At 30.6% G+C, this 72,089-nt stretch overlaps 4 protein-coding genes and 1 pseudogene across 8 annotated transcripts; 3 read left to right on the top strand and 2 right to left on the bottom strand.

The window, feature by feature from the left end:
* Positions 1-6,322: 6,322 nt before the first annotated feature.
* On the bottom strand, positions 6,323-8,280 carry LOC129319590 (cinnamoyl-CoA reductase 2-like; annotated as a pseudogene).
* An 8,575-nt stretch (positions 8,281-16,855) lies between these two features.
* Positions 16,856-22,320, top strand: LOC129320638 (pentatricopeptide repeat-containing protein At3g24000, mitochondrial-like). 5 transcript variants are annotated; one of them, XM_054966178.1, is made up of 3 exons: positions 16,856-19,963; positions 20,782-20,877; positions 21,919-22,320. In XM_054966178.1, the coding sequence occupies exon 1, from the start codon at positions 16,999-17,001 to the stop codon at positions 19,810-19,812; it is 2,814 nt and encodes a 937-aa protein (XP_054822153.1). In that variant the 5' UTR covers positions 16,856-16,998; the 3' UTR covers positions 19,813-19,963; positions 20,782-20,877; positions 21,919-22,320. The 5 variants fall into 5 exon arrangements, with proteins under 5 accessions (XP_054822153.1, XP_054822152.1, XP_054822151.1 ...); XM_054966177.1 differs by having other exon boundaries at positions 21,907-22,320; XM_054966176.1 differs by having other exon boundaries at positions 16,856-19,997; positions 21,907-22,320.
* A 7,320-nt stretch (positions 22,321-29,640) lies between these two features.
* Positions 29,641-30,349, top strand: LOC129320640 (protein RALF-like 32). Its single transcript, XM_054966179.1, has one exon. The coding sequence runs from the start codon at positions 29,764-29,766 to the stop codon at positions 30,142-30,144; it is 381 nt and encodes a 126-aa protein (XP_054822154.1). The 5' UTR covers positions 29,641-29,763; the 3' UTR covers positions 30,145-30,349.
* A 2,848-nt stretch (positions 30,350-33,197) lies between these two features.
* LOC129319309 (protein RALF-like 32) lies at positions 33,198-34,030 on the top strand. The gene has a single exon (XM_054964331.1). It carries the CDS (start codon positions 33,299-33,301, stop codon positions 33,683-33,685), a length of 387 nt encoding a protein of 128 aa, XP_054820306.1. The 5' UTR covers positions 33,198-33,298; the 3' UTR covers positions 33,686-34,030.
* Positions 34,031-51,002: 16,972 nt separating this feature from the next.
* Positions 51,003-57,103, bottom strand: LOC129319820 (uncharacterized). Its single transcript, XM_054964899.1, is given in 11 exon segments — positions 51,003-51,355; positions 52,683-52,785; positions 53,899-54,189; positions 54,381-54,425; positions 55,867-55,967; positions 56,330-56,342; positions 56,344-56,364; positions 56,366-56,398; positions 56,543-56,605; positions 56,698-56,838; positions 56,965-57,103. Coding segments are annotated over 11 exon segments (921 nt in total). The 5' UTR covers positions 56,992-57,103; the 3' UTR covers positions 51,003-51,272.
* Positions 57,104-72,089: the final 14,986 nt, after the last annotated feature.

The raw sequence follows: 72,089 nt of genomic DNA, 5'->3' as shown, positions 1-72,089 counted from the left end.
TTAGATTAGTTTCCTTTAATCTATCACAAATCCAAGGGATTATCATATAAGAATCTTGTGGAAGACCATGTATATCTCGCAATGCTTTTCCTCTTCTCCTATATGCTTGACTGTATGTCAATCGCACACCATACTCTCTATACAAGTCTCTTCTAATTTCATTCATAATCTTGTCTATAGTAGACCTTAAAGCATCAACAATGATCAGTGAAGTTAAATTTGCCCTTACCCAGTGTGAAACAATAAGCTTGTCCTATGCATTGTGGATGTGCTCGCCATTGAATCTTGTTACCCTCAAAAAGTTACTATGCTTTCCTATTGAATATGCTGCAATACTCCATAGACATCCCTCAACCTTGCACTTAGCAATGACCTTTTTTATATTATTCTTCTTAAACTTGTATGAAAACTTGTGCCCAATACTATACTTGTACAAAGTTTGTCTAAAGGCCACTACAACAGTAAACATTTAGCCCTTACCTATAAACAAGTCCTTCCATTTTGTTGAATTCATTTTAGGTATTAGTGTAGGCATTATTTGTATAGCATATTCTAATGGCAAGTCTTCAATCTCAGGACACAAACTACGTGGAGATAGAGACCCTCCCTCTGAACCTCCCAATAAATTATCAATCCTGTAGAAAATTACAATACGAGCACATTAATAATACTACATTTTAATATTATATATGTTAACAAAAATAATTAACACAACTTACATATGTTGGTACTCAGTTAGGTCATCTATTGATGCTTGTGTAGTGTCATTTTCATTTGCAACTATATATACATGTTCACTTTCTTCATTGTACTTAATTAAAGGTTCTACTCCATCATCATCAAGAAGATTTATAAGTGTGTCAATGCTGAGTGTGAACTTCATCTCACTTTGAGTGTTTTTGCACCCTATAATTGCTAATAACATTCTTCTCAACTCTTCATAACTTATCTCTTCCTTTATACTTCTTGTTCTTGCACTCCCACCCACATATTGCATACTGCCTTGGCCATCATATGTAATTTTTTCTCCTATATGAAAAAACATAATAGATGTTTCCCAGATGTACTAGCCATCTTTCATGTCAACCTACACCATACACAACATATTGACAACTTAAACTTCAGCAATTAATAACACACATAAGATATATTATCAACTTATGCTGCACACAACATATTGACAACTGCCCATGTCATATTAACAACTTAAGCTTCATCTATTAACAACACATACAAGGTATTCTCAACCTGCATGTCACACAACATATTAACAGCTACCCATAATATGTTGACAACTTATGCTTTAGCTATTAACAACATATCTTACTATCTCATGACAGACTCATCAACCCAACCAGGTAGCACTAGATTCTTGAATACACTATTCCTAATGCAACTCTAATGACCACCCATGACAGATATATCGACCGAGAGAGAAAGAGAGAGAGAAACCACCGATGACTTATATACCCATAAAGAGAAAAAGAAAAACTCTACTCTACCAACAAACCATAAAACACTTGATTAAATGATTAACAGGGAGTATATGCAAACTAATCTCATCATTTACTTTTTTTCGTGACGTCACAATATCAAATTCTTTGAAGCTTGAACCTGGGTACAAGAATGTTCGAACATGGGCCCTCTTCCTTCACAGACTCCTACATATCTCAAACTAAAGATGATTGCAAGAATGGGTTCATCTTCTAGCTATAAGTTGATCCTTCCGTACACTATTTTGAGGACGATTACAAGATGCATCTTAGCTATTGTTGCCTCTATCACGTGCAAAAACCAGTCTTCTTTCCTCTTTCCTCTTTCCTTATTTTCTTCCCTTTTAATAAGCCAAGGGCAAATGGGTCTTTTTAGTTTTAATATTATTTACCCCTAAGGACCATGGGACTTCATAGTAATTTGGCTTATTCATGGGATCTGAGAGTATTAAAGTTTGATGTGTGGGACCTCATTGTAATTTTCCCTTTATTACTTAAATTAAAAATTTCTAAATATTATTATCTATATTATTTTTTATAATTTTTTTAATATATTAAATCCGTGCATTTCCTCTTCCCTTCATTTGGAGCATAATTGAAATCAACAATGCAACTCTAAAGCCTCTTGCATTCAAGCTTCAACGTCGATCTGTCGTCTTTCAAGTGTGCCCTATAAGCATCATCAATTAGATCAATGGGAGAATTTTAATAAAGGACCCTTGATCAAACTTATTTACATTCAAAACCTATAAATTTTTAAAATTTCACTGCAGTCAGAAGGTACTGATTTGATATTAAATTTCTAAAAGGAAATGACAAAATTGCCCATCCTTTAAATTAATATTAGAACTTTCCCACTTTACTTGTTAACTACCTTACTTCACTTGTTCATTTATTTACAGAATGTTGTTAATTGTCCTACTTAACTAGTTTTTATTTTAGGTGTTGAAATCATCTTATGACAACTTATTGATTCATATATTGTATGATGTTCGTTTACTTATGTACCATTGTTCATTACTCTACTTTACTTATTCATTGCCTTACTTTACTTGTTCATCACTAAACATTTAATTACTTTCATTTTAGGGAAATAAACAAGAAATTAATAACATTCAGTAAGTATATGAATAAGTAAAGTAAGACAATTAACATGTGAAATAGGGATATTAATTTAAATGAAAGGAAATTTTTTCTTTTTTTTTAATTTAATATCAAATCAATACTCCTAAATTGTAGTGATATTTTAAAAAATTTAGGAGTTTTGAATGTAATTAAGTATGGTCAAGAATCTATCCTTTATTGAAATTCTACCTATATTAGTGCATTTTCTCAAATCAATCCTCACTCCTTTATATATATTCTCCGAGTAATTTGTTCAAATCCTTTCTCTCTCTCTCTCTCTCTCTCTTCTCTACTCTTGTTTCTTCCCTAACTCAAGCTTCACCCAAACACATTTCCATCATTGATCACCTAAGCACCAACTTCAAATTCTTCAATGCTCAATCCATTCATATCTTCAAACAACTCTCTCAGGCTAATTATTTTAAAATGATTGGATTTTCTGAATCATAGATTCAGTCCTTTGATGAACCGTCAACCCAGAATATTGTTGTCCCATGTAGAGGAAAACTCGAAGCCGAAAATTGAGTTCCTTCAGCTTCTAGGGTTTGAGGGCATTCTTTCCAAGAATTCATAAGGAAAAATTAATCATTTAATCTTTACAGTAGTTTTTGGCACAGTTGTAATTTAGTTCTTAAACTTTAACTTGTTGTAACTCAATCTCTATAGTTTTAACTCGATTGTAACTCAATCCCTGAACTTTTTTTCTTACAATTTAGTCCCTATATTTTTAAAAAATGAAATTATAAAGATTAAAAGTATTTTGACCTTTCATATTTATAATATTTATAAATATTAAAAGGGTTTAATAATTTAAAAATATTAGTAATAAATTTTAATTTAATTTTAATCTTTGTAATATTATTACTAATATTATAAATATTAAAATTTCAAAATATTGTAATTTTAATCTTTAAATATTGTAAACATTAAAGGTTTAAAATATTTTTAATCTTTATACTTTTATTTTTTTAAAATATAAAGATCAATATTTAAATGGTTAAAACTATAGAGACTGAATTATAAGAGGTAAAGTTTAGAGACCAAGTTACAACTGTGTTAAAACTATAAATACTAAGTTATAATAAGTCAAAGTTTAGAAATTAAGTTACAGTTGAACCAAAACTGTAAGGATTAAATGATTAATTTTCTCAATTCATAAAGTGATGATACATTGTTCTGTTAGTTGTTGTTTCTTTCTTTTTCTTTTTTTTTAATGAAAAGTCAATTATATTAATAAAAGTTAAAAGTAAATATACATAAGTATTAAGGAAAAGGCACGTTTGTTGTTGTTTCTTGTTTCCCAACTTCTTCTGCCTCCAGGCTTTTTAATACATAGTTTGTTTTCTGGTAAAAAAAAGTTATTATTTAAATCATCAAGTGATAATATTGACCAACGTATGTTGTTAATGTTAGTAGTAATATATATAAGATATTTTTAATAATGTTTACTAAAATATAGTAACATTAATTAATATGCTAGCATGTGATTTGAGGAAAGTACTTACTAACTTTGTTCTCGCAATATCACTCGTTTGGAGAATCTGATACTATTTAGAATTATACATTTTTATTTGGAATAACGAGTTAAATATATTTAATCATTTGTTAGTATTGAATGTTGTGGATTTGAAGGATAATCCAAACAACACGGCCACTAAGCAGCGACGGATCTAGTAAATTTTGTTGTTGGGGGCACGACATATATAAATAAATATTAATATTAATATTTTTTAAATATAATAATAAATATTTTTTAAATAATAACATAAATTCATTAAAATTAAATAAATAAGAAAAAATAAAAAACTATAAAATTATACGAACTTAATAAATAGAATTATCTTAATATAAACAACATTTGTGTTGAAAATATTAGAATAAGTAGTAAATATTAATATCATATGCTAATATTCTTTTTTGATGAAAATAATCATACTCCTTTAAAATAAATATTTTCAATATAAACAATTAAATAACCTGAAATTATTATTATTTTCAAAATAAAAAATTAATATTTTATTTGAGTAGTTGAAAAAATATTTTATTATAATTTTATTTGGTTAAAATATATAAAATTTTTCTAAATTTTGCGACAGTAGAGCTCACCTAATTTTTTTTTTTATCACAGACTCCCTACTATTTTACCAACAAAAGTTGTCATTCATATTAAGAAAAGATATATAGAACCTTATATGACATCCTATATAAGTTAATATTAACTTTATAAAAATTTTATCTATATTTTTCTATTATTGTGGGTGCATACCTATCTCATTTCAAAGGAAGGATAAATTTTTATTGATATGATTCTTTCTTGAGTTGTATTGAAAAAAATTAACTGTTTTTTCAATGTTAGGTGCCATATGTATATCTTGTTAATTTGATATGGTAAATTTTGTTAATAAGATAACAAAGTTATTAATAGTATGGGGTTTTGAAAAAAATAATTAAAGAGGTTAATTTAAAAGTTTAAGTGAGGGAATAGTTTATATGTAACTATATTAAAATTTACAAAATTTTGTAGATTTTAGCCTAATCCTATATATTTATATAAATAATATGAACAGGATAATTTCTTATATAAACTAATCTACCACCTAAAAGTTAACAATGCAAATAATATTAATTTCTTTGATTGAATGACTAAGAAATGTTTAGGAATAAAGATTGAATTTTTTATAAAAAAAAAACTTAACTAATGGTGGAGCAATATTTTAAGGGAGCAAATGATAATTTTTGAAGGAGACAAGTGATAATTTTCCCATCCTATAATTAAGAAGTGCTAATGATGTTAGTCCGGGCAGCTGCCCCCGTAAATCCGTCCCCGCCACAAAGGAACACATATAATGATATGTTAATTGAAGTAAGTGCAGATTTGCTTTTGACATTTGATTATATATAAACATATAGTGATGCATATAAACGTAAGTGTAGATATTTTCAATAATATAGCTTCGTCCAGTGGTGGACGAAGGAAGAAAGGCCACAGTCCGACGAAATTTTTATTTTTTTTATTATATAAGTGACATATTTATAAGCCCTAAAACTTTTATAATATAAAAAAAATAAAATAAAATCTTCTTAAATTATATAAATTATAATTTAATTTTTTAAAATGTCATAATTTTACTGAATATTAATAAATTTTAATATAAAAAGATCATTTTATTCTTATTAAAAATAACAAATGCCCAATCATAATTTTTTCTTAAAAAATCAGATTATTTTTTTTGTAAATCGCTAGAGTTGAACAAGACATCACAATTTGTCAAGTATAATTTTTATTATTAAAAAAAGCCCCAATTATAATTTTTATTTAAAAAATAATAACTTTTATTCTGTGAATCATAAGAATTGAATAAAAAATTACAACTTATCAAGTATAATTTTTGTTATTATTATAAAATAAGTTCTCAAAATAACAAACCTCAATCACAAACTTTTATTTAAAGAATAATAACTTTTATTTAAGTAAATCCCTAAAAACTTAAAAAAATTACAAATATTTTAAAGGATGAGATTATTATTTATATAATTCGTAAAAATTTATTGTCATTTTTCATACAATATATGCTTTTCACTCTTGGCTTCCTTTTGACTCTGCCCCTCGCTTTGAATGACGATCCAAATTGCTTAAAAAAGTCAAAATTACATATATGCCCTTAACAATAACAAGACTGCATGACTCATACTATTTTGCATTTTTAGAGTCTAGCTCTGCCAGATTTAATTTGAACAAATTCTGCCTGCTTGGAGGGAAGAGGATGATGGTCTTTATACTGTTGGCTCTTGACGGTGTCCTCTAAGGCCTGCCTCGCTGGGGTAAACTCGAACCCTAAATCCTTCAGCTTCTGATTAGAGGATTTGTAAGATTTTACTCTTGGATTCTTCTCATCTGAACATCTGCTTGAGACAAAATATATATATATATATATATATATATATATATATCGCAGTTAAATTCAACCGTGTCTAAGTCAAAATCATTCTAAATTTTGAACAAAAACAAGAATAATGAGGGAATCAATCCACAAAGTCTACAAGAATTATGGTGTTTTTTTTTTTGGACGAACTACAAGAATTATGTTTGAAAATTGAGATTATAGAACAAACAAAAATATCTTTAATTTATCTTTTTTGAATAAAAAAAGGATTAAATGATAAATTGACCTCTAAAATATAAGTTTAAAAGCGTTTGGAACTTTAAACTTATTTTGAACAATATTTTCCTTCAAGTCTTGAAAATGATATAATCTAATCCTTACAATTAACAAAAGTTAATTTTGATTATTAGTTGACTGAAAAATGATAAAAAAATTCAAAAGTTATAAAAAAAGACAAAAAATTATAGTGAAGTATCAAAAATTACAGAAAAGGACCAAGAAAATTTTATTGATCTTTTTTTATAATTCTTACTATTCTTTTTTGTCATTTTTTTTTCAACTAATAGTCAAAGTTAACTTTTGTTAATAGTAAATGATAGATTGAACCATTTTCAAAAGTTAAAATTGAACATTGCGTCAAAAATGAATTTAGGATCCCTGACACTTCTCAACCTATAGTTTAAAGCTCAATTTGCTTTTACCCTTAAAACAAGGAGTTACTTGGCAGGAATGGGATATTCTGGAAAGTACTTTGTCATAATTTCAACCACTTCTCCATAGTGGAGTGAACTCTCAGAACACATGTAACAATTAGAAGCAGGAGTCTCATAAATCAAAATATGGGCTAATGCCACATATCCTTAACATGAACATAAGCATGAGTGGCATTTACTTTGGTTTTAAACAGAGCCATTGAGATACTTAGAATGTGCATTGTGGCTACATTTATGGTGGATTGAAGCAATGGTCCCACCACCAAAACTGGACTCATCACAACCAAGTCCACTCCTTTGCTCTTGCTTCTTCCCATGCTGCCTGCTCTGCCACTGTCTTCCCATAGAGTACCAATTCTACAAAACCACATACTCATCTACTTATTGAGTGTTTCAATGATTGCACTTGAAGTTATTCATTCATCAAAACTTCAAACTAGCTATTTGGTTGGATTTAGTACTATCTGCATATATGGATTTTGAATGTTTAATACAACTATCTATATATAGACACACACACATACAACCAATGTATGTATGGATTTTGAATGTCTAATATTGAGGATCGTGTTAAGGAGTTTTGTGGTCTTAGGCAAAATTATTTAAGAAGGCCCAATATATTATAATTTCTCTCTCTTTTTTTTATTGCATAGTTTCTTTTTTTGATTGTTTATCATTTATCTCTCTTTATGTCACTTTTCTAGCTTTTTGAGTTATAAAATCATGTGTCAACAAGATATATTGTAAATTTTATACATGCGACTAATATTATTTTAATTTAATTATTATATTACTGGTTCAATTATTAACCTAACTGGTTGGTAGATCATAAAAACTAAGATTTGCTTATCTTTCCATAAAATATTGGGTGGAATTTATTTAACTTGTTTTTTTGCAATGTTCCAAATCACTCTAGCACCACTCATCAACCACCATGTCAATGCTCCTATTGTGGTCCATATAGACTGCTCCAATGGATGATGTGAACACAACTCTCCGCACTTTTGCTTCCGCAGCTGCTATGATCACATTCCTAGTTCCCTGTACTGCTGACGGCTTCACCATCTCTTCCTGTGACATGCATCATCCTCATATTAAATTCATTTTCAAGTAGGATTATCCTTCATCTATTCACTTATAGGAGTATATGATATTCTAAACTTAAAGATAGTACTCCCTCCATCTCAAATTATAAAATACTTTGAGAAAATTAATGTTTCATTAAATAGGCTTATTCCAATATTACCTTTTCCTTCTCCCTATTTAATATTAATTAGTTGTAGATTTAAGGTTATTAAATGAAGGGTATTTTTAAAGGTTTACATTTTTGTTTTGAAAAATAAATTGTTAAGTGTGTTTAATGAGATTATTGGTATGTAAGCTTTTGTTTAAAAATATCTTATAATTTAATACAGAGGAAGTACAATTTTTTCTTTTTCCTTTTTTGCATAAACATGGATAACATTACTAAAAAGACAGAGTATAAATCAAGTTACTGTATCATCATCCACCACCTCAGCACAAAAAGGTGGGGGTTGATCATAGTAGTAGAAATAACCTATAACATCGGAAGCTTGACTAGCAAGAGATGTGCACAGGTATTAAGTTCTCTATACATGAATTCCAAAGAAATAAAGCAATTGCTGAATAACAAAAACCTAGCTACTTCCTTATAAGGATGGTGATTCAAATCCTGTCTGGTTATAAGGTGAATAGCTTCAACATAATCAACACAGGCCTTCACTCTGAATAGGCCTATTGAATTGCAAATCTGTATTCCTTGAATGAGGCTTAAAATTTCCATGATAGCAAGGGGAAAGCTACCCACTGTAGAACTGTATCTCGCAACCTAGTTTGCATTTCTATCTCTAATAACACCTCTATATCTAGATATGCCTTTCTTCAATGAGCCATCCACATCTAAATGCACCTCATTGTCCTAAGGTCCAGCCGATCTTACCATGTTAACTGTGGCAGTCCTACCTAATCCTTGTAGTTTCCCTTTCATTTTAAAGTCTTGAGACACACGAAATAAGATCTTTGCTGTACAAAGCGTCTTCTTCTCATCTTTAGAGACAGCTATAGAACAACGATAGCACCAAATTTCCTAACACATATATCCAATAAAATATCCTATGGAACAGCTTTAACAAGAGAATTACCAACACTATTTTTCATATTCCATAAGATCCAATTCTCACCTATAAGGCTTTTGAACTTGTCCCATAACTTCAAATTAACTATCGTTTAGCACCTAGCTTTTGCATGAGGACAACCATGCAATAAGTTCATGATATCCTCCTTCTCATTACAATCCAGCAGGTAAGAATCTGACTCTTGTAATCCTCGACTAGCTCTCATTGCTGCTGTATGCAGTTTTCCTTTTACAATCGGCCATAGATGTATTTTAATCTTCTTCGGGCCTGACCATCTCCAAATTTTGGTCTAAAGCTCTCCCATCATAGATGGAGTACCTGCACTTAAAAATTTATAAGCAGATGAAACAAAAAATTCCCATCAGATGATGGGTGCCATAAAAAAGAATCCTCTCCTCTCTCATCTCTTGAAACAAGAGTACGAGTTATTAGACTAATGATATGGGTAGGTAGCCAAGCTCTGATTTTGGAAATATCCCATGCTCCCTCACTATTAACAAATTCAACCACTTTGCTGTCAGCATCAAAGTCATTCAATAAAGCAAAGTAGGCTAGAGGTACGTCACAAAAAAGCCATGGGTCTGTCTAGAAGTTTGTGTCTAGACCATTTCCAATCTGCTTGGCTAATCCCTTCACAAATTGCTCCCAGTAGTAAACAATGCTTCTCCAAGTTAGTGAGGCACTTGTTTTCATATCAACCTTAGGCATGACTGTGTTCCTGCACTTATATTTGGACTTTAAAACATGTACTCATAATGATTTATCATTAACAAGGAGTTTCTAGCAAAGGTTGAAGACAAAGGCTTTACTTTGTACAACTAAATCCTTGATTCCCAACCCTCCTTGTTTCTTGCCTAGAATCACATCCTTCTAAGTAACAAGATGTACCTTTCTACTTTCCTGATTATCACCCCAAAGAAAGCCCAGACATTCCTTTTCTATCTTAGAAATAAGTCTCTTTGGTATGATCATTGTCTACATATAATAGCTAGGCATTGCATTAATTACAGATTTGACCAAAGTTTGACCTTCCTGCTATTGTAAGAAATTTCCTTTGCCAGCCAGACATACATGTCTTAGCTTTGTCAAGAATAGGGGCAAACAGATTATAAGAAGCTCTTTGATGAATGAGAGGAATCCCCAGATACTTAACTTGGTTACTTGTCAACTGTTCTTGGAGTTTACCACTAAGGTTAAGTGCTCTGTTAAAATGAATATTTTTAGAACAGCACAACCGTGTCTTATCTCTATTCATCTTCTGCCTCGAATAAAGTACAATTTTTTCTGTTAACATTTACAAATGGTGCACTAAGTTGTCTATCATTAAAAAAAAATTAATTTCAACTGTTAGTTGAAAATATCACAAAATAAGACTTGAAAATTATAAAAATGACCCATAAAATTGCAAATAAAATATCTTATAAGAAAATGAATATCGATTAGTTACAAAATAATGGTTGGTCAAAATTATATTTTGGCCTTTTATGGTCAAAATTATATTTTAGTTACGAAAATTATGTGAAATTATATATATATATATATATATATATTATATAACTTTTATTTTCAAGTATTTTTTATCTATTGTTGCATATCTTGGACATCTTATTATGTATATTTAAATAATCATTTGTACATATTCGAACATTATTTGCTCATACATAAAAAAGTTGTCAATTTTTTGAAACCTAATTTATTTTATTTTTCACAACTGTTCCTTCAATATTAATAAGTTATCAATATTATGCTAAATAAAAAAAGTATATGTCATAAATTTATTTTTAAGCATTTTCACAGGCTTTTGTTATTTATGGATATCTTGTTGTGTATATCTAAATAATCACTTATAAATATTCGAACATCACTTGTTCATACATAAAAAAAATTGTCAATTTTTTAAAACCTAATTTATTTTATTTTTTACAACTTATTCTTTCAATGTTAACAAGTTATCAATATTACGCTAAATAAAAAAACACACACACACACACACATATTATAAATAGAATAAATTGGGTTTTAAAAAATTGATGACTATTTTTTATGTATGAACAAGTGATATTCGAATATTTACAAGTAATTATTCATATATACACAACAAAATATCCATGATTAATAAAAATCTATGAAAATGCTTAGAAAATAAATTTATAACATTTTTTTTATCCAGCATAATCTTGATATAACTTGTTAATATTGAAAGAAAAAGTAGTGAAAAATAGAATACATTGGGTTTCAAAAAATTGACAACTTTTTTGTATATGAACAAGTGATGTTTGAATATGTATAAGTGATTGTTTAGATACACACAATAAGATATCCAGTCCCTGCATCACCATCCTCATCCCTATCATTGCAAATTGCAAGTCATCCTTGCTTCTGCTCACTCTTTAGCCATCCCTGTTGTTGACTCTAACAATGCTGCCTCTCAAGAATTGAGTATCAGCATTGCTCGATTGGTCTTAAAGAATACTCAAGCTTAAGTTGGTTGGCCCTTTTAGGCCGAACCCATCAAATGTCTACCTTTTAAGGCTGGGCTAACTCATTTTTTTAACTCTAATAATAAATTACTAAAGGTGTGTTTGGTTTATTTCTCAATTGAGGTTGGGGTGACCCAAACCAAACTTGGAGAGTAAAAAGCTCATCACAACATTGATATTTTGTTTGGACAAAAAAATATTAAACGAGCTTCTAGTTGAAATGAGCGTTAAAGTTAAAGCTATCTAAGGGAGCTTTTCAACGCTCATTAGGAACCTTGGGGTATATTAATTGCTGAAAATTGCTAGATTCTCTCTTCTCCTATCCTCTCAACTCACCAAGATCACTAGCTTGTCTCTTATTCTTTCCTCTGTCTTCACTTCACCAACCGTTGCCTCTAGCATGTTCTCGCTGCTGTCGATGACAGTGTATGTGCTCGGCGTCATCACTGCGGCCGTCAGGGGAAATCGTAGGTTCTGTTGAGGTTGTCGTCGTTGTCTGAGTGTTTGTCAAGGTTGATGATTCCGTCAAAGTTGATTTTCTTCTTGTTGCGTTGTCTATGTAGATCATTCTTATAGAGATAAGAAGTTTCGTCCTTTGCCATCGAACTTTGAGAAATCTACTAGTGGGGACTCTGCAGGTAGATCAAAAAATTGGAGCTTCGAGGGTTTGGAGGAAATAAGAAGCTTCAAGAGTTGATTTCTTGTTGCGTCGATTTTCTTGCAGCATGACTAAAGGAAATAAGAAGCTTCCTTCTTCGCCTTCGAACTTTGAGAAATTTACCACTGGCGTAGGCAAAAAAATTGGAGCTTCAAGCCATCAAGAAAATGATGAGCTTATTTTAAAAAAATAGGTGGGTTTTACAGATACAGCATAAGTAATATTTTAAAAAATAAAAAATTATGAATTTATAAATTTATTTTATTCATTTAGAATTAAATATTTTACACTCTCTTTCTATTAAAAAATGTAAAGCATTTTTAATCGAATCTCACCCATAATAAAAATAGTTATTTGTCTTAAAGATAAGACTAACCTTATCTTTTCATTTTTACATTTATTTAATAGATTATTTCACCCTAAAATAAATAGAAAGTGATTATTTAATAAGGGCACATTTTAGGAAAAAAAAAAATTACATATTAAAAGATTAAAAATGCCTTATATTTTTAACAAAGGGAGTAATTTATGAATTTATTTTAGATTTTTATAATTGAATATTTTGAATTTTATCCTCTCATTCTACCTTTTTAAAAATTAAGATTCTTTTATTATTAGTGTATTTTATATTTAAATCTACTTTCTTTAAAAATTAATTTTAAGTTTAATATTTTTTTCTAAAAAAATTAAATTAGTCACAATATAGATATAATATATATAAGAAAATTCACATCTATTGATTATAACCATTATATATAAGAAAATTAAATTTTAATTTGTTCAACTAATTTCTAAAAAAGTATTCAAATATAAATCACATTAAAGTCACTAGCTTTTTTCCCAACTTCAATTACTAACCTCAATTGATTATAACCATTAAATTTTAACCATTCAAAAGTTTATCTAAATATTGAGATGTAAAATGGAGAAGAAGCGGAGAGATAAGAAATAGAAAGAAGCATAGTCCTGAAAATAGGTAACAAATCAATGTGAAAATCATTGTGTCTGGATTCTCTCCAATCCCTTTTCTCCTTTTCTTTTTCTCATCTCATCTCCACCCTTAAATAATAGAATGAATAGTTCATATTTAATTTTTTTTACCAACAAATTTAATTATTTTATAAAATAATTATCATACAAAAAAGAAATAAATTTAAACCATTAAAATTAATTAGCTAGGGACGCAAAGGGAGTTGTTGCAGAGAGGATCTACATCCTTTTATTACAGCCTTATAGGTAGAGTCAAAAAACAAGTGGGGTGAGCCCATAAGATCAGTGGCTCCAAAATCAATTATTTTTTTTAAACTCGACCCTTATTCAAAAAGTTTAAAGTTGGACCCATAAGTTTAATTTTTATTTTATTTTTTAAGTTTTTAAAATTAAATTTATTTATAAATAAAAATTAAAATACATAATAAAAATTATAATTTTAAAGTATAAACATATATTTTAAAATTTAAATTGAATTTAAAAATTAAAAATTTTTATTTTTAAGTGTAAAATAAAAAATTCATATAAGAGGGTATTATCAATATGTATCTACAAATCTTATAGTAAGAAAGGTGATTAATTACAAATCTCTTATCTCTCATTAGTCAACATACTTTAGTATAATATTAATTATCCTCTTCCATTGATCAATTAATTTTTATATAATCAATTTAATTTTTGTGTGATATTAATATTACTATTTTATTAGTTGATGTGATTGAATATTTTTTCTAATTAATTGATAGAATTTAATTATTTAATTGATTTTTATCTTTTCATGGGACGATCAATTTAAATGTGATTGAATATTTTTTTTGATTTATTGATATAATTTAATTTATTATTTATTTATTTTAATTGATTTTTATCTTTTCACAAGACAATCAATTTAATTTTAATTAATATTAATATTACTATTTTATTGGTAGATGTGATTGAATATTTTTTTAATTGATTGACATAATTTATTTATTTTATTTATTTTAATTAATTTTTATCTTTTCTCTAAAAGAGAGCATTAAATTCTATTTCAAATTTTTTTTGAGTTATCTATTATGGGAGCATTAACTATGTTATTTCCCATGTTCTCAAGTCCTGTTAGAGAGTTTTTGTTCTTAATATAAGAATATAGTTACGTCTCTTAGTCTCATATGCCCTAACTAATGGTTGATTAATTGATTTTTATCTTTTCATGGGATGATCAACTTAATTTTAGTCTAATATTAATATTACTATTTTATTGGTTGATGTGATTGAATATTTTTTTAATTGGTTGATAGAAATTAATTTATTTTTCATTTATTTTAATTGATTTTTATCTTTTCATGGGATGAGAACATTAATTCTATTTCAAATTTTTCCTAAGTCGTTTATCATGGAGTATTAATTATATTGTTTCTCATATCTTCGAATCTCACTAGAGAGTTTCTGTTCCTAATACAAGAATATCTTTGTGTTTCTCAATCTCATATGTCCTAATTGAAAATTAATTAGTCATTCTCCTAAGTGAATTTATTGTCGACAGTGGAGAGCTGGGCGACTGGGGTGAAGGAGTTTTGCGCCTCTTTTCAACCAATGTCAAGGAGAGGATGTCGGGTTCATCCACATACTTCCTGAAGAATTCAAGAGCTTAACTTTGCCGTGCTTACATGACAACCCTTGGAACGAGTTTTCTTTTACTAGGTCTATTGCCATGGTGTCTTTTGTATGAACATTAATGGTAGATTCATTTGCGATTGGACATTATAAGAGAAGGCATTTTAATTCAAAACAAATTTTCACTTATAAAGAGAAGCTGCAATGTCATGAGCACGTCGATCATATTTATGTGTACACTCATGCAATGCAAATTCATGCTCAAAAATCAATAGAGAAACTTTCAAAAATTTATCCACCTTAAATGCATCAATATCAATAATATTATTGATTTTTATTTTAATTTTTTTAATATCAATCTTTTTTTTTTTAAGGGTCTATTTTGAAGTTCGGTAACCTTAAAGATATTTTTTAATTCAAACCCTCGTTAAAACAGGTTTAAAAGTGCTGCAGTCAGCCCTGCTCTTACAGGCTCTACTTGCAGGTTAGTTACTTAGTTCTCGTCCCTTGTGCGTGGAATTAGTTCTTTCTTGTTCTCGTCCCTTCTATGACCAGTTCCGGTGAGTTCTCGTCCCTTTTGCGTCGAACAGTTTTAGATCTTGACTTTATCTGGTAATCTGGTTGAATGGAGCTCGCATACCCTCTTCTCCTCCTCCGTCCCATACCTTTATATCGATTTTGCTTCAAGTGGGAAGCTTGAGACCGAAAGTGGCACCCGAATCTGCGCAATATACAGCGATTTCAGCAGCTCAGCTGTTCATTAATTTCACTTGGGGACTTTCGTCCCTTTGACAATGTCTGGGTCGATACTGTACGATTTGTTTTTGGAGCTCAATATCTCAGGTAATCATTGCCATTTCGGAGTTTTAATGAATTCTACATGAATGTTGATATTTTTTTTTCCTTCTTCTGTCCCGTAATGGCAAACTGGGATACAATGATTATAGTAGAACTTAGGGATATTTACCAAAGTATCAAACTTTATTTGGACAATAAATTGGAGGTTGGGCACTGTTCCAGGTAGTTTAAAACAGATTATTGAAATGGTTAATCTATTTCCAATATTATGGTTCCTGGAATGAAGTATGGAACACGGTTTTATTGCCTGCCAACTAGTTTTATGAATTTAATAATCTGTTTTGTTGGATGTATGTGTTGTGGATGGCATGTAAGAGAGTAACTGATAATTAGGGAGATTTTAAAGAATCATAGAATTTTCTTTCCTCCTTTTACATTGTGTATGGTTATTTAGAAACTAGTCTTTTGACCAAAGAGATTGGGCATATTTTCCAATAAAAGATGAGGGAAAAAAATCCCAGAAGAGGTTAGGATAATGTTCATGTGCGTTGAAGCTTTTGGAGCTTATTGTTGGACTAAAAACTTAATACACATACAATATGTGCAATTACTTTCTATTACGAGATGTTGGTTGGTTTTGTTTACGTTCCCCCCTTCCCCCTGAAAATCATGATGAGATATATCATATCTTATTGGCCAGGTTAACAATTGAGAGCAGAAGACAATCAAGATGTTGATGGCAAGCCGTTGTCAGTCCTTTTTAAGAATTGGCTATTGTACCATTATTATCCAGGTCTGAGTAAGTCACCAAGAGCTGGCTAGGTTTGGTAGAAAGTTTCTTCATACAGTACACTCTATACAGCTGCGTGCATACGCTTGCCAAAACCAGTTTAAGTCTCCATCTAATATTATCACATGCATAAAAGAACCCTTGAGCTATGGTGCCCATTGGTCCCTTTCAAACCACCCTAGCCCCCAAATTTCATGTTTTCTTCGAAAGGGTTTCTCAGAAATTATTGAAGGAAATGCCGGTAAAGTGCTGCATGCATTATGTATAAAAGATGTTGTTCATCTCAGCACATTCTATGAGAATACCTTGGTTAACATGTACTCTAAGTTTGGTGAAATAAAGTATGCAAAACATGTGTTTGATAGAATGTTGGAGAGAAATGAAGCTTCTTGGAATACCATGATGTCAGGGTTAGTTCGATGTGGTTGGTACTTTGAAGCGATGCATTTTTTCTATCATATGCTTGAAAACAATGCCAAGCCTAGCAGTTTTGTAATTGCTAGTTTAGTGACTGCATGTGATAGGTCTGGCTGTATGATTGAAGAAGCACTTCAAATTCATGGTTATGTTGTCAAGTATGGTTTGTTCTCTGATGTATTTGTTGGTACTTGTCTTCTGCACTTTTATGGTTCATATGGTCAGGTATGTGAGGCCAGCAAGATATTTGAGGAGATTATTGAACCAAATATAGTGTCATGGACTTCTTTGATGGTGACTTGTGCAGATAATGGAGATCAGGAGGAGGTTATTAATATTTATCAGCTTTTGAGACGCCATGGATTTTATTGTAATCAAAACACAATTGCTACAGTATTTAGGTCTTGTGGGATGCTTGGGGATAAACTTTTGGGTCATCAAGTCTTGGGGAATGTGATTAAATCTGGATTAGACAATAATGTTTCTGTGGCAAATTCTGTCATATCCATGTTTGGTAGCTGTAGTAGCATGGAGGAGGCATCTTATGTGTTTAATAATATGAAGGAACGTGACACAATCTCTTGGAATTCAATCATTACTGCAGCTGCACATAATGGTCGTTGTGAAGAATCTCTTCAAAACTTTTCTTTGATGCGTAATAGTGATACAGAAACAAACTATATTACAATTGCGGCCTTATTATCAGTGTGTGGCTCTGCTCAAAAATTGAATTGGGGAAGAGGACTTCATAGTCTTCTTGTAAAATCTGGACTAGAATCAAATATTTGTGCATGTAATAGTCTCTTAACTATGTATTCTGCTGCTGGAAAATCTGTGGATGCAGAGGTTGTATTTCATACAATGCCAGACAGGGATTTAATCTCCTGGAATTCCATGATGTCATGCTATGTTGAGGAGGGAATGTACCTAGAAGCCATACAACTTTTCAGTGACATGCTCTGGACTAGAAGGGCAATGAACTATGTTACTTTCACAAGTGCATTGGCTGCTTGTTCTAATCAAGCAAACATAGTTGAGGGAAAAATTGTTCATGCTCTTGCAATCCTTTTTGGTCAACATCACAATTTGATTGTTGGTAATGCATTGGTTACCATGTATGGGAAGTCCAATTTGATGTCTCAAGCACTAAAGGTGTGCAAAACCATGTCCAAGAGAGATGAAGTAACTTGGAACGCCCTCATTGGTGGCTTTGCTGATAATGAACAATCACATGAGGCATTGAAAGCTTTTAATTTGATGAAAGAAGAAGGTGTACCTGCAAATTACATCACAATTGTGAATGTTCTTGGTGCTTGCATATCTCCTGATGATCTTTTAAAACATGGATTGTCCATCCATGCACACACTATTGTTACAGGCTTTGAATTAGATACATATGTTCAAAGTTCCCTCATTACCATGTATGCCAAGTGCGGTGATCTCAATACAAGTAATTTCATTTTCAATGAATTAGGTTGTAAGACCTCTAGTGCTTGGAATGCTATTATTGCTGCAAATGCTCATTATGGGCCTGGTGAAGAGGCCCTCAAACTCATTGTAAAAATGATGAGTGCTGGGGTTTGTTTAGATCAGTTTAGTTTCTCTATAGCTCTTGCTATTGTAGGTAACTTGACTGCATTGGATGAGGGTCAGCAGCTCCATGCCTTGGTTATTAAACTTGGGTTTGAGTCTGACCATTATGTGTTAAATGCTACAATGGATATGTATGGAAAATGTGGGGAAATTGATGATGTGTTAAAAATTGTTCCTCAACCAAGTATCAGGTTTCATAGGTCATGGAACATTTTGATATCAGCATTAGCGAGACATGGGTTTTTTCAAGAGGCTAGGGAAGCTTTTCACGACATGCTTAGATTGGGACAGAGACCTGACCATGTCACCTTTGTCTCACTCTTATCTGCTTGTAGTCACGGCGGTCTGGTGGATGAAGGTCTTGCATACTACTATTCAATGACTAGTGAATTTTGTGTCCCAGTGGGAATTGAACATTGTGTTTGCATAATTGATCTTCTTGGGCGATCTGGAAGACTTGCTGAGGCTGAAGCTTTTATTGACACAATGGCTGTTGCGCCAAATGACTTTGTGTGGCGTAACTTGTTGGCTTCTTGTAAAATACATGGTGATACGGAACTTGGAAAGAAAGCTGCTGAGAATCTTTTCAGGATGGATTCATCAGATGACTCAGCCTTTGTTCTTTATTCAAACCTATGTGCATCAACTAGAAAGTGGGATGATGTAGAGAATGTAAGAAAGGAAATGATTACTCATAACATAAAGAAGAAGCCTGCCTGCAGTTGGATCAAGTTGAGGAACAAGGTGACTTCTTTTGGAATGGGAGACCTGAGTCATCCACAGAATGGACAAATCATCATTAAGTTAGAAGAGCTCATGAAGATGATAAGAGAGACAGGTTATGTGCCTGATACAAGCTATTCACTACAAGATATAGATGAAGAACAAAAAGAGCACAATCTTTGGAACCATAGTGAGAGGATTGCCCTTGCATATGGATTGATCAATTGTCCAGAAGGTTCGCCAATTAGAATATTCAAGAACCTTCGTGTCTGTGGTGATTGCCACTCTGTTTTCAAGCTTGTCAGCAAATTTGTTGGTAGGAAAATTATACTTAGGGATGCATACCGGTTTCACCATTTTAGTGGTGGCAAGTGTTCTTGTTTAGACTACTGGTAGTGGATTGGTTTTTGCTGGGAATATGAAATTGAAAAATTGAGCGAAGAAATTAAGACCTTATTTGGGCTCTATATGATCAATCGGTTGCAGCTTCTGAAAATATATCCAGCGAAAGATACTGGCTAAAGTTAATCCTCTCGCACAATGGGAGGTTAGTTGTCTTGCATTCATTTTTACCAAATGAGGTAATGTTATATTTATTTCAAATTAGTTCCCTGGGAAGATTTATTATTTTCTTCTCATTTTTTAATCTTATTGTCAAATATGATAGAGAACATAGTCAGTTGAACAGCATAAGATTTTTATGCATGTTTACATTGTCATTCTTTTGCTTTGATTTTCTTTTCTTTCAATTGACTCTAGGAAAAAATCTAGTTGTGATTTAATAAGTGTTTTGCTGTTTATTTTATGCTAGGTGGTTGTTATGTTTCAATTTTATTAATTTGTTGTTTCTTCCTTTTTTGACTATTGACTACTTTCTGCACATTACACTTTGTCAAAGTTTGACTATCCTTGGATTGTAAAAATTCATGTGTGTCAAATGTGATTGGTTAATATAACAAGATTGGTAGTTTTTTAGTCTAATGGCTGTCTATGCTCTCTTTAGTTCCCTTTTTACTTAAATTCCAAGACTACTACTTTAGTCTGCTATTTTACTATTGTTGAAATTTTTTTTTTCTTTTCACTTTCTTTATAGTTGAAGATTCAAACCCCTTTTCCCCGTTTCTTGGGAGTGCAGAGCTCTATGATTACAGTGTTTAGGTCCATTGTTGGTAGTGCTTTATGGGATTGATTCATTTGACAATGGAAGCTATTTTTATTAGTTTTTTTATGAGATGACTAGGGTAATCTATAGTATTTTAATGACTTTGGCTTACTTGATTTACAACTATGTATAGATACATTGGGTTCCTACTAAGTAAAAGGTAACTAATCCCCCCTCGAGTACTGTTCCCTGTTTCTCTACAGGTACTAATAAGACAGGAGACTTCGCCCTTCCCATAATGCTTGGCCATTCTGAATTGCAGCAACAATTCTTATCTTTTCTGCTGTCTCTCTCCCAAGGTCGACACCTGTTTTACCTTGTCCTTCACCTTGGGCTTTTGCTTTTTAAATTTCTGGAATTGGGTTGTTTAGACTCATGGTTAAAACAGAGTCGGAGATATGGTAAACTGACAGGCTTGCCCACTCATCACTATGTAAACAGCACATCCCAATCCAATCCTCTCTAATATTAAACTGGATAAATCTGAATAAAAAGATCATGTTCTAGAGCTTGACAGCATTCAGCCGCTAAAGATAATGATAAAAGAGAATAATTAAAAGGGAGACCTCAATCATTATTTCTTTCCTTCCTTCCTTCCTTTTCCTTCCTTTCTTTTTTTTTTTTTTTGTTTTTTTTTTTTTGTTTTTTTCCTGTTTGCTTGAGAGTTTTGATGAGAAGAGGGAATATGAGAAAGCAGAGGATAAGTGATCCTTCCTTCCCAATTCTAAGAAAAGGAACAAAAGATAAGGAAGACTCTTTACTTCCAATTTTTTGTTTTTAGATTCACAAGTGTAACATTGGATAAGAGGAGGCCATAAATGTAATCCTTTTCAAAATATGTTTGGATATGATTAAAGCTTAATTCCATATTTTCTCTTAAATCATGGACTTAAGTTGCAAGATTTTTGTGCAATCGGGCTGTGCTTGTAAATCCCCCAAATTTTGTTGCTAATCTGTGAATAATAAAAGCCATAATATCATTTGTAATGAGATTAGCTGAGCTTAAAGATGGCTCAAGCCTTCTACTTTATTCATTAATAATTTACTATGCATTATATTGGGACTGTTGAAAACAGAGAGTAGCCCAAAAAATATGAAGAGAAAATAATAAAGATAATAATCAAAATCTAGACATTAACAACCTGATATATATCTAGATCACTCCGATAAAATCTAAAAGACATTGAATAAATAGGATAAAACAGAAAATCTTGTCTTCCATAGATTATTTGTGATTTCCAATATGTAGTTTGGATTTGCATGTGTTTCAAATGTATTTTTTGAGCAGAATTTTCATTTGGGTGTTTGTTTCTTCTTTGAACTGAAAGGATTGTTTGTAGAAAAATAAGGAAATCAAGCCATGAGAGTGAAAAGATCGATGTCCAAGGGCTTAATTGCAAAAAGAATTCTGGATGGTGCTCATGTTGGTCGTGATGACTTTAGGAGACTGTATTGTTACATCTTGCTAGATGTCATGAAGACTTTCACGTTAGTCATACTGATTATCAATGTTTTTTAGGGGACCCCACCTTGTTTGTTGCCAAGAGCAAGAACTTGGAAATACTTGTTTTTGAGATTTGAGTTTTTAAGAGAGAGAGAGAGAGAGAGAGCTCTATGATTCTTAAGAGAGAGAAGGAGATCCTTGGAATTGTGGAGGAGTCTTTCAAATCTAAGGTTAGCATGTTTTTGTTATGGATTCATTATTTATGTTCCATTCATCTCCTTCTGCTTCTTTATACGTTTGTTTTACAATATTTTTGCCTTTATTTTATTTATTTTTGCAAATCTTTATATCTGAATTCTTGATTATAATGCATTGTGTTGATAATGATTTACCGTAGCGTTTAGTTGAGATTTTGGTTCCTAGACACTGTCATGCTGCTTGGATGACCGTTTGAATGAAATGAACCGATTAAAAGTGATTGACTCATTAGATAAATTCATATAGACATATGGTTAGATGGATTTGTTAACTACCTAAGGCAGGTATTAATTTTATGGGGTTGGGATTGGGATTAGGAATCAATTTTAGGGAGAATTTTAGTAAAGGACTAGGGATGTGACTTATTTTCAAATCACACCTAATAAAATTTGAAACTACACTGTAGGATCCAAACACTAAATTGAAATTATTTTTAAAACGAATTGCCAAAAAGCCCTTCATTTATTTAAAAAGAACAAAGAAAAACTACTAGTCACTGTTGCCAGAGCACCACTGATGGTGACCGAAGCTTCACTGGCGATGGCAACCACTAGATCTCCGCTTCTAGAGCTTCAATTGCTAGTTGGACTATTGCTAGTGATAGCTAGATAATTAAATTCTCCAAAGGTGGATAAGAGTGGATTTAGAACTCATGTCCCTTTGACTCACCAAAAAAGTATGGACCACAAAACCATTGAATCCATTCAATTATATAATGCATAAAATTATTTATATAATAAATTTTATTTTGAAATCAATTAATTATTATGTTACTTGTTAATTGTGTAACTTTATTTGTTAATATATTAACAAAATTTGTTAATTACTTAACTTTTCTTGTTAAAGCCATGACTCTTGCAACAGAATTACATTGCTTATTAATCGCGTAACTTTATTTGTTAACACCTTGACAATACTTGTTAATTACTTAACTTTTTTTGTTAAATCAGTGACTCCCACAATATAATTACATTACTTGTTAATAGTGTAACTGTACTTGTTAATACGTTAACAAGACTTGTTAATTACTTAAGTTTCCTTATTAAATTCATGATTCCCACAATTGAATTACATTACTTGTTAATTGCTTAACTTTATTTGTCAATTTCTCAGCAGGACATAACTTTACATTTTTAAAAGGTTGGATGTGCAAAAATGTAATGCATTTTTAGTATTTGAAGGTGTAATCATTATTTTTTTTTCAAAAGCATTCATAATGAATAAATCACTTTATATTTCTTTTAAAGTGAAATTATATATTAGATAGGGGTAAATATAAAAAGGTTATGTTAGTTTAAAGATAAGTAGTTACTTTATTAGGGGTAAATATTAAATAGAAGAAGCATCTTATAAATTGAGACAAAAGGAGCATTTCAATATGGCCAACTAGAGGACTTATTGGAGCCTATACTAATTCAAATCGAGCTAAACAGTATTATAGATGGTAGCAAAGTTCTTCTACTAAGTATTTAATTCAATTGCATTCCTAGAACTTAAAATCAAAGATTTCTAGTTAAGCTACTATAATTTCTTACTAGTTGAATCAAGTGCTTATTGATCAAGATGCACATTTATCAATTGATTAATTGAAAACAATAAATAATAAACAAGAGTAAGAGATTGAAAGGAAAAATCATAGAAATTTAGGAGAATGACAATTAGGTCCTAAAATATTAAATAAATGATAGTTAAATTCTTGATAAATATTTTTGAAAAATAAATAAAAAAATATCAATTTAAATAATTATAAATTCAAGAGTTTTAATTGTAAATAAGTATATAAGTATTAAATGTAACTTTTAAATTATAACAAATTTCCGTTTGAATTGATATTTATAATTTATTTTTAGAAAATTTTGTTAGAGATTTAACTATTATTAATGTAATGTTTGGATTTAACTATCAGTCTCCCTATAAATTTAACCTAATTTAGATTTGGTTTTTGATAATAAAAAATATTTTATACTATAGTAGTCACAACAATTATAATCCATGGATTTCACTCACCTAAGGGTTGTCAAGAATCTCACCTAAAACTCAACTAATTATTGTGAATATTTTGCTCCATCTTCAGAGCAGCTCTATAGAAGATAAAATGCTTCACATGAATATTGTTTAAAATAATTTTAAAAAACTTGCATTAAAAAAATTGAGCATATATTTTTTTTCCATATATGAAAGGGATTATAATTATTAAACACAATTTATTTTGTAATTTTTAAACATGGTTATTGACTAAAAATCCTTTAAATACATATATTCAAATAAAATTATGAATTGGTTAATATATTTTATTTTATTATTACAATCCGCTAGAAACCACCATAGGTGGGTAGTGCAAAGTCAGAAAATTTTATCAAGGGGTTGAGATGACAAAACATATATAACTAACATAACATAAATAATTCAATGTATATATTTATATTTAATTACATATATATAATTAAAATAAATATATGCTTTTGTTTTTAAGTTTTGCTCATCAATTTTTCATGACATAAGAATAATTAATTACCATGTATATGATAAATTTTTTAGTTGTTTCCTTCTCAATATAAACTATCATTAAATTGACAAAAATTTCACCTTTTTCATTAGCATTGAATGATTTGAATGCATTCTTGAGATCTAAAATTCTCTTCAATTTTTTAAAAAACTTTATTACTTACTTACTGAATTAAATATTTAATTCTTTTAATTGATAAATATAATAAATAAATATATTAACACAATAATAATATTCAATTGTCACAAATTCTTTATGTCAAGGAGATCTAAGTATATTATAGTAAAAATCATTCATATTATAAATTTCAAGAGCTTGGTTATTATAGCAAAAAAAGTGATTTTTCTATAGGAACATATCTTAATCATAATCTCTTAACTTTTGGACAAGTAATTTTTTGATAGCCATCAAACACATATCATTCAATATATTTGGAATTTGTTGTAGTACTTGATAAAGTTTGTTAATAATAATTCTCATAATTTCTTTCATCAAATATAAAATAAAAGCAAAATCAAATGACATCAATACTTTAAGAGCACTTGTAGTATTATCTTGTTAAAACAAAGAAAGTCTTATGAGAATTATATATTCAATCTACTAAAGTAATTGGACTATACATGCATGTGTAAAATATTACTATAGAATTGAAATAAGAATTATATTTAGTGTCTCAATGTTTCTACAATATGCCAACTTAGGGGGCTAAAAATATAAAACCCCTAAATTTTAATAAGAAAAACATTTAAAAGTTAGAAGGGCGATTACCCCTACTGGTCCCTTGTCTCAACCCCTATTGAGGTAGGGGGCGACTCTATAAAAATTAGGCCAACTATTAAGAATACTTTCAATATGATGAATATTCCAAGTGAATTGCTTGGAGAGAATAACTTTTCAAAATAAATTTTTTGAACCCCAAATTTGAATAAAGAATATCTAATGTGCCTTTTCTAATGCCCTTTTTAATGTCTCAATTTCTCATTTTTGTTTCTTTTTTCTTTAGATCTTTGATTTCTATATAAAATAAAAGATATTTTCAATGTCTTGAAGTCTCAAAATAGTGAAGTTTTATATTTTTTATGAAAAAGTGTGTAATTGTAATTTTTTATTTAAAAAACCATAAAAATTACAAAACTTCACCATTTTGATACTTCAAAATATCAAAATGTTTCTTAGTTTATATAGACGCCAATGATCCAATGAAAAAAGAAAAATGAAATTAGGAAGATTAGAATATTATAAAAAATATTAGAGAAAGGTACATTAGAGGTCCATAGTCCTCCTAAATCCCACATCTCCTTCAAGCCAAGTAAAATTGCCCACAATTCAGCCTCTAAGTTGTGAACTCCAAATCTAATACTTTTGTCATACTTGCAAGTAAGAGGGACTCTTTTATCTAATTGGCTAAAATTTTTAGGGTGGACCTTCCATTTGGGCTTGTTCTCATAATATTAATACTTTTTATTGAGAGACCAGTGTCATGGAGAGAGTTACCCACTGAAGGTTTTGACCGACAAGATTAAGAGTGCGTTTGGAAGTTTAGAATTGAATAAAAAGGAAAAGTCATTAATAGAGTGGAATGAAATGGAGCAAAGTAGAGTGAAATAGAAAAAAAAAATTCCATTGTTTAGGAGTTTTATGATGTGAAGGAATGGTTTTGCATTACCATTGTTTGGAAGTTACTATAAAATGAATGGAATGAAACAGTTTAAATTTTTTTTCTTCCAATATTACCTATATGACTAAATTTAAATAAAATAATAATGCATATTAAATAATTATAATATTTATGCAACAAAATAATGATGATGATGATGATGATAATAATAATAATAATAATAATAATAATTAATGGTTAAACAAGATACTCAAAAATTAAGAATAAAAAGAGAAAGTAAGTCACAGAGCTATTTAAGCAAACATTTTTTTTTTTGCACAAGAGGAAAATATAACAGAATCGTAGTGTTGAAAGACGAGAGAGAGAGAGAGAAGAGATGGCAAGAGTGAGAGAGATACGATGGAAGGTAGAGTTATGTACTATGCCTAAATGCTCGGTCATCCCAGCCCTGCTTGAAGCATTCGGGCACATGGGGCCAGGCATCAGCAAGTTTTTTTTTAAAATTTTTTGTGAATAATATTTATCTAATGGCATTGATTTTTATTGAAAGTTATCATAAATTATATTATTTTTATAATCTTTTAGACATTTTTTATCATTATAATTTTTTAAATTTCTTTCAAAATTCAAAATTTATTTTTAACTTATTATTGTGTAAAAATAATTGGCATTCGTTTGAACTTTTAAAAAATTACTTTTAATTCTAATATTAGTTTTATGAAGAAGATATTTTAAATAATAATAATAATAATAATAATAATTTTTTAAGAAAAACTTTTTTATATATTTTTCAAAAAATACTTGTAAAAATATTTTCGGGTCAACCATGCCATTCTGATGCCCAACTATACATTGAGCTGGGAACCAAGTAGGGGTGATACTTAGCTCAGCCTAGCCCATGAGCAACCTTAGCAGGAGGCAAGAGAGATGGCTGGATAATGAAAATAATGGATAATATTTTATTTTTATTAAGATAGGAGGTTGGGGATAATTTTATAGATGAAATAGTTATATTATGCACTCCATCCTTGACCCCCCCAATTTGCAAGGACAAAATATTGAGCTATGAATAGTAAAAAAGAGCTTTAGAAGCCCTCCCTTGCCATTCCATCCTTCTTTAAAAAAAAAAAAATCTCACAAACAATGATTTAGGCCTTTTAGCCATCTCACTCCATTCTATTTTCTTCTAAAAAAATCTCCCAAACATAAGCTAAGTGGGTCTACCAAAAACATTGACTCTTGAAATGGGGTGTCAATGTTACAAGTATAAATATGAGAGATTTTTCTGTCCAACATTCTTTATTTTTTTTAAGATGAGTTCTCCTTTTAAATTTGTTCTCGTAACAACTTTCATGAATGAATCCAAAAATAAAGAATTATGAGTGATTTCTTATTCTCCCCCACAACCTCCCTTGGCTAAAGAAGTGAAGAATATTTTAATATAGTAAATCAAAAGTTCGAATACTTTTTGTTTCTAAGAAGGGTGCTTATATTTAGTATCTAATACCATCTCTCATAAAGATCACTTTCACTAAAAAAATACCTATGGGTACCCACGAAAAAAAAAAAAAAATCTACAAATCAATGTACATACACTATCATGCGGAGAGACCTACCACGAAAGATTCACGTAGGCATGCCATTTTATCTTTGTGATTCTTCAATATTTTCCAGGATCGATCGACATTACCTGCAAGTACATGAATTATATAAACTTTTCTTGAATTATTATAAAGCTACACAACCATAATTTTGAGAAAGATCTGTGCATATTTTTAAAACAGAGAAAAAGTCTTTGATTTTACGGTTTACATATATTTAAGAAAAAAAATTTATACTCCCTCTGTTTAAAAATATAAGACATTTTTTGAGGAGTTAAATGTTAAAAAATGTAATACATTTTTAGTTTTTTGAAGTGTAATTATTGCTTTTTTTAAAGCGCTCCTATTGTAGTAATTTTATATTCATTATAAGGTGTTTAATAGGGGTGAATATGAAAAGATAGAGTTAGTTTGAAAATAGGTAACTACTTTATTGGGGGTGAGATTCGGTTAAAAATACCTTATATTTTTGAACGGAGGGATTATAAGTTTTGTAATTATAGAAGAATTTTATATCTTTCCTAAATGATATTTATATTTTTTTTCTAAAACTTACAAATTTCATGAAATTAATCTCCTCAATTTTTAAAAATGATTAAAAATTTAGGATGTCCGAATCTAAATTTTTTTAGGTATGTATGGAAATGTATAAAGAATGCATTATATTCTTCTTTGAAAATGTATGAAGTAACCCTTTTTAACATTTATTTTTCCAAACATTTCTTGTCTGGAAATGCAAAAAGGATACGTTAAAACTTAAAAGTTACATTTGTCCAAAAAAAAAAAAAGTTACACAGGACATTCAGAATCCAATCTCTAAACTTTTCAAATTATGTGTCATTTTTATATTTTAAAATATCAGTGAAATCTTCTAAAACATAAAAATAGTGATACATTTCAGTTTTATTTTCAATATTTTAATAAAAGATAAATTTTTCATTTTATAAGTATTTATAATTTTTTTAAAATATAATGATCATTTATAAAAACAAAAAATAAATTATATAAATCTTAATTGAATTTTATTAAATTACAGTAGTTTTTTTTTGTGTGACTACACTATTTTTCTTAACATTCAAAACTTACAAAAACATCGGTTGTCAACCTAAAATAAATTAAATAAATGCTATCTGAATTATTTTAACTCTATATAGATTTTCCTTTTCATTTTCAACAGAGATTGTGCATATTTCCAAAATGTAATTTCGTGTTTGTCTCGAGAAAAAAATTTATATAAATTTTAGCAGGAGAGAATCTAGCATAATTTTAAAAAAAGTACACAGAAAGTTTGCATTAATGTTAAAATAAAAGAATCATTTGTATAATTTCAACAAACCAAGCCTTATAATTTACTTCTATTTCTCAAAACAGAAATCAAAGTTATTATTAATTAGTTAGTTAAATTTTAGGAAACTTTATTTACTACTCCTATCTTTTACCAAAAAAAAAAAAAGTATTGCTAAATTTTTTAAGAAAGCCACGCTACAAAAACATAAAACATAAAACATAAAACAAAAACAAAAACAAAACTTACTTCAAATTAAAACGCAGACTTCCCTAAACTCTAAATTTCCTAAAATCTAATTCCTAATTTCCTAAAACATATTTTCAAGACTGATTATATATATATATATATATATATATATACGTTTCTGCTTCCTCCATTAACACACATTTCTAAAAGTTCGTTGATTAATTCTATCAAAGTATCAAATCCTTTCTATATAGTGTTTTCCTTGTGATTCTGTTATTCTGAGAATGGAATCGAAGGCTGGGGTTAGGGTCTCGAGTTCTACCTTCTTCTTGTTCTGCTTCTACTCTATGATCTTGTTGTTCGGATTTATCAGTTCTCTGTGCTTGAAAAGCGATGCTGCTGCTGTTTCTGCTGCACCATTCAGCTGCAAGAATGGGACGATTGCAGAGTGCAATGAAGACGATGAGATGATGATGATGGAATCGGAGATCAGCCAGAGGTTGATGGCGGAGAAGACGAAGTACATATCTACGGGAGCTCTCAGGAGAAACAGACCAGCCTGTAAAGGCGGAGGCAGAGGCAAATCTGGAGAATGTCTTCCTCCTCCTTCAAATCCTTATACCAGAGGCTGTTCTAAGGAACATCGTTGCAGATCTGACTCTTGAGTCGTCCCAGAAATTGGCCATGTGCTGCAATTTGATCCAATTCTGATCGTTGTTCTTTCAATTTGATTGTTTTTTAATGTCTTGAAATTTCTGTCATGTCTTTTTATTTGAAATATATAGCCGTTAATCTTATGTTAGAATATTTTTATTGAAATATATTTTTATTAATTTAAATGCTTGTTGGATTTTTAATTTACAGGAATTAGACATCATGAAATTTTGGTGTCCTAGTATGCTACTGTACGTCAAAGTTATTTATAGATGATATTTAAATATGAATAAATAAAAATATTTTAGAAAATCTTAAATTTTGTTTTATATTGCCCCAGGGGCTAGGTCTAGGTGGAACACAGTATACGAAACATCATCCCATATATATATAACTATTTTATCTAATTTTTATTCTATTTGATATTTAATTGAATTAAGTATAAAAAAATGGAATGATTTATATATGTTTCATATTTATTCGTCTAGTAAGAATTTCACAACCATTTATATAATGATTCTCTTTAGGAGCAATTATTGATGGAAATGGTAAGTAATACATGTGTGAGAGAGCATACAAATAACCTTTTATATTCAACACTTAGATGCCTCTTATGTCAAGTTTTACATTATATATACAAAATCCAATCTTTAGTTTTGTTAAAATATAAGTATCTTATTTATATTTTTAAAATATACGTTAATCCTCATAAAATATAAAATTGTGCTATATCTCAGTTAAGCTTTCAACTTTTTAAACGAAAGATGCATTTTTAAAATTTATAACATTTAAAAATTTATATCTTTTCTACAAACAAAAATTAAATCATATAAACATTAATTGAATTTCATTCCATCACGCTAGTTTTTTTTTTTGTGAGACGACACTTTTTTTTTTTAACTTTCAAAACTCATACAAACATCTCGCCAATCTAGAATAATGTTTGCAGCATTTCTACATGGTTATGAAAGAATATAAGTAATATATTATTTTTCTCGAAAAAAAATACACATGTGTATAAATTTTAGTATGAGAGAATTCAGTATAATTGAAGTAAATTTCAAACGCAGTAGTTTGTATTAATGTTAAAAAAATAATTTCTATAATTTAAACATGCCAAACCTATACAATACACTTTTATTTCTAAAAAAATAAATTTATAATTAAATAATTAATTAATAAATTATAGGAAACTTTATTTACTGCTCCTAAAATCCTAACTCTTCCAAAAAGTATCATTAAAATTTTAAGAAACCTAATTGCAAAAAAAAAAAAACTCTTTATAAATAAAATGAACTTGCTTAAAATTAAAAGGAAAACTTTCCAGAGCTCTAATTTCCTAAAATCTAATACATATTCTCTTCATTTAAAAATATAAGACATTTTTAGTATTTTAAATATAATTAATGTGCTTTTTTAAGGTGTCCATAATAAATAAATTATTTTATATTTATTTTAAAGTAAAATAATTTATTAATATAAAAAGATGGTATTAATTTAAAAATAGTTAATTATTTTATTGAAAATATGATTGATTAAAAATACTTTATTTTTTAACAAAGAAAATTAATTTTCTAAAACATAATTTCAAGATTGATTAGAGAGGTTTTGGAGGTTTTGTGTTTGGACTGGTTCGGACAAAAAAGAAGATAATGCTTTAAAAGTTTGTGATTCTGGGACGATGTCGAATAAATCTCCTTTGAGAAATCCTCATCTGCTTTGGAGCATAAGAATGAAAAAAATTCAAACAAGGTTATAGCACCTACTGTCTCGCTATACTTTCCGTCAATTTTAAGTTCATGAAAAGTTTGCCTGAGAAACGGTCTTCTTACATTGAGCCAAATTGTTTCAATCTGCTTTGCTTTTGATGTGTGCTAACCTAAATCAAAGAAGAATCTTCAGATAAGGCCTTCAATCAACACGGTCTTGCATTTCAATGTTACCGAAGAAAAGTAGTTCAACGAAATCTTCTGAAGCATCATTTTTCATTTCATGCTTGTAAACTATTTTGCTTTTGTTTCATTTAATCTTTTTCAGTATTTAGAACTCTTCACTCCCTCAGTCCCTTTAGGATTGTTGCAAACTTAGATACAGTAGACTAAGGGAGCATTTGTTTTTCGTACATTTAACATTTAAAATGAACTTTTAAATTTTTAAAATGTTAAAAGTTGTTTGAATAATTTTGTCGGAAGTACAATAACTTTTAAAAAGTAGATTGAAATGGGTTTGAAATATAAATTTTGAAACTTCATTTTTTGGTGAATTTCAAAAAATCCATTTCAAATGTTAAATGAGTTGGGAGCAATTATGAAGAGAATAATTGGATACCTAAATTTTTGAATGACCATGATACCCTTCGGGTCCACATAAGTTTAGACACTAATGATGAAAATATGATTAACACTAGTGATGATAATGACAAACATATATTTTCATCATTAATTTCAAGTATAATTTCAAGTGCAGCTTTTGATAGAGATAAATATAGTTTGAAATTTTATTAAAAATCAGATTATATATTATAAATTAAATCATTAATTATGTAACTATTCAATATTAATTAATGTTGAACTATTCATTATATAATTTTTTTAATATTAAATTATGTATTTTTTATTCTTATTATTTAAGATCATAAATTTTTTGTTATTTTAATTTTTTAACTTTTTAAATATTTTTAATATATTATATTTATATACTAAAAAATTAAAAATTAAAATAAATTAATGTTCTTTTTGACCATTGCATATTTAAAATTATATTTTAAAAATATAAATTTTTATTAATTTAAATAATTTTAATTTATTAAATTAACTTTTAAAAAATATATTTAAATATTTTTTTTATAATAATTGATTTTTATTAAATTAATTTTTATTAAATAAATTTTGATTAAATTAATTTTTGATAGATTGAAAAGCAAACACACACTAATTTTATTTTATTAATAGTTTTTTTTGTCAAAAAAATAAAATGAAGATTGGTTAGAGAGAGAGAGAGACGGCAACAACAGTGATCCCTTCACCTACTACTACAAGAGCTAGTGCTCCCTCCATTAACAGGCCTTTCTAAAAGTCCGCTGGACCTATCAAATCGTCTCTATATAGTGCTTTCCCTGTGACTCTGAGGACAATTACACAATTCAGAGAGAGAAAGAGAGAGAAAATGGAATCGAAGGCTAGGATTAGGGTTTCGAGTTCTAACTCCTCCTTCTTCTGCTTCTACTTTCTGATCTTGTTCGTCGGATTCATGTCTTGTTTGTGTTTGAAAAGCGATGCTGCTGCTGCTGCATCATCATTCAGTTGCAAGAATCGGACTATTGCAGAGTGCAATGAAGAGGACGAGATGACGATGATGGAATCGGAGATCAGCCGGAGGTTAATGGTGGAGCAAAGGAAGTATATATCTCCGGGAGCTCTCCGGAGAGACAAACCGGTCTGTAACGGCGGAGGTGGCGAGGCTTACAGCAAATCTGGAGGTTGTCTTCCTCCTCCTTCAAATCCTCATACCAGAGGCTGTTCGAAGTATTACCGTTGCAGATCTGACTCTTGAGATCTCACAGAAACTGGTTTATGTCTTAATTTGATCCGATTCTGATCCTTTTTTTTTTTTTGGCTTTTAAAAGTTGACTTATTTAGTCTTTTTAATTTCATTGAGGTTGGAGAAGGTACGCGTCTTTTTCAATTTTATTTCCAGCATATAGGCGTTAATCTTTTTTTTTTTTTTTGAGCAAAGTATATAGGCGTTAATAGGCGTTAATCTAACGTCAGATTTTTATTATTGAATTTTTTATTAATTTAAATGCATATTGGATTTTTTTTTTATTTGTAAGAATTAGACATAGTGATATTTGGTTTCCTAAAACTATCCTGGTCTTTGTCGGAGTTATTTATTGAAGCCTTGAAAAGTAAATCTAAATATGCATAAATAAAAAATAGTAGATACAATGCATACCAAAAAAAAAAAAAAATTCCTCATCTTCGTCTGAATTATTCATTGAAGCCTTGAAAAGTAAATCTAAATATGCATAAATAAAAAATAGTAGATACAAGGCATACCAAAAAAAAAAAAAAAAGTAGATACAAATTCTCCAAATTTTATTTTATATCTAATATTAATATTAAAGTATACTTTTAGTTTGTCTAACTTTAATTTGATAAGTTTTTATGTTGCTCTTTTAATTTTATAAAATATTTTATCAGTTCTTTAATCCTGTTAATTTTAAATAATTATTTTTATACTAATTATAATTATTTAAAAATTTTTAGCTAATATGTTAACTTTGGAAAATATTTTATTGATGAAACTAATGGTCTCATAGTAAAAAGACTAAAAATATTTTTATAAAATTAAAAGATTAAAATAGAATTTGATATAAAGTTAAAAAAATAATTTTATTAAAAAATATAAAGCATTCTTCATCGAATCTTATTTCAATAAAATAATTATTTATTTTAAAATTAACGTTATTTTTTCATATATACTACTATTCAATAGGATGTTTTATTTTAAAATAAATATAAAATAATTTATTTGTTTAGGATAATTATGAAAAAAAAGGTAATAATTATATCTTAAAATTTTAAAATATTTTATATTTTTAAATATTTAACCTTTTAAAAAATACTTAATATTTTTAAATAAAAGAAGTATGCTTTAATATTTAATGTGTTGCCCTCAGTGTTGAGGAGGGGAGGGATGTGCACAAATAAAAATATATTTATAAAAAACTTAAATTTATTTTTCTTTTTCTTTTTGTGTGACAGAGATGAAATGAAGACTAAGGATTAAGGATAAATAATAATAAAAGTAAACTAAAAATGTAACATGATTTATGTTTTATGAAAGTATTTGTATGTTTTAAAATATAAAAGTTAAAAAATAAAGAAAAATATAATCATTGGTCCCTATAGTTTTTATCAAATTTTTTTTTAGTTCCTATAATTTTTTCTAGTGTTTTTGGTTCTTGTAGAGATCGAAACCATTAAAAACATTAAAATTATAGAGATTTAAGTAACAAACGTCATCCAATCTTATTAAAATTATAGAGTCTAAAATATTAGGAAAAAAAAGTATAGAGAGTAAAAACAAAATCCGATAAAATTGTAGGAAAGATATTTGTGTTTTCCCAAAAATAAATTTAATATTTGAAGCAATATTTTGAAAGTCATATTGGATTACGAAGTAGAAAGGCTAGCAGTTTACTATTCTCTTGGTTTAACTGACTAAACTGATAGTAACAAGTGATACAATAGTTAAATAAAAATAATATTGCACACATTTATAACAATATAAATATGAAATTGTTAAAAATATGCATAAAAGAATTATCACATGCAAGGTGAATTTTTTTAAAAAAATATACTGATTAAAGATTTAGAATTTTGATTTTGGTTCAGCTCACGTAACATTGTCATTTAGTTTTGAAATTGGGATTTATATTTTTTTTTTTTGAAAATAAAGAATCAGATCAATACAATCAACTAACTCAACATAGTTTGACACAATTCTTGATTATTTACTGGGCTCAACCCTCTGAATGGTCTCTTTTTTTTGAAGAAAAACTGAACTGTTGTGCTATCTAGCCGATCTGATCCAATTCTTAAAATACAATTTGAAAAGATATTCACATTTAGTGCTTAACAGTGCCTCGAACAGAATTGGCTATAACAACAAAATCATTGAGTTAAAAAAGAACCAACTGAAACTTGTGAAGAAGCATCCTTGAAGAATGTGCTATTATGGTTATATATTGTTGAAAAATTAAATTAAAATAAAAATACGATTCATCTGTTTTATTTTATAAGATAGTTTTAGAGATAATGTGGTATCCCAAAATATAAAATGTTTCAAGAAAAAAAATAAGGTTTCATTAATTATGAATATTCAAATATTACCCCTTATTATTTCATTTTTTTTATCAAACATTGTTTCATTCTTTAAATAAAATTTCTTACTCTCTTTATCAATGAAGTATATTTTTGAAATTTTTAAAAAATTAAAATTATAAAATGCATTTAATGAATTTTATTAGTATGTATAATTTTATTAAAAAAGCCTTATTAATTAGGACAAAGGGTGTAAATAGTGTAAATGAACCCAAGAGGAGGGTAAATTGAGCTAAATAAAATTTTTGACAAATAATACTAAAAAGTGCACGAGTATTTATCCTAATTCAACTCCAACCACCCGACCTTATGTTTTGTCCTCAAGCTTTACTTGAGATTTTCTCCAATAAATCTACCAAAATTAATCCAGGCTCTTGGTTGCCTCAGTGCAATTCTAGAAAACAAGTCTAAATCACTCCTTCACAACATTAATGATTAACCCCACTTAAACTCCTCAAGCTTAAGTCATCTATTCTCAAATATGAAAAATAGGAATAAATAGAGTAAGTGCACAAAATCAACTACAATAGTAAAAAATTTCTCAAAGAGCTAATATACAATCAATAAAGTGAGCAATTAAGTCACAAAAAGTTAATAAACAATGAATAAGTAGTTCAAGCAATAATTCTTCTACGTTTGTTTTTATAAATGAGTTTATTTATAATTGAAGTTGATGAAAAATCTATTCGGCTCATTAATTTTGCCATTAGCGTGTCGTGCTTTTTTCCTCTAAGTTTATCCCAAAATATGGGTGTTGATCAATGCTTTACGGTAGAGTTTTTTGCTCACAACAAAAAAGATAATAAACAAATAAATGCATTTAATACTATGACAAAAGATAGGTAAGGAAAATACTGATAGACAAAATACAATAAGATTAGAAAAGAGTTGAAACAAGATAAAAACTTACCCAAGGTGTGTTTGAAATGATTTATCACTAATAGAGGCTTAGATAATGCTTAGTTATGGATATGAAGGATTAAAACAAAGAAACGAGGCTTATGAAATCATACTCAAAAACCAGAGCCTTGTAACAAGGTAATAGCACCAATAGTGAAGGCTTTGTACTTGAAGGGTCATCATAAAACTTGTTAAAATTCAAAGGGATCAATACGGGTAGTGAGCTTTGAACACCGATGGTGGAAGGTGAATGCCGATAGTAATGACACAATATGGGTAGCAGTTAAGAAGGTTGGAACTTTAAACAATAAATGAAATCACTTGTCAATACAAGTAGTGACATTATCAATAGTAACTCGTTAATACTGGTAGTGTTATGCAAATTAAAAACAAGTCACGCTGAGTTGAATATCGATAGACTAATACCTCTAGAGATGTATGATCTAAAAGAAGCTTAATACTGGCAGTGGAGCCTTACTAGTTAAAATAACATAACACAAAAAGAATTAAACTTTAATAAGAGTATGAGTATTGTTAAGAACACTACCCATAAAGGCAAGACAAATTCAAAGGCTTAGAAACAAATATACTCACATGAGTACCGATAATAACAACATAATACTAGCAACGATACTCAGAAAAATTTGAAATAAGAAACTTAAGCAATATAGCACATTTATACATTATCTTCCTTTTCTATAATTATTTATATACCTATTAAACAAAATATTTTCTAATTTATTATAATCAAAACTATAGTTGAAAAGAAAAAAATAAAATAAAATGCCATAACCAAATGCAACAATTTTTTATTTCAATATCTTCATAACAACTCTAGAGAGAGAGAGAAGAGTGCAATATAAGTGGAAGGGAATAACCTCAAAATAAGGAGTATTATTTCAATGTATTATAATTTAGGATGGATAGAATAATTTTAAAGGAATTATTGTTATATGGGCAAAAGAATGTGAGTCGATTGGAATCTAAAAAAAAAATTAAAAGCTTATAGTCATAATTGATTCAACATTCATCTTCTAGATCGATACTGGTCGTTTATTTTCCTGTTCTAAATAAAAAAATTATTTGACTTGAGTTCTAAAAACTCATTAAGGTTATGTTTATATTACCCATCGTACAGATTCTTAAAGTGACATCCCATTTTCAAATCTCCAATGATATTTGGGTAATTATAATAAAGAGTTTTTCAAATGGAGATGTAATAAGTCGGAGTATTAATTATGGAAAACAAATGTGTGCCAAATTTTTCATCTGGCCATGCTACACTTTGTTTTCAATATTAATATATATTGAACCATTTATTATATATTTTTTCAATAAATCCAATTTTATATATTTTTTTTATTCTTATTATTCAACACATTAATTTTTTTTAAAATTTTTATCACATCTTTAATCATTTCTAATGAACTAAATTTGTATAAAAAGATAAAAATAATCATAAATCAATATCTTTTTTTTGTAATTATACATTCAAAAATACATTTTGTTATACATAATCCAAACAACTTTAAATTAACCAAACTAATTTTTGAAACAAATACATGCAAATATTAATTTCATCATCATAATTAACTTTTATTAAATTAATTTTTGCCAAAATAAATTATTGACAAACTGACTTTTGTTTAACAAAAAACCAAATACGCACTTTATCAAGTTAAAGCTAGTGGTCTTTTACATTTTAGCACTTACAATTGCGGAACAAATCATTCATCTTTCAACTTGTTTCATGTATTGTTAAAAAAAAAATGTTAGCTTTGTCATGGTGGGCTAAACTTTAGTTTTTTAATTAAGGATCATTTTTGTAATATCCTCCTCCTACTTCCCATAAATAAAACTAATTCTCAAGTAACATAATATCAAGTTTCAAATGGTTACAAGAATAGGGATCCCAAGTTTGCAAAGCTAAAACCATTTTTAAAGTATTACAATTAGACAAATCAGAGTTAACAAATATGCAGAAACATAGAATCATTACACATATGAGTACATTTGCTTAAAAATTTGAAATCAAGAAAATTCTAAAAAATTTTAGGCTGTGCACCGCAGCATGTTCACCTCTATGATATGCACCGCGAGTCATGGTACCATGAGCCGTGACACAATTGCACGAATTTTGACAATAAATTTTGCTATTAATTTGACAGCTTTTAGGGTAACTTCCAATGTGTTTCATTTCTCTATCCGATGTCCGATTGATGCGAACTAGATGTCTATAGAAAACTCTTTTCAAGCATTAGCTAATGGCTTTGGTTTTGTAATCAAATTACTACTCAATCAAAATTTAGATACTCTTTTCAAAACTTATATTTTTTCAACAATTTTTACAAAACCAGGCGTCCAATTCAATTTCCAAATGCTAATAGTCACTGATACCAATTTGACTACATGCACATCATCAAGACTAACTCGTGCAATGCACCATATCACACTGAATACTCATAAATCGTATTTTTACTACTCAACCCCTTAATCTAAAAGGAAAAAGAAAAAAATATAAGGGAGAGTTTAACACAATTTTCATCAAGTAATCCATAATCATTTCAAAATATGCTATAATCCTACTTACATTAATATTTTAACCCTATCACCTATAACATGTATTATAAACTCACTCTCTAGGACCTAAAATACACTTTCAACTCCACAATTCTCATCATGCAAGTAAGAATCAAGATGATCTATCCCTAGTTGGCAATTAAAATTGTCAAATACACATAATGACCTAAAAATAAGGAGGCAAACAAATTAGGATCACAGTCTTAAATCTCTAGAAGCTTTCCTCTATCCAAACTTCTTGAGCTATTCTCTATAATATTGAAGATAGTAAAGTGAGTACAACCATTTAATAACCAAGGTCCAACTAACCCATACTAATGCATGTCAATTAGTTTAAATGCAAGTGACAAATAATATCAATACTTTAAACCATGTAAAACATTTGAGAATCTATATTCACACTTCCAAGCATAATAGTACATACTTGAGAAATAAAACTTTTCAACAATCTTCACATCTCAGAAAGTTTATCGCACAATACAATCACACATAATTGGAAGTAATTATGACTCAATTCATGAATATTCTCATTAGGGCCACAAGACAAACAATCATGTCCCCTTACTCACTATATGTATAATCACACCTCCCTTATATTCTCCTTATTCCTCTGACATGAAACCGTGAACTATAACACAATGGGATAGTCTATAATCTATGACTTCCCTAGTCTAAATACTTGTGGGGGGATTACTCGACTAAGACACACCCAACTCACTTATAGAATACGGTTTCCCCCATTTTTTACACTATGAAGTGTCATACATCCTAAACTAACTTCCTCGTTGAACTAATGAATAGCTAGCTAGGTTCGAGTCCTTCGTTGAACCAGTGGGACAGTCATTCATTGAACAAGTGGGACAAAAAGAATAAAATCAATCTAGGCAAGCCATTATTTGGATGGGAGTCCTACCACATGAATTTAATTCTCTACTTCTTTTCCTAAGTGAACTTCCTCCTCTCAAGATCATGCAATACATTATATATATATATATATATGCACTATTACGAGCAAGATTATACTCATCATTGTACTCAATCACTATTAAGGCAATCATATAATACACATTCAACCAATTTATTGAATTCCACTTATCTACTTTCATTAAACTCCACCACTTTACAAATCATTAAACTCCTTCAATACATTTTCATAAAACTTCAAGCCAAACGAGTCATTGAACTCTAAATTTTGAAATTATTGTACCTCACCCATTCACAATCATCGAACTCTACTATTTTAAACACCATTAAACTTCTTTTAAACAAAAATTCATGTTACTTCTCTAATCACAAAGTCATTAAACTCTCAATAAACATAATATGAAAATCCATCGATATTATTCTCAAGGAATTTCACATCACAAGGTATAAAACTCAGAAAATCAATCTAGTGAATTTTCTAACAAATCATGTCACACTTGCATTTCATTTTAATTTACACTTTTCAATGATCAATCATAAATCAATAAACTAAATAACACACAAAAGCATAAGATAAAATTCCCCCAGTTACCTCAAACTTTTGAGAGATTACAGGTTTCACCCCTTAAATATTCACTCCCAAAGCTTCCTAGAAGCTAGAATGATGCCAAAGATAATCACACTATAAGCATTTACCATGCAAATAATCAATATCCATATTTAAGCTAATTTCACTCATACTTCAACATTTCTTAATACTTAAGATTCATTATAGGATTTCTTAGCTTTCTTTAACCTTTATTAATATCATTGAGCCCTTTAATGGTTATTCATGGAACAACATTGTTCCTAGCTGCTACATTTATGGAAATTTCAAACATTAATGTCCTCCATCTACCAATCATCATATAATTATAAATACCAATTTTACGTAGCTCAATCTACTTCTATTAATTCTATTTAAGTTAATGGGTTCAGACACATAGCCTTTATGGGTTGAAAATTACTATTATCAATCAAACCCTAACTTCTACCATTAAGAAAACGAAAGAAGAGAGAATGATTTAAGTGTAAAAAGCTTACTCTTGGTGTTAATGAGCTCCAAATTACTACTACAAGTTGGTTTCTTCAAGCCTTAACACTGATTTTTTGCCTTTCTCGATTTTCTTTGTTTTTCCTTCATTTTCTGCTTCATTTCGCAACTTATTCCACCAGAAATGTGACCATGCGTCACAATGCATGGCACAGAAAGCCTCTCCTAAGCGTGTTGCCATACAAGTGCCACGGCGGCTCATCTACAAGTCGCAACACGTGGCTAAGAATCTCCCTCTTTAGAATTTATTCTTCTTTCAATTTTCGGGTGACTCGATTCTCCTTCGGACCCATATTTAGAGCTGAAATTGAAACTGAACACACCTATTAGGTCTCTCTGGCATCACACCTCACTAACACACTTAATTACTCTAATCGAGTTTGTTTAATCTAGTTTAAAATTGAGGATGTTACAATTTTTATCCTCAAACATTTCACATAAGACTTATGGGGGTGTATTGAACTCAATTTTAAGTCTTTTTTGCCTTTGGACTCTTAAATTTCAATGCTTCGTTATCCTGCTATTCATGCATCACTTATCGACTATTATTTGCTAAGCTAGAGTTGGCATGCTTGTTGACTTATTTAGATCACGTGAATTTATTAGGATCACTTTTGCCTTCGAAGTATTCACTCAAGAATACTTGATGTCCTAAACTCGTTTTTTGAGGTCGTTTCCTCCCCTTAAAAGTTAAAAACCCAACCAAACATGTCCTAAAATGAGTCTGCTTGGATGTCATGTTGCTATAAAAAAAATGAAAATGAAAATCAACATAACACATCCATCAAAGCAAAAATGGTCAAAAAGCAATGCAATGAACAAGATTCTCAAATCCCACGTGAAAAGTTCAAAAAACAAAAATAACTCTTAACCCTTATTTTTAAACAAAGGACCTATCAGCATATTGTGCTAATATACTCCCTCCTATCCTATTTTAAGCACATTTAAGAATCTCATCAAAATTAAGGAGAGCTAATTATATCATTAATGCCATCTAAAAATGAGATAAATTCTTAATTTTAACCATATCTAAATAAAAATATTTAAATTTACATTATATCATATGTCATATTTAATATTTTAAATAGCATAATATTAAAAAATAATTAATATCCATTTAAATGATTTATAATAAGAACTACTTTTTTTTTTTCAAGTGACTTCGTTAGTATTTTGAACTTGGCTCAGACTTTGCATGAATTAATTAGTCTCCTTGAAATTTAATAATCATTCTCCCTATTTTTAAGACAACATCTTTCTAGTACCAACATTTGAACTCATAAGACAAAGGTTATACAAGGGACTCGCAATAGATACCACCTTTGCTAGTAAGACAGGAACTTCCAAATATGGATCTTCTTCCTTTCTTTATTTTTTAAATTATTTTTTAGGTTAAAGGTCACTTTTGCTCCTAAACTTTTCCCTTCAAACCTATAAGTACCCTAAACTCATTGAATTATTAATATCCCTAAACGTTATGCAATGCCTCGTCACCCCACTATTAACGCGTCATAATCTAGAATGAGTCCTACCATTTTTTTTATATTTTTTGTAATAAAATATTGGGCAACAGATGTTATGGCATGTTATTGGCGGGATGATGAGGCAATGCATCTCAAACACTTAGGGACAAAACTAACCAAATGTCATATTTAAAGTGCTTGCAAACCATTAGAGAAAAATTCAAAGGTATAAGTAAACCTTAATCCTTATTTTTTTTTTAATAACATTAGATCTACATCTTTAAAGTATTAGTCGCTTCTCCTTTTATCATAAAATCCCAGCCTTCAATGAGCTATGTAAAGCAAGCATTTAAAATGGTTTTGGTGTTTTGCATCAAACCACAGGCTGTCATGGCAAAGATATTGCATTTTCTTACCCCCAACAAATAATAAATGATACAAGGCTTCAATCAAGAGTTAATCACTTGAGTAAGGGTAGGATGAGATCTAAAGTCAATTGATTTAATCAACTCTAACAGGGCTTTTTTAATGACTCGACATTAATGATTTAATCAACTCCAACAGGGCTAAAGTTAGAACCTTGATCTCATTAACAAAAGTAGGATACTATTAATGATGGTGAGTAAGGAGAATTCAAAAAATATGAGTAAGATACCATAAATCTCATCCATTTCCTCAAAACCATTCCGTCTTTCTTAATGTATAATACCAACGGACAGCCATGCCTTGGACTCAAGACAGCCCCCTCATTGTTCTAGAAGGCTATGATTCGCATCTTTAGGCCTATTATCAAAAGTACCCTAATGTATGTTGATGACATACTATTGTTTTTAGAAACTAAACAAGAGCACAAGGACTTATTAGCCCAATTCTTCAAAATAATCCAAACATATGGGATTATACTTTCAACCCATAAAGGTCGCATTGAGGATGCGCAAATAAAATTCTTGAGAATAATTATCTAAGATGGACAGTACTATCCCAGTCAACACATTGCACAAGAACTACTAACCTTTCCATATGAGAATTTGAAAGTAACTCAAATTCAATAGTTCTTAGAGATTGTGAATTATATCAAGGATTTTATTTCTCATATGTGTCTCCTCATACTAGCTAGTTGTCCGAGCTATTGCAAAAAAAAAAAAAAACCACTACTTTTGGGAATCAATCAAACTAAAGCTGTCTAATATCTAAAAAAGATATCCTAGCATCCTCTACCATTGAGGATTCTAGATAAAGGACAAAGAATACAAATTGATACAAGTGATGACTATTAGAGAATAGTACTCGTTGAAGAAGAAAATCAAACAAGACATTACTATAGTCAAGCTAGCAGAGAATTCAAATCTCAAGTGTACTTCAACAACAACAACAACAACAACAAGCCTTTATCCCACTAGGTGGGGTCGGCTACATGGATTGCAAGACGCCATTGTGCTCTATCATTTATTAAGCTTTTAGAAATATTATTAATTAAGAGATCACGTTCAACAACTTCCAAGAGTGTTCTCTTAGGCCTTCCTCTACCTCTCTTAATCGGACTCAAAGTTATATGTTCCACTCTTCTCACTGGTGCCTCCCTTGGTCTTCTTTGTACATGCCCAAACCATCTCAACCATCTCAAATCTCAAGTGTACTTCACTTGGTCCAATTCCATTTCACCTTGTCACCTAAATGATCCTCTTGTTATATAATATCATCTTCCAAAATGGGTTGTAAGTATTGCTTCATAAAAAGGATATTCCACATGGATGGAATAAGCTTCCATAACCCATGAATTCTGGACATCTCAAGACTTAAAGCTGTCTCCTCTAAACAATCAAGATCCATTTGAAATAGGGTCTCAATTTTATCAACAATTTCTTAAAGCACAAGACTCTTTCACCCTAGGACAATCTAATAAACAAGACAAAGAAATAGAGTGGGCGGAGCACACCTCAACATGGCTCTTTAGAAAAGAAGGAAGTAGGTACCCAACTTGTCATCAGACCAAGAAAGTACTTACAAGCATCTAAAATAATGGAGCCTTGTCACACATAGGAATCTACTTTTGTCAACGATATCTTTAGGAAAGTAGCTTTAAGCTTTTATCTTTTATTCATTGTCAAAAGCTGCTTTTTCTTTTATCAAGTGTGTTGCTTTTCCTTTTACTTTTGTCAAGTCTATCTTTACTTTTAATCATGTCTACTTTAAATTTTAGAAAAGTGAGCAAACATGCAATAATAATGTACTCTTTTACCTTATCCCTTCATCTATAAAAAAGAGCCTAAGTCATATTGCAAGATAGACTTAGTTCTTAACTTATTTGAAGAATATAAACCAAAGTGTTTTCCCTCTTGTCTCTCTAGATTTTCTCCTCTTCTAAAAGCTTGACTCAAAAATATCATACTTCTATCAAACCAAGATTCAAGTATACTCCACACTTACCTCTCTAAGGAACTTGTGCATAAAAAAAAAAAAAAATCTGACCACAATCCATGAGTGTAAGCCATATCACTACGTTTAGAGATCTATGAGTTGAGGATCTTAAAGTAGCTCGTGTTTTCTTAGGAGTGGCATTATGAGACTTTTACCTGGATCAATATTTAACCTATAGGGACAAGGCATATGTGCTACTTGTAAGATGATCAAGCTTAAAGTCAATCTTGTGCAAGACTTTGTTTTAGCTGACAGCATTAGGAGATTGCTAGTTAAAAACTTCTGCCACTTAGACGGGCTTAAGAGTCCCCTAGGAGTAGCTTCAATCGTCAAAATGAAGGGTCTACTAGTCACCTTTGTTCTTTCATCAAATCTATGTTCTAAAGGAGAAAAATCTTCCTCATATGGCCTCATCATTGTTATACAAGGCAAAACTTGTTTTTCAATGAGGGCATTGAAATCACAAGTTCAGGTTTCTCTAATAAGGGGAGATCTTCATGGCCTAATTCTTTAAGAAGCTCACAAAAAGAGCTTCTTTCAGTGAGAAGGATTTAAAGGTCCAACTCATCTTTCGATTTGTTTCAACCCACAATCGTCGTTCATCATTCTGTGAAGGACATTTATGTCTGCAAGGAGATCTATGCTGATTAGGCTTTTTGGTAGTCCTTCATCTACCATACTAGTCATCCCAAAACTCACAAGTCACATCCAAGCTCACATATATCTAGAGCAATCTCAAATAAAGTGACTATTAACATAAAATACATAGACTGGTTTGGTTTCTTTAGTGAAGAACTCAACAAGAGGATCACTCTTGTGCTAAGTGTAGGCTAGTGCTATTGTCAGTGTTTAGCTAGAACACTAGGCTGGATCATGAGATCTAGGCCTATTGAAGATTGATTTAATAGTCCCATTTGATAATTTATACAAAACAAGAGATTTTGTTATATGTACATCTTTTTGGTCAGCATGTAACTCACTTTTCATAATTGTTCATCCACTCTACAAGCATCAATTGTGCAAGCTTTTCTCAAGGTAAATGTCTCAGGATTTGAATCACTAAGGATTCACCAGGACTTTTAAAAACCATACAACAACCATCCTCAGTTGAGTAAGGAAAGTAGAGATCAAGTAAATGATATTGGAGTCTATAAACAATTTGGTGATAGAAGGTAGCCATGATGGCTATTGGGTCTTGCTTCGGTCCAACTATATGGATCTAGACCTCTAATCCCATAAAAGAGTCAAATATGTCAATTTGATGTTAAAATCAAGAGCAATAATGAGGATCATGCTCCCTTGGCTAAGGATAGCCAACAAAGTTCCAATCAAGGTATTACTGTAGGATGTGTAGCTAATATCCACCAAAGCTTTCCTGGCTATAGAAGGAATCCCTTTTCTACCATAGAGAGTCAAGATCAGACAAAAAGATCCAACATAGAGGTGAATATATCTTTAGGATTTCTAAATGTTATTAAGAGGTTGTGGAATCTCAAGAGTCATGTACTGTTTTAGAGGTGGCTAGAAGATCACATGGATCAAGTTTAAAAGTTTGGACAACTTCATTCACTAGGCGTCTAGTGGAGATTAAGGATCTAATACCCCTGGCAAAAAAGTTTGTTTTATGATACGAAGTATAAGGTCTAAGAAGAGGGAGGTCTGTATCTTAGATCTTTGCATCCTCTGGAAGAATAGCAAATTCAACCAGATTTTCTATTTTGTTAGAAAGGGTTTCTTTACAATAAAAAGAAAGGCGATCAAAGGAAAGGGCTTAAGAAAGACATATTGGTTCTAAGGAAATCAATGAGGTTTCTAGTATCTCACTTATTTTAAGTTCTCCTTACTCACTATCATCAATATCATCCTACTTTTGTTAATGAGATCAAGGCTCTAATATCACAAAGTCAAATCTCAAAATTACTACAGACCCAAAAATCCAAGGGTAATATTGAGGAGTAATATTGATCCAAGTAAGGCCTCTTAACACCACTCATAGGCAAACACGAACAACTTTAGGATCCTCAACCCTTAATATATCAACTCATAGATTTTTAAACATAGTGACATGGCTCACACTCATAGACCGTGGTCATTTTTTTTATGCACAGGTTCTTTAGAGAGACAATGCAGAACATACTTGAATCTTCATTTGACAGAAGTATGATATTATTGAGTCAAGCTTTCAGGAGAAAAAGGAAAATTTAAAAGGACATGAGAGAAAAAATACTGATTTTTATTCTTCAAATAAGTTTTGAACCAAATCTACCTTACATCCCTTTTGTAGATGAAGGGAGGAGGTAAAAGATGCATATCGTTATTACAGGTTTACTCATTTTTTTAAAAGCTAAAGTAAACGTGACTAAAAGTAAAGACAAACTTGACAAAAACAAAAGTAAAAGCAACTGACTTGACAAAAGCTAAAGCAACTTTCGACAATAAATAAAAGACAAAAACATAAAGCTACTTTTCTAAAGATAAATTTGACAAAAGTAGATTCTTACGCATGATAAAATTCCATTGTTTCATATGCTTGTAGATGCTTTCTTGGTCAAATAACAGGTTGAAGTACCTACTTTCTTCTTTTTTGAAAAGCCACACTGACGTATCCTCTACCCACTCTGTTTCTTTGTCTTCTTGTCCATTGGATTGTCATGGAGTGAAAAAATCTCATGCTTCAAGAAATTGTTGATAAAACTGAAACCTTATTTCATATGGATCTTGACCATCTGGAGGAGGAAGCTCTAAGTCTTGAGATGTCTGGGCTTCATAGGTTATGGAAGCTTGTTCCATCCATGTAAAATATCCCTTTTGTAAAGAAATACTCGCAACCCCATTCTGGAAGATGATATTTTATAGCAAGAGGATCATCTATGATGACAAGCTGAAATGGAATAAAACAAAGTGAAGTACACTTAAGATTTAGGCCTGTGCCTGTAAAATTGTTTAAATCACATAAAAAAAATCTGTTAACTTAGTTAAAACTTCTTTCTTATATGATGGCCAATTAGTAAAGGATTTCCACAAGTAAGTCCAATTAGTAACATAAAGGTTCCCATAAGTATCCAAATTGTAAGGATGATGAATGATGAAGAAGGAATAAACATTATGCCTGTTCCATGGTATCTTCCATAAGCCAAAAACTTCCATGACTATGTTATTTCTTACGCCACCTGGGTAGTGGTGAAACCACTTAAGGAAATTCCAAAGATTAGGGCCTTCATTACTAGTGTCACAGAGATAACAATAAACAAGTAAAGGTGGGATAGCGAATGCACATGCATACAAGGCTAAAAGGAACTAGATGTACCACATGGCTTTTTCTAGTATAAGACCTCAGATATAAGGAATGACTAGATAAGGAGCCAGGATATCAAAGTATTCAAGCTATGGGTGGATTTGAGTTTTTTGGAGGAGAAGATGGAGCCAAAAGAACAAACTTCTTTTAGCTAATTGATGTACTTCAAGAACAAATTTGGGATTGGAATTAGGAGGGAACACTAACTTTCTAGACATGATGTTAAAGATGAGAAAAGGTTGGCAATATGAGGGTGTTATGAGCTAGACTCTTTCAACAATGGTATTGTGGTTTTGTTATATATGTCAAATTGTAAATTTATAGCAGAAAAACTAGTCTTTCCATTAAAGGAATTAGGTCCCAAAGAGATACTTTTTTGTTTTGATCAAGAATTTTCAGGAATAAGATGCTGTCCATTTCTACCACAAAGTGGTTAGACTAAGATGAAAACTAATTTTTTTAATACCACATTTCACAACTAAGACTTTTTTGTAAGCTATATGATAATGCTTTTCAAAAGCTTTGAATTCTCCGCTAGCATGACCACAGTAATGTCTTTTCCCATTTTCTTCTTCAACAAATACTGTTCCCCAACAATCATCATTTGCATTAATGTATACTATTTTTTGTCCTTTATTTGGAATCCTTAATGGTAGAGATGCTGGGATATCCTTTAACAGCTTTATTTTGATTGATTGTCCAAGTCGGTGGATTTTGTCACAATAACCTAAATAACTAGCTAATATGAGGGGACACATGAGAAATAAAGTCCTTGATATGATTCAAGATCCTTAATAATTGTTGAATTTGAGTTACTATCAAATTCTCATCAAGAAAGTTCAATAGTTCCTAAGCAATGTGTGAACTAGGCTAGTACTATCCATCTTAAATAATCATACCCAAGAACTCTATTTCAGCTACCCCTATGTGACCCTCATGAGTTGAAAGCGTAATCTCCCATGTTTGGATTATTTTAAAGAAATGGGCTAATAGGTCCTTATACTCAATCAGTTTCGGAGAACGGTAGTACATCATCAATACATGCTAGGGTGGTTTTAATAATGAACTCAAAGATGTTTATCATAATCTTCTGGAATAGTGAGGGGGCTGTCTTGAGTCCAAATGGCATAACCGTCCATTGGTACTGTGCATTAGGAATAGATAAAGTCGTCTTATAGTGGACTGCTAGATCAATTCCTAGCTGCTAAAATCCTGCTTTGAGATAAAACTTTCAAAATATCTTCATCCACTTCAGATGGACTAGTTGAGTGTTGATATTTAGAAGAAGAAACTTATCATCTTGAAGAAAAGCATTAAGAGGCTTATAATAAATTACCAACCTTTTCTTTCTTCTTTGTTTTTTGATCTCTTCTCAACATAAAATGCTTGACAAGCCCAATCAAATTTGGTTAGTCCTATGAGCCCTTGCTTAAGTAAAGCTGCGCACTCTTCACGTGCTAGTTCTAGTTCTTCTGAATTCATTCCAAGATGAGATGTCAACATCCCCATTCTTCTTAAATGGAAGCCTAATAAAAAATTCTTCATTCTTCCATAAAGGAATTTGATGTTGGAACTGATCATGACTTTAATAACAAACCTGAAGTTGATCCCTAGTTTGTTCATAGCCTAAATGAGCTTGTTAAATATCCAAGATACTCGAGATATCAGTGTCTTGTTAAAGAATTGTTTAAACCTTAGTCCTTTAGGAAGTACTTGTAAATTTCTTGTTTTTTAGTAGACATCATAGCCTAGAAGGATATCTTTGGTTGGTAAATCACTTTCCAAAGAGCTTTGTCTAGACAACACATTTAGGGAAAAATCTTATACCAATTTTTCTACTATTAATAAGATCTATCCTGAAGGGCTTTTTATCAATAGTAGTGAAATACTCATTATGCAAGACCCATTCTTCTTTAGGAAGAATGTAAGGTTTCATGACACTTCTACAAAAACTTGTGTCAATGAAGGCAATAGTTGAAATGAGCTTATCATTCCATTGATTAAAATTCAAAAATCAATATGTAATTTGTGGGCTAATTTAGCTAGCCTATCAGAACAAGTTTTGGGATGTAAAAACTACACTTTGACAAAAACACCAAGAAGCGATTGCAGTTTTAAACTTGAAAATATAAATACTGAAAGACTTCCAAGTTAATGGAGGGAAAATAAAATCTAATTGCAAAAGTATAGAATGAGATAAGAAAATTCTCTGGAGGATACAATCTCCACCATAGTATGCCCTCAAAACAAGTAAAATGAAGTCAACCTAAAAAGCACCCATCTTGACATAGATACAAGAGACATCATATGATCACCACAAGGTGACAGGATAAAATGTTGTTCAAATGTAATTTGATGTATTGTGTCAGTCACATGAAATATTTGACAGTGAGTGTTGACTAAGATACAATGCGATTCCATTTTTGAAATATTGCCACTTCATTGAGGCAACTTGCTCCCCAAGCCAAATCATGTTCATTTTAAGGACATCCATCCATTAGAGGGAAGAACAAGCCAAAAGATTGGACATGAAGTGAACACGTGATGGTTCAAGTAAAGAAGGAATAAACTCACAATACTACTTGAATGAAAGCTTCCATACTTCACGCACGTTAGATGCACCATCTGTGATTTCAGCAACAAGAGTACTGATCATGATGCCTGCAAAAGCAAAAGGCAAGTGCAACCAGTATAATTGGTAAGAAGGAAAAGAAAAAGGAAAATATAACTATTGGTTATAGATCCCTGTAAGCTTTTCCATCGCTTCAAGTCCCTTTAATTCATCTCATCTGCAACATTGGTCCCTATATTTTTAAATATGTCTAAAAGAAAAATGAGGTAACATTAACGATGTCAAATATGCTAGCATGTGACTAACGTCATTAATCTGTGTTGAGGTGAAATTATGATTCAACAGATTAAAACATAAAACAAAATGGGGCAGACAGCACTATTAATAACCTGAATCATAATCCCACCTCAATACAAATTAATAACATTGGTCATTGTCAATATATTTAATATTGTTATTGCCATCTCATCATCTTTCTAAATATATTCAAAAAAGAGGTACTAACGTTGCAGACAAGATAAACTAGAGAGGCCTAGAGTAATGGGGGAAAAAACTATAAGGACCTATGACAAAATGAGTTAAAACTATAGAGACCACTAGTTATGTTTGCCCAATAGAAAAATGAAGAGTTATTTTCTCTTGTGATGCAATGTATATTACTGATGTGCAAGGTAACATAGTCGGCCATGTGTAAGAGGAGGCACAAGATAATGATGGTGACAGCAAGTCTGTAACAGAAGATGAAAGCCAGACAGCAAAAAGAGTGGGGCCCCATAACTCATTTTCCTCTTCCATCATTCATAGGAGATTATAACCAATTTCCTAATATCTCCAGAAATAATACAAGTCTCCATCAGCTATATTCTTGCAATGATCAGTCACCATTACCTCTTTTTATGGTTTTTTCATCAAAAAGGCACAAGAGTTATGTTCTACCTTCCAAACTACTTTTTCTATTCCATTTTTCTTTCGTTGTGTATACCAAACAAGTATATCATGTCAATGTCTTGGCATCTTTCATGGTCTGATGTGTAAAAGGCATAGTGAGACTAGATTTTTGTTTTAACTTGGATGAGGTACATGGTCCCATAATTTGAAGAGAAGGAAAAGGCAGGACTTTCTGTGTATGGCTTATAATGGGATAAGACCTTCAGTATTGTTACACCTACAACAAGGGGTGGCATACTAAAAGCTTGAAGCTTTACCAGATTACCTCTTTTCATGCAACAGAAGGACATAACAAACAACCATTTAGAAGAAAAAAAGGGAAGAAAAAAGGGCAAGGTAAACTGCATAACTGTAAGTATAGCAGTTTTTTTCCTTCACCTCAGGCACATGGGGGAAAGTTTAATACAGCATATATATTGGCATTGGTTACCCAACTAAAATCATAACCAAATGTCATGACTAGCTCACCATCTTTTTCCACCACAGATAAGAATCGTCGAGTTCCACCACCTACTCCAAAATAATACTTCTTTGCAGCCATGTAAGCAACTCCATCAGGATAGCGCAGACACTGCATTGAACACTTGAATTGATAAGCAAGAATGTGTTTTAAGAAAAGTATCCAGACAAACAAGTACCAACCCAACTGAGTCAACAGTATTGCATGTCATAGATGTATCATTGTCTTAAATTTTCATGTATTGTACTATATGATGTACCTTAAGAAACATTGACAAGTTAAAAGCTAAAAGATGATATGCAACAATATATTGGTTACTCAATAGCATACTCAATAGATATCTCAACATGTTGCTCCTCATTACGCATAATAAGTAAATCAAATACCTCAATTATTTGAACATGATAAAATATCAAAGCACGCTTTGGCTTAACAATGGTGTGTTGCACAAAATGCCCAAGAAAGGCAAGGGCTTACAAGCTATTAACAGAGAGAGACTCAGTCCATAATTGGATGGAATCACTTGGGAAGGCTAGAGTCTATTGGAGATAGCTCACTATGAAATTCAAGGTGGAAAAAAAACAGGCATGTTTGAAAGGAGATCCATCATTAATCAAAACCTTGGTGTCTCTTTATTTATGCTCAAATAATTTAATGGAGAAGACCAAGGGTTTCTAGGATTTTGTGAGTTACCATTTCATGCACGGTAACTAGTACAAGTCCTTGACATCCGGAATGTATGCCAAGAGTTTGCTGGACTTGGTGAACCACCTAAATAAAGGGTGTAGGTGTCGTTGGGTGATTACATTATTAGTATGCACAGAAGTTGGCCAGTGAGTGTTATATGCACAGTCAGTGAATCTTTCAACAATATACTTCGTTTTGTCCCTTCCTTTTCCCCTTGACTTGTATATGGATACTGGATGATAAGCATGTATTGCATGAATTATAAACATCATAGCATAATATCAAACTAGAAACATGTTAAAATCTTTGATACAAATTAAAAATATGTTTTCCTAATATGGAAGTCATGATATTAACTTTTGTGCCTTCATTTATATTTCAGTCAATCAATACAGAAAATACTATTCCTAAAAGCTTGATAAATGATAGAGCACAATGGCGTCTTGCAATCCATGTAGCCAACCCCACCTAGTGGGATAAAGGCTTGTTGTTGTAATACAGAAAATACTATTATGTCTTGTAACAGTAAAATAGTACCTTCTTGATAAGATTATAGAGGATTTGGAGACTGCTGATTGAGTAAACAGTCTCTGCCATCAGAATAAAGTCATAACCAGGACCATCCTTTGCATTGTTATCCACAAAAGGGAGAAGTTTATCAATTTCACTCCAGTCACCAGCAAAAAAGCGAACTTCTTCCTCATCACATATGGCTATGTTTGAAGATGATGGATGAGGTTTCCCAAATTTATTTGTGTTTACATTCGGGATGGTGAGACAACGTAGGACCTCAGCATTGAAGTCCTGGAAATGCACCACAGCTGCCCCCTAAAGAAACCAGAATAGACACAAAATTATGAAGTAGATTTTACACTGTGCATTAAATGCAGGGATGAAAAAACAATTAAAAAATACACATTTTATGAGATGTACATAAATGGTACAGTAATTTCAATAATATATATATATAATGATTTCACATTGTTAAACTAATGCAAAGTCAAAGAGCCAAGTTTCACCTCAAGCAATGAAAAGATTCCAGGAAGTCCATGACCACATCCAACCTGAAAAGTCAAATATTGAAACACTGAAAGAGATTACTTCCTTAGTACAACTTAGGCATAGCTTATTTAATATATATATATATATATATATAAAGGGTGCAGTGCTTATAACCCAGAAAAAATGGAGTGTCAGAAAACATCATGATAAGGGGCTTAATTGCATTTGAAATTTCAATGTCCACAACAATGAAGAAGAGCCATGCAGAACACAGATAAAGATCTAGTACCTTTTAATGCTTGAGCATGGAAAAGAGTGAGGAAATTCTCAGAACCTATTCCTCTTCAAAAAGATTTTACTGCACTAACTACTAATGATATCTGGATCCTGGAAAGATAGTTTTAAGATTTTCAATTATTGATAAAGATTAAGGTTGTAATTTTTCCATCAACCCTTTCTCAAAGATTGATTTACTAAATTCTTTGCCTCTATCATATTATCAGATAAAACAAAGCAATCAAATTCAAACTCCCCTCAGTAGATGCAAGAAATTTAAGGATCCCTTAAAAATGAATTTTCCCTCACTTACACACAAGAGCCGTGAGAGTCACATGGTGTATAAACAATAAAGATGTGGAGAGGACTTAGAAGACCAGCATGAATGTTTGTCATGTCCACCTTTATGAGAAGCAAAGTGGAGCACACAATTACTGATAAGCAAAAGTCATGCAAGGTGACAGGGACCCACTTCATGCATGTGGGGAGTAAAAGCTCAATACCAATCACCCGCCCCAAAAAAAAAAAAACATACGTTATCAATGCATGTTCAGAGGGAAAATTTGCATCTCCAGTATGAAATTAAAATAACTTAACTTTTACCAGCAATACCTTTTGCCATCAAATCTCTCAAGCAGAAAGCATCAACAGTTAACAAGCATGTACATAAGTAAAACTTCTTGATGTAGTGCTAGCATGCTGATAAAAGATGAGAGTACAAAGATAATGCAGCACAAAGTCAGCACCACGAGACAATCATACATAAGTACTCAAAAGAATGTCATTACACACCATGGAAACTTCTATATTAACAATTTTTGCATTAACTCTCAGAAGAGAGAGAAGAAAAATACAAGGAGAGGAGAACAGGATGTCCATCCAAGTTCCAAAGAAAGAAACCATAAGAAAACAGTTAACTTAAGACTAAGAAGCTTAGAATGGTTGAAAAAAATATTCATTTTTCCTGCATCTAACACGTGGAAGCTTTCATATATTTAAATTCATCCAGCTATACAAACAGTAACAGATGGCAAGTGGTAATCTAAAAAATTCCCACCAATGAAGGATAAAATACAGGATAATAACCATTAAAGAATACAGGAAAGCATACTTTCAAACAGAAAAACAAAAACAGGCACAAGTAATTGATAATTTTCTCCTTTCCAGAGCAAACAATCAAAAGTTATATGTTAGACACTGTAGAATCACCTAAAAATAAGAATTAACCTCTAAAACTCGCTTCTTAGAAAATGAAATATGCCCGCTTCTGATGTCTGAATTAAGAGCTTTAATTAAATCTAGTGAGCCTTCCCACACTTTAAGCCCACCTAGAATCCAAATTAAACACATTCAGATCAGTTTGTATCTAAGAAAATGTTAAATTAGACCCAAAAGAAATGAGCAGTAAAAGAAAAGAAAAGGCAAATTGGTGGTAAATAATACTTGGATACTGGATTCCATGTGTCTCATATATTTCGAAACCAATTTACTAAGATACTCAGTTTGATATAAACAAAAGATTAACATCCCAATGTTACTTAAAACATATTGTACATATCAATAAAAAAAAAAAAGTTGTACAAATAATTTCTATTATATCCAAAACAGTTTAGGATTGCAAGAGCTTGGAAAGAAAATTTCCTATGCACCAAACACTTATATGAAATGCACACAACAAGATAATCACCACCTTCATATTTTCCCTGGCACTAAATCAGAGTTGGAATAAGCCAAAAACTTCTTGCGTATTGACCCTTCCCTGAGAATGGAACAAGCATTACTTCAGTTGTTAGAAAAACAAATTGAATCCATGAAAATAAAACAAAATCAAACCCAGCCATAAAACTATCAGAAGTTCAAGTCTTAATATCTCCAGGCAACAAAGGTTGGGAGAATAAGCTACCTTCAGCAGAGTAAGCCCATCCAAGCTCACTGATTCCGCACTGTATTCCACCGACGGTGAAGCCTATTTTACATGAATCCCATAAATCGAAGTAAATAATGCCCATCGAATTATAAACCAAAGAGTAAAGAGAAAATAGCTACAGCAAAGAATACCTCAGAGCAAAGCACTTCAATACAAGGAGGTGGGGGTATAGAAGGTGCTTGTCTAGCATCAAAAAAACCGAACCCAGAACTGGTGCTGTCTCCGTCCGTGGAGGAGAACAATCGGAATGTTTCGTAACTTGGCTTTTGGGACTGATTTCCACAAGCACACAGCAAAACAAACTTGAAAGCTTAAATCAAAAAGAAGCACAGCGAAGTGACTGAAAAGACGTTTATCGGTTATTAAATTTGATATGACACAAATTTACCAGCACTCACCTCAGAATCAGAGCTCGCCGCCGTCATTTTTTAAATTCGCGGCCTGCATCTAACACGAGTAATCGGCTTTCCAAAATTTATTTCGCAGAATTGCACCGATACCTGAACCAACATATTTCTATTTTAGGTAATGCTTGGAGTTTTTTTTTTTTTTCTATTTTTTTTAGACACTAATGCCATTTGAGCACAAATTCCTTACACTTTAATATATTTTGACTCAATTGTATAGATTTTGATTGCCCAAATTAAAAAAAATATGCATCTTGCTTCGTGTTTGTATACTCGAATTTAATTTGATATTTTTGTGCTTAATTTGTATTATTTTGGTTTAAAGTTTGGTGGAAAACATTTATGGCCTTGGTGATACTTTTGGAAGGCTTTTAAATAAAGAAATCAAGTACAAAGAGAATAAGTTCGTAATTGAGAGAACAGTGCAAACCTGTCAAAATCATAGCCTAAGTTGTGACTTTGTTCACAATTTTTGCCGCTATCAGCAAAACGTTGCCTTTTGCTTCAGTGAAAATGAACATGGGGAGAATACATATATGATGCTTGCTTGACTCAGAACCCATTCTTCATATTTTAAGCCACCATTTAGAGCTTTGTGTGCTAAGATTTGGGTATTGGAAGAGCTTGTAGTAAGCAATTGGAGTTTTGAATATATTTGGAGCTTTTTTTTCCTATTACTCTTCCCTTTCTTCTCTTATATTTTGATATGGGTTTAAATATTTTGTGTCTTTGTAATTTGTAGATGATTATGAGTAGCTAAATACTTTGCTCTAAGATTATTGGAACCCTCTGATGAATTAATACTAATTTTGCTCCTTCCTCTTTGTGATTAATGGGGGTGTTTGTGTGTTTATTTTACTTTTTTCTTAATGCTTCTAAATGATTAGGCACCATTTAGATGTTCAGTTCACTTAGGCGACACTTGAGAGGGTTGGCTTGATTATAAAATTTGGATAAAATAATGTAAGAATTTGAAGTTGCATGATGAATGGATGGTTTTATTATTAAGATAGAGAGCTACTTACTAATCTTGCATAGCCACATTATTGGGTTTTATTAATTGTAATAAGAGATTGGATAATTAATTTAACTAAACACTTGTTCATAAATTGAGAAAGCTTGTTCAAATATTTTTTAAAATCATAGGTTATCACTTATTTTCATTAAAAATATTTTGAGATGAAGTAATTTTAATGTTATGAGATACCAGGGAATAAATAATTCTACGTCCTAATTTATGCTTGAAGTTTGTGATTCGCTTGTTGTTCCTTATTTTCAAAATTTAATTTCATTTGCTAAATCAACTTTATCTACTCATATTTTACTCAACTAAATTAAATTTACTCAATCTTTTGCTTGCTCACTTGTTTTAGACAATTTATGTGGAAGATAAATGCACAAGTACAACTATACATGGACAATAATAAATGGGAAGGGGAAACCCTCTATTTGTTTTTGGTGTCAGATGTGGCTAACATTAGAGTTGTCCGGTGCTGAACACTTGTTCAAGGTTGACTATTCAAAATGAAAGTTTGACCATTACCTATGTAATTACTGAGGGCGTGTTCGCCTCCAGACGTGACCGCAGGTAGCTATATGAAGAGCAAAAAATCATATTAGAAATTAGGGTTTTCATGGGAGAAGTGAGAGGAGGAGGCGATATTTTGAGGTATTTGGACTAAAATCATGGGCTTTGAAGTTTCCAAACTCCAATGTAGGTATACGATCAAGATTTCTCCTCCTCTCTTCCTTTTAATCAATGGAAACTGAGATTTATTAGGGTTATTTCAGTGACAAATTTGGGTTGATTGAAGAGTTTTGAAGAAGTTTCTTGACTTCAAAAAATGAGTTTGTGCTTTCTCTAACGTCATTTGGAACTTAATTGGTAGATTTTTAGAAGCATTAGTTGCGGACGAACCTAAGTGATAGAAAGGGGAATTTTGTATTTATAAGAATTAATGGTTGAAAAATATGATTATTGGTTTAAGATAACCTAGTTATACTTGTTGGAATGTGAACTTTGTGGTTGGATCTAAGGTTAAGCTAGATTTTGAATTTCTAGGATATTTAATCTGATTTTTTTTTTTGGATTTTAGTTTGGCCAATCGGCTGGTGGCTTGGTACGTGAATTTATATAATTATGAACTTTGATAAGGATGCTATGTCTAGAATTTTATTGAATTTGGAATTGATTTGGTTTATTGTTTTAAACTCAAGATTTTTATTCTAAAAAAGGACTTATGTAGAAATAAATAGTGAAATTGATTGAAATTTGTGGAAATTGAGGTAAGAGTTGATCATCTAATGTATGATGGGAAATTTTGGGCACTTATGACTCTTGGAACAACTTTAATTGACTTATTGGCGTTATTGCTTGTCGTTTGATTTTCTCTTGGCTATGACAATTGTGGTCTGGTTGATGTTATGGACTCTGCAGGCCTTGGTTTGGGCTTCTGATAGTTGGGTTTTTACTTCTAGATTATGGCGTGGAGGTTATTCGGCTTTGTAAAGTGGTTTTGGTTGGTTTGATTGGGGGACAAAAAACAAAAAGAAAGAAAAAAAAAGAAAGAAATGAAAGATGAAAAAAAATACAACAAAAAATTTAAAAAAAAAAGAAAAGAGAGAAGAAGAAGAAGAAGAAAGTAGAAGAAATTGAATAGATTTAAACCTTTGAGACTAAAAAAGCATAAGTCCAGACAAGAAGAAAAAAAATGAAAGAAATAGAGAGAAAAAAAAGTAGTTTTGAATACTCTACTCCATATTTGTGGAAATTATTTTGAGAGGCGTCAAATCCCTTGTTGTGGTTATCGATGGATTTTATCCTTTAAGTAAATGATTGATTTTGATTACATAATGGTATGTTGTATTTTTTGGAGAATTATTTTGGGATTCATAAGTGATTATTGTGATTTGAAAGTAGATATCAATAGTTCTTATTATCACGTGGGGGCTGCTAACTCCTAAAGCTCCTATTGTTATGCTCGGTAAGGGCTATAGGTGCCGCACATAAGTAGGATCGTGTATAGAATTAGGCCATTTTGACCATCACCTTAGGCTTCAAAAATATTTATGCCTCATACAACTAATCATTATTTTTTTTGTTGAGTATTAATGTTAATTGCATATTTTTATGAAGAATTTATTGTTTGCTTATATCCTGCATAACCAATCATTAAGTTTTCTATTAACCATTAATGTTGATTATATCCTCCAATTAAAAATTTGTTGTCTCACATTTCATTGCATTAACTATTCTTCAATTACAAGGGTAACGTCCATATATTGTTAGTCTGCCATAACCGGTTTGCTACAATCTAACAAATCTCGTCTTTTTTGGTTTCTCAATCAAATCATTTCTTGCCAAATTTGTCATTTTTTTATTGAAAAAAATATTGGTTTGTTACTCTTATTCAACTTGGTTCATTGTGACTTTGTTGGTTTGCTTTTTATTGCTATTTGTCGCTGTCAAATACTTTTATTTGCTTGTTAGGGTTTTGTTTGAAAGAAAACAACAACAATCATTGATATGAAGTGTTGGTCATATTAGGTGTGTTTGTTTCTTTTTTTACTCTTTATTTTACTTTTTATCATAAATTGTGCTTGTTTAATTTTTTTTAATGGAATTTGGAGTGGTAAAAATGTCAAATTAAAATCTTAGAATTACTTAATTACATAATTTTAATATCTAAGATTTTAATTTGAAACTCATTTAAGAATATATTCTTTCACACAATAGTCTAATGGAGGATTTAGTCTAGTTTTCATATTAAAATGAGTTGTATGTAATAAATTTGTGAAAATTACGCGATTAGTGTACAAATTTGGTTGGAAATTCAGAATACATTTGCCTCATGAACTTGCATTGCAAAACAAAAATACATTCAAATAATGTGGTTTTTTGTAAGGGTTAATATACAATTTTAACTTTAAACTATAGATCTAAGAGTGATTTGAACCCTGAACTTGTATTTGGTACATTTTAAATCCTATACAATTAAATTGAGAGCAATCTCTCCTTCACTATTGATTTAGGATTAACGTCCATTATTTTACAAAGAGTGGGGCCCACTATTTTGTTTATCTCTTTTCCCATACTATATGCCCATATGTTGTTCTCCTGTACCTATGTGTATCAACTTCTACTACAAAGTGAAAACCCACCACTACCATGCCGTCTACTATATATCCACCGTTGCAATCCTCAACTCCGACAACCCTTGCAAACTCTCTAATCCACCTTATTGCATATAGAAAAACAATTGAAAGAAGAGAGTTATATGTATATATAAAGGAGGTAGACGAAGACAATGCTGCCGAATATCTAGGTAGGGCATAAGTGTGTGATCAAATTAGATGAATACTTAACTAGCTAGACTAAAGAGCCTAGGACATAGACGAGAACCCAATAGATAAAGGGTGGCCGGCCTTTGTGTAATGCCCTAAACGACATTACCATACAACCCTCTACGCAATTTATTAATCAACATAAAACCTTTTTGAAAACATTGGAATCCCAATATAAAATGTTTAAAAATCTCTTATAAACATATTGCACAGTGAAGGTATTAGATATAAACATATTAAGGACCAACTCAAAACTTTTTAATTTACACAAAAAGTGAGCTATAAGTCACGACTCGTGCCACATATGCTGCGACTCATGCCACAATGACCTTAGCGTTACTCTCTATGCTATGCGCCATGGCATGTTGCCTTTTGTTGTCACATGTGCCCAGTGCACATTTCAAAAACTGCTATCAAATTTTAAATTCTGATACAAACTTGGTAAGTTCGTTGTTTTCACATCCGATGTCTGATTGGGGTGGTTCAAGCTCCCATAATAAGCTTGTTTCAAAATCTCACCAATGACCTTAATTTCATTTAAATCCAATATTCCGTTTGAAAATTAGACACCCAAGTACATTTTGACCGTTTTAAGTCAAAATTTGCACTTAAGCATCACCAATCAAACCTAAAAGTCATTGGCTACTTTTAAGGCCTTCACCACGTCTAATTGGACAATATATATCTAATTGACCAATTACTTAAACAATATGACAGGCATGCACATATTTGCCCTGTAAATTTCCTATAACACACAAATTAGGCAAATTCTCATTTTTTTCATTTTCATTCTCATACAAGGCCACATTTTACATATACATTTCACATACCACCATGCCATAACCACATATACTCAATCACTAGCTCGTATGGCCATTCTCACTATTTATACACATAAACACACAAAGGGCTAGGATTTCAAAATCACACACACACACATATACATTCACATGTTATATAAAAGTATAGTTTCCTATGACAACTTATACTCATAACCACTACTTATATGTAAATTCATTACATTAATCCTTACAAGGCTTAATTGAGAAATCTCTATTCTCGGCCCAATTCCTTTCCTTTTACACCACTACTACCAAAACTTGAAAAATATAAATAACCATGGGTGAGATAAAATTCAGTAACCAATATAACTCATCAAAGGTCTATTAGCACAAATAACCATGTCAAAGTAATAAAGCTAAAGTATAGCATATTATTTATCATAATATAGCATAATCATCTATCCACCGATCTTCCAAAGCTCCTCGACACGAAACCATATGTTCTATTAGATCAATCACTCATTGACCCGAGCACACTTTCGGTGGTAAAAACACCCAACCAAAGGTATTATATCTCACCTACGAACTATGGTTTTTCTCATGTCACACACTTGTGATAGAGGCGTTGTTGACTCCTAACCGCACCCCAATGGCCACTAGGTAGTTGCCAGACTACTTGTATGTCTAATGATAACAGTCTCAATATAGTGCTATACCGAATTACTCATGGTACTAGCTTATAATATGCTACACCGAATGTTTTATAGTGCCAGCCAGACCATATGAATTTATTCACTGCCATCTCCACACACACATATCCACACATATCTTGGGTGAACTCCAACCCCTATGATCATGCTTTTCACATAAAATTCACCGCTCTTTTCACATTTCCACACCATACACATTTATACAATATGTGTATATATATGTTCAGAAAGCTAGAAATCCTTAAACTTTCTTTTCATAAATCAATTTCGTGCTAAGTTTGTTTTCATTGTAAAATCATACATAAAACTTCATAAAACATGTAAAGTCTCGACTCGATCCGGGTTTTACCATCCCTAATCACACAATCAACAATACAAGAACAATAAAATATCATAGTAATAGCTCTTTTATTTATTTTCAAATCACGAGATCTTGACTTCTTAAAACATATATTTAAATAAAAGGGCTAACAAAAGCGTAAATGCATTCATACAACTAAAAGAGGCACAAAATCTCAACCCTGAAAAAGGATCATACGTAGTGGTGTGCAATACATGCACTGCGACATGTAGCATAGAGCCACATGCTTTTGTTTTTGATTGTGTCATGCGCTGCGGCGTGCAATACATGAGCCGCGATGCGCTAGTTTGAATTTTTCACTGTCATTTGACAGTAAAAATGATGAACTTTTGACATGCGTCGTTTTCACATCCGACGTTCAATTAGAGTGATTCAAGCACCCACACGAAACTTACAACATATACTAGCTAATGGAATAAGTTTGGATCCGATCTGATGGTCTAATAAAAAATGAGATACTCAAGTGTAAAAAGTCACTTTTTCTTTTAAAAACTTACACCCTAAGTGCTCAACTCTCATTTATTGTCCCATTAGACCACTTCGGGCCTTAAACCAAGTCCAAAAGGACCCTATACACTTGATTAACACCATATACAACATATATCACATTAATAGCTCAATTTGGCCTTTCAATGTCACATTACACAATTGTGGACTTATAAGAGGAATACATATACAAAACATATTCACATATATACAAATAGACTTGTTCCACTTTTAACCCTCTGAATCTTACATATGAGGCTCCGCCTCACTATATGGTTGGGAATCATATATATACTTGACTCTTTTAAATGGGGCTTTGCCTCACCATCTGTGTCAAGTTCCTACATATTTACACAATTCACAATCAACACATCAATTCACATATAAACAAGTGGAACAAGTTACAAAATAATATATAATTGCTTGATTTGCATTTAAGCTTGCCCACATTCCCTCCATTGGGGCACCCTTGGCATAATGCAACACCATATATATACAAGAAAGTTTTCACAACACAAATTCAATTTCTTATATTCACTTATGCATCCTAGTTAGCAACTCAAACTCTATAAACAACTTTATACATTCAATAACACTAATAGTAGTCGTACCACTATCAAGTAAAGCTACTCTTTTCTCACTTCCTTTCCCAACCTTTTCGTGCTCTCTTCACCTGTGTTCTAAAGTAATGGAGTGAAACATACGTCCCAATAATTCAGAGATAATCCTAATTACCAATTAGTAAGCAAAATTATAAATAAGCGATAAAGTAGCATGTGTATCAATAAAAGCAATATCATATCCATATACAAGAATTCAATCTCATCAATCTCGTTATACTCATGCAATGCATTCCAGGTTCCGCCTAGTGGAGTAATACCTACACTCAGACCAGGACTTCTAGTCATAAGCGATAGGGCCTACCATACCACTGCTTAGACTAGGTAATTCTCTTTGCGTATGGGTGGTCTCTTAGGTCCGTCATAGCAGAGTTAAACTCTATACTTTGGATCATCAAGACTTTCTAGCCTTATACAAAGTAAGACCATGACCCCTTACCCTAGTCTAGGGTAACCTCGTAGATCATTCTATATCCTAAGTCCGTTATGGCGGAGTCAAGCTCTACACTCTAGATCATCAGCATTCTTATCCTTAGTCCGTTCTGGCGAAATCAAGCTCTATGTTCTAGATTGTTAAAACTTCTTGGACCTCCTCATGGTAAGGCCGCGTCCCCCTACCATAATCTAGGGTATTCTTGCGGATGCGATGCATGTCAATACATATGCCTTTTTAATTTTTCTCTGAATCATAACTCGTACCACCTTTATAGATTTTCCAGTCAAGGTCCCTACATTCCAAGTACCAAATTTGATCTCACTCACATGGACTAACTTTTTTAGCCGTGCTCGTCCAAAACAACGAAATAGCCCTTGCTCATTTAACACTACATCCAGGCATTGATGCAGTGACCCTAACTCACTTATCACTGTACTTGAGTCATGTTGCGCTTTACTTACGGGCAACGACCTAGCATTAGCACAAAAACATCAATTGTCTATATCCATGTGATATTTAATAAAGTTTTACATTCACTATTGAAGGTCTAACACAACCCTCTTCCTTTACCCGGGCTTGGGACCGGCGGTAAAACATAGGCAGAGTTCCCTTGTTTAAATTGATTATTTCAAAAAAAAAAAAACCTTTAATGATCAATTGTGCTTCAGCCCGTCGTAATTCAATTAACATTTTATATTTATATACTAACAATGTAAAATTTAAAAATGATAACAAAAAAATATATATAAAAATATAATTCAAATAAAAAAATAAAAAAAGATTGTTAACAAAATAAGTGAGAGAACATGATAAAAGTGATATATTTTTAATTAAATTTAAAATTTTACAAGACTCATATTTGCTAATTAAATAATGTTATTTATATTTGCTTATTCAACAATAGTAATAATTAATTTAATGATGTTTTTTCTTCACTGATGATTTTATTTAATTAGTAAATATTAGGATGTGAAATTTACACATGTAACCGAGATAAATTAAAAGTGCAGAGCAATATCAAGGCGAAATAAATTATCACGCTTCGTATTTTGATAAAATGATTTTCCCAAGTTGATGGTAACTTTAGGAAGTCTTAATATTAATATTATATTGACACTTTAAAATCTACTTGATATGATTTGATTGGACAAATTAAAGGATCCACGTTTTTTAGCTAATTTCATAAAAAAATTACTTATTTTTTGAAAAAAAAAACCTATTTTATGAGTGTTTATTATATTTGTTTAATTTTTTAAAATAATTAGAATAAAAAAAGAAAATTTCTAATTATTTTAAGGAGCTACTTTGAATAACTTATGAATAATCTAATATGGTAGATATGAGAGTGTGTTTTAAAAAGTGAAATACATAAAGATGTCATAAAATTTTAAAGAAATATAATAATAAATTATTTTTATAAAATAAAAATAGAGGAAGATATCAAAAAATTTAAAAATAACTAACTAATAATCATTTTTTATTATTATAACCAAACATAAAATAATGTCTTCTTTTTATAAAATCTCTGCAAAATAAATCTCTTTTTATAAGATTGCTAAACTACTTAAAAATTACTTATTTTTTAATCTTAAGCAAACAGGCCCTAAATTAAATATAGAAGACTAATCATTCTAGGATTTGATTTTTGGAGGTGTGTATGAAAAAAATATAATATCCACCTTATCAAAATACCATTTAAAACCATACACCATGGAAATCAATATGTTAACTCATAAATAGTTTACCAAGTTGTAGTTTAAAAAATGGGATTCCAAGTTTTCATAGTTTTAAATAAGTCAAATCCATTTAATAACTCTTTAATTAGAGTAAAATCAAGTTATGAAAGTATGTAATACCTTAGAGAAGTGAAAGAAATTGAAAATAGTTGAAAAATATCAAGTTTGCTAAAAAACATAACAATGCACCGTAGCTTACGCACTCTGCGCCGTGGCTTGTTGCTCTTTATGCCACACGCCGCGGCTCAGGTGCCAATATGCCACGATTCTACTGTCATTTGATAGCAGAATTAGATAACTTATGATGTGCCCTAAATCTCTGTCTGACTCCAAATAACATGATCTAAGTGTCTACGAAAAGCTCTTTTTCATAAACTAGCTAATGGCATAAGTTTCACTTTTAAAATAAGTTAGACTAGGAAGTTAGACACCTAAACACATTTTTACCATTTTTCTCAACTTTTACAAAAAAAGGTGTCTAAAACCCAAAACAAGTGCCAAGTGCCTTTCCTACTACCCAAAACGTATTCATTACACCTAAGACTATCTGTATAATATATCACATGCACGTAAACACTAATATAACAAAAATTCACTCCTCAACTCCATTAATATAAAAAATAGAATGGGTAGGTAATTTCATTGTATTGCATTCAAAATCAACTATATAATGCTTTAAACAACTTTTCTACACTTGCACTAGTATTTTAGCCCTATCAACATATATAATTTATCATACACAACTACTCAGGGGCCAAAATATAACCCAGACATTTTAAATAACTTTATATGCAAGTGTGAATAAAATGCATTCTAGAATTGGCAATATAAAATCTATTACACAAAAATAAACAATACTTAAAGGCCTACTCTAGGAATGCACAGATTCCTAAGCCTTTAGAGCTTTATTTCTTTCTGCATCAGAGCTAGAGCCTGTAAAATTTTAAAAAAAAGGGATAAATCTAGCCACTAAATAACCAAGGTAAACTTACCTTATGCAATTATATATCAATTAAAATAAAACACAAGAGTATGAAAATAGATTTTTATAAAACATGCCATAAACACTTAGTTCACATGTATCACAACACATCCTTTCTCAATCGATTCACTTCGATTTTGTCACTAGGTACATAGCCATAAGACACTTAGACATATGGCTATAACCTGATATATTAACATGACTTTCCACAACTCAATTGTGTGACACGTCATATAATCAATGAGGCAATGATCTACCATCTTTATACCTTCCTTATTTTCTCCGACTGAAACCGTGGACTATAACACTAAATAAGGCTCCGTCTGTGTAATTGGACTATCTAAGCTCACAAATTATGAGGTATGACCCAGCTAAAGATCACATAACTCACTCTCAGACCACGTCTTCCCCTACTCTCAAATCTCTGAATTGTTGTATACCTTAAACTAATCACCTTGATAAACTAGTGGAAAAAGCCAGATTTTAGTCCCTCGATAAACTATGGGACAACACCTCGATAAACTGTAGGATAAGGCTATACTCTTGTGCACTAGAGGGTAGCTGAAATACTATATGAATTTTCTCTACTCCCATCCCTACCCGACCTCTCGCCGACTGATCATACCATGTATAATGCTCGCTATTTTCACAATCTCATTATTTATCATTAGCATGTTGGGCTCATGATAAAATGCTACCCAAGGGAGCATCAAGTCTCATTATTTTTTTACATATATCACATAAATCCATCATTTTCAATCTCAACATATTCATCTTTATCAAACTCATCATCAATTATTCAATTTCACACCACATTGCAAATTGCAATTCGTTTCAAAATCACTTTTGCAACTTGACAATTCATTTTGAAGCAATATGTAAATACAAAGTTTCATAGCATGTTACTTATATTCACAAGTCACAATTCACATGTTAAACACACATTTTACATTGTATTGCAATTAACATAAAACTAACCAAAGTAAGGTTCTCTTGGTTACCTTAAACCTTTGAGAGGTCAAAAGTTTACTCCTCAATATCCTAAGCTTCCAAGCTTGATTCCCAAGCCAAAATGGTGTTCAAGAGCTCAATCTATAATGAACCAATTTAAACTTCATTAACAATGTCAAACACACATTTTCAACTCTTATCCTTCACTTCTAGATTATCCAATGCCATATCTTTCATGATTGGGCTTACCTGTTGAGTTTATTAACTCTTTTTGGTATGTATTGCACCAATGATTTGTTAAATTTCCATTAATGACATTACAACTCTTACAACAACCCTCATAAATACAAAATTCAAAACTCATTATTCCTAGGGTTATATACTTAAGTCTACTCCTATTAATTCTATTTGAGTCAATGGCTTTGAATCTATAAACTATATCGATAAAAAATCATCCCCCATTATCAAACCCTAACCAAAAACTTCATAAATGTGGAAGAGAATGAGATATTATAATTAAGGTATAGGGTACTTACCTTTGGTATTTAGTAGATCCAAAACATCCCAAATATCCTTCCAATGTGAACCTTAGCATAGTTCCTTACTAGTTCCTCTTCCTTTCTCTCTATTTTTTTGCTTCAGTTTGCAACTAATAATCTGCAGAAAAGGGCTGTGCGCTGCGACGCATGCCACAGAGAGATCCCTTCTTGCTTTAGTTGTTATCTACAGCGAACATATTGCATGTCGTAAAGTTCTTCCTTCACATTTTCTCCTTTTTTTTTATCCTCAGGTAGCTTGTCGTCACCTTGATAATTAAGGCTAAAACACTACCAAACACATTCATTAGACCTCCCTGGCCACACACCACATCAATTTATTCAATTATCATAATTAAGCTTAATTAATCCCTTAGCAATCTGAGAATTAAGATTTGGGATATTACAAAAAACATATCTTAGAAGAGAACAACCCCTTAAATGATACATAGATTTCTTGAATGATTAATCTCACAGTTGCTAGCTGTAGGAATACCTTGAATAACAAAAAAAAAGAATACTAAATACCTTGAATAACAAAAAAAAAAAGAATACTAAGTCTTAAAATATAAACACTAATATATTATAAATTAAGAGGTTGCTAGATAAGCTTAAAATAATATGACTTGATATATCTTTATTGAAGAGGGTATAGGTGATGTGGCATATTGGTTATACCATATAAACACTAAAACATTATAAATTAAGAGGTTACTATATAGGATTAAAATAATATGACTTAGTGTATTTTTATTGAAGAGAGTATAAGTGACTTGGTATATTGGTATACTTAAGAAACTTATTCAAAACTTAGGATGTAAGACATTTTTAATCAAATTTCACCCTCAATAAAGTAATTACCTACTTTCAAACTAACCTTATCTTTTCATATTTACTCTTATTAAACACCCTATGATAAATATAAAGTGATTCATTCAATAGGGGCACTTTTGGAACAAAAGCAATGATTATTCCTCAAAAAACTAAAATGCCTTACATTTTTTAACATCAAACTTCTCAAAAAATGTCTCACATTTTTCAATGGAAGGAGTGAGTCTTCTGTCATAAAAATATAGAAAAATTAGAAAATCAATATTTGAAGCATTTTCCATCCTTAATCTTAAATTAAAATTAGGTCAATTCAATTTATATATAAATTAGAAGTAGTAATAAATCTGTTAATCACTATGCTTATCAAGTTTTTTTTTGTTTTTTTTTAAATAGAAATCTTCGATAAATCATGCTCAAGTTGATAAAATAATTTTTATTTAAATTTAAATTATGTAGTAAAATTTCGAAGATGAAAGTATTAACTCTTCTAATAAATTTTGGCCCAAAAATTTTTTTAGTATATATTTTTTTGTTGAGTTAACTCAAGAGGAAAAAGTAGACTTGGGGCTATTTGAAATTATTTTTATTTTATTATTTTGAGAACTAGTATTTTGTAAAACATGTTCTGAAAATAATAAAAATAAGTGCTTTTCTCATTCTCTCTTATTCTCCAAAACAATAATCCTAAAATACCTGAAAATTGTTTTCATTTTTCTGTTCTTCAAAACAATTTTTTTTATTCTCTGAACTACTTTTTAAAAATACGTTATCAAATAGATTTTTTTTATTCTTTTGTTTTAGAGAATAAAAAACTATTCCCATAATATGTTGCCAAATAGGGCCTTAGTTAAACTGGTCTTTTATATTTTATATATTTTTCAATTTATTTGATTTTTTTATCTTAAATATTTAAAGAAGAAATATTAATTAAATATGATTTATATGAATTAAAATTCAAAACTCAAATAATTTTGAAAAATAGAAGATAATTAATGAGGATATTTTATTTTTATTCTTATTCTGTCAAGACTTAACATGTCTATAAATAAAAGAGATATAAACACGACAAGATCCTGAAACGAGTATTATCAAGAGCCATTGGCAAGGCAATCAATCAAGTAAAAGTTTCTCTTTTTCTTTTTTGTTTTTGCTTTTTTAATTTTTGTTTTTGCATTCAAATATTTTTTTCGTCTTTGTTTTTTCACAGAATATATAGAGGTAACACTTGATTCATTATTTTTGAGCAATAACCTTTCTTTTGATGAAAAGCAATGTTTTGAAGAAATTAAAACAGTGAATATTGAAATAACACATACGAGATTAACTTAGATGATAAGAATAAAATATATGGCCTGGTGTGAGTAGGAGTCAAAAATTCAAACCCTATAAAAAATAGTGAATTTAATTGATTTTATTTAGTGGTAACAAATCCCTTAATATCATGTTGGATAATATCATCAACAAATGTTAGTTCAGTTGGTAAATATTTAACTCATAATTTACAAAGTTGCAGGATTAAATCTCATTGCCAATATAAGGACTTAGTTGATAGATGATATATAAGTATTTTTATGAATATTTTTTGAACTTAGAGACATGCTTTGGTCCCGGTGAGGGCCTGTTTGTTTAAGCTTTATTTTTAAAATTATATTTTATAAAAAATTTATATTTGTTTAAAGTTTTGAATTGTTTCTAGAAATAATATGAACCTTAAGGACCCTGCTTATTTGAGTTTCTTTTAAAAAAAATTATGTTATAAAATTTTATAATGTTTGTTTAAATTTTAAATAATTTCTGAAAATAATTTGATGTGGTAAATGAGAGAGAATACCATAAAAATGCAAAACATAATATAAAATTCTTTAGATAATTAAATAATATTTTTTATAACTAGAAATTACAAAGATATGATAAAATATAAAAATAATTAAATAATAATTATTTTTTATTATTGTAACCAAATATAAAAGAATATTTTCTTTTAAAAAAATCTCTAAACTATTTAGAAATTATTTATTTTTTTAATCTTGAACAAACTACCCCAAAAACTTTTAGTTCATTTATTTATTGATAAAAGGTAATTAGCTTATTTATTTAATGCCTCTCTAACACTTTGAAACATTTTAAATCAAAACACACCGTTTTAATTGTGGTCTTTAATTGATACGACAGATTGTTTGCCAATTTCAACCACGTATGTACAATGCACGTGAATAACACCCACTACTTTGCTAAGTGATCAAAACATGAAGTCTAAGAAGCAAAAAGTTTGTGACAGTTTTCTCTCAAACAACATTTTTAATGGAGGATTAATATGTGAAAACAATAATATTAATAGTTT

The sequence above is a fragment of the Prosopis cineraria genome, unplaced genomic scaffold (assembly GCF_029017545.1).
Source record: "Prosopis cineraria cultivar Desert tree isolate PC_DT_omini unplaced genomic scaffold, ASM2901754v1 PC9, whole genome shotgun sequence".
In the NCBI taxonomy this organism is placed as follows: domain Eukaryota; kingdom Viridiplantae; phylum Streptophyta; class Magnoliopsida; order Fabales; family Fabaceae; genus Prosopis; species Prosopis cineraria.
The sequence above is the reverse complement of the archived record's forward strand: the minus strand, read 5'-3'. Positions and strand labels throughout refer to the sequence as shown.

Coding starts and splice junctions, on each gene's coding strand:
- LOC129320638 (XM_054966178.1), top strand. CDS start 16,999: ATGTACTCTAAGTTTGGTGAAATAAAGTATGCAAAACATGTGTTTGAT.
- LOC129319309 (XM_054964331.1), top strand. CDS start 33,299: ATGGAATCGAAGGCTAGGATTAGGGTTTCGAGTTCTAACTCCTCCTTC.
- LOC129320640 (XM_054966179.1), top strand. CDS start 29,764: ATGGAATCGAAGGCTGGGGTTAGGGTCTCGAGTTCTACCTTCTTCTTG.